Consider the following 72,089-nt stretch of genomic DNA (forward strand, 5'->3'; position numbering starts at 1 on the left):
TCAGAGGAAAGTGCAGAGACAGTGATTACACCCATATAATAATACAAATATGACATACAGTAAGTATAACATAGTGTACCACTTTACAGGCATACCTATCTACCTGTAGTCTACTGGACTACTGGTCTACTGTACCTTAGAAGAGCTGGAAACACATTTCCCCCTTTAATAGCTTGGTTGGTTGCCTGCAGCTGGTGGATTACGTCATTGGTTTGGCACAACCCTTCTGCTAACCTCTTCTGCAGAGCCCAAGTTCCCAAAATTGGGAGCACCTCACATGGAACCACTGGTATAGATGTGAGTCCAAGCCAAAGGAGGCACAGCAGGATCAAGAGTAACACAAGAGAAATATTACTTTTATCGCCGTAGTTATGGCTCTAGACAGAGCATAAAGAGATCCAAGTTCCAGTTCCATTCCTGCTACCAGCCTCCTGCTGTGAACAGGGCAAAGTCTCCATCTTCTCTACACCTGTAACCCTCCTTGACTGTATAGCAGGAATAATGATTAGTTCTTTACTTTCCTGTCTGATATTAGCAGCACCTCAGAGCAGAGACTAATTCTTAACATACACAGCTCCCAACACTAGGGCTTCCAAGCACTGGAGTTGCTTCATGTTGTTCTCATGCAGTATGAGGCCTACTGAAACAGCGAGGCTATCGTATTCAGAAAGAGTATCCCCTCCTCCTATCTTGCTTTGATCAGTCCCGGAACTACTCCTGACAGGTCTCCTTCCCTTTCCTACCCACATACCTTCCTCCTCCTCTCTTCATAGAATAATGCTGTGTCTTTTAAGAACTCAATTCCCACAGGAGCTCTCTGGAGTTGAGCATCTTTATTGCTCTGCAAGAAGATAAAAAGTAAAAAGCAAAGGAAAAAGGAGAAGGGGAAGGTACTTAGAAATCCTTACTGCAAGGTCAGAGACTAATACATTATGAAACTGTTAACAAAGAAACTTAAATTTAACATGTCCCCTGGGTGAGATCATGTACAGTCTCTGTCTCCTTTCCCCATCTGTCTCCTCTCATCTCTGCACTGACTCCTGATGGGACCAATTGAGGGAGATCTGGAGAAGCTTGAGCTACAGTTAGATCCCAGAGCAAAGGGTCACTCGGCTCCCAGGTAGTTATTGCTTATGCTGCACCCCATGCTTAACATTAAGCAAGAGCTGCTAGGCATGCTATGGGGCAATTTGGCAAGCCTCGCAACTACATCCCATTGATTCCCACCTCTTTCCTTCACGCTGTCTCAGTTTGGATTTGAATTCCACCTTTGCCCTATTTAATAGGGAATCTGCATTTCTTGTCTCTTTCTCCTGGCAGTTTCTTCATTAGTTCTAGGCATTTCTTTACTAGTATGTTTCCTCTGCGGGAAGGCCGAGGACCCCGCCACCTTACCACAGTGACACCACTTCCAGTTCTAGAGACTGCTTGGCTTGCAGCAAGCCCTGCTATCTTGGCACCAGAAATAGTTTACTTCACTGTCGATAGCTGTTAAGTCCCATTCTCTCTCAGCACAGCTTAGGGCCTTGCGTGGAATTTTTGAAGGTCTGCTGCACTACATCAGCTAGTTATAAACTTCTGCTCCCAAACATCACTTTATGGGGTGGTGGTTTGTTTCTCAATAGCTTCAGGTGAGTACACAACCTAAAAATCTCTTATTAACTTGAGCTCTTCTTCCTCTGCACTTTCACCCCTAAAAGGGCATGCAATTCACCCCCACCTACAAGCAACTGCCCCCAAACTAAGCTTTTTCAACCCAAAATTTTGCACTGCTTTTTTCTAGACTACGTAATACAACATGACACCACCTAGGTCCTCTACAGCACATCTGTTTTGCCTGAGCCACTGTAATCCTGTTTCCTACAATGCTGACAATTTAACATGACCACGCAAGCAACATTTCAAAGAATTTGGTGAGAGTAAGTACCTGCCTTGCACATAATAAAACATCTTAAGTGGGGAGCAGCTGGAGAAGAAGTTATAAGGGTGAAACATTGAATTTTCAGCATTTGAACTATCATAAAGAATACTGCCTCTAACCCAAAACACAAGTTAGTCAACACAAAGGACCCATGCCAACTTGCTGCCATCCCTTTGAGAGTATATAGGCTCCAAATAAAACCGATTAAACAAAGCCTTTAACAGTTCTTAAGCCTCTGCCAGTGGCCATTCCTCCAGTTAGTGATTTCAGATCCGCTAGTGTGTCAAAGTAGTATACAGGAACACAAAGGGACTGTGCACAGTAACTGGCCTCAGAGTTACCGATTCGACAGAAAACCCATCTCTTGGGCTTACTGCATTCATCTTGAGCAAAAAGGGATAATTTGCAGGTTCATCCTTAATTAAGACTGAATTAAATGAAACAGTACCCCACTACTCCAAAAGGAGAAAAAGCCTTTCACCCAGATTACAATTCAGATCCACTTCTCTCACCACTGGCAAGGTGTAAGTTGCAGAAGTAAACCTGTTGGGGAATGATTTATCCAAGTAGCTGATTACCAAAAGCAGCAGCGGTTCCTGCATCCTGAAGGAACAAGTGCTCTATTTTATCTCCTCCAGCACCCTTTCTTTTCAAGATGACAGCAATTAATACCATTGGCTATAGTGATGTTATTCAAAACATAGCACTTGGAAGAGAATCAGTTGCTTCCACATAACTTCTAGCTGCAAAGGCTATATATTATACTAAAAGGACTATAAAAATAAAGCACTTACAAAGCACAACAAAATGGACCAGGTTACATTACTCCTCAGGTGAAGGAGTCTCAAATACTACAGATCAAGCAGCTGTCTTCAAGAGGAGGAGACTCTTCACATGTTCCCTGTGCAGACAAACACCAGCTTTTCTACACCTGTATTTTCAGCTGTGGGCAATGCGAAAGCGCAAAGAGATGGCTGTTCTCAGCTCTGCCACTGCTGGATAGGCCCTTAGAGAAGTCCCTCCGCTTCCCCTTACATCCTTTTCCCCAGCCTCTACCCGCTTCCTCCATTCAGACTGCGTGCTCTCTGCCACAGCTTACCTTGCATCACATTTCTTCAACACCTCACACCAGGGGGCCAGAGCTCTGGCCTCACAAGCAATAATCACAGCACTACGCTCAGGGAGTGAAGAGACCAATTTTGTAAAGATTCCCATTTTGACCTAGAAGTTTGCAATAATCTTTTCAGGCACAGTATATACCAGTAGTGTGCTGCTATAGGAGGGAAACTCTTCAGTCTCCGAGCAGCAGCCTTATGGAACAAAGCCCTGTTCAACTCTAGCCATCATGTTTACTGAGACATCATTTATTGTAAGACTTCCCTGCTTTCTCTTCATTCTGCCTCAGGCCTAGATCAGGTCAAGTAAACCAACCCTAACCAGAAGCCAAAGCTCTCTAAAGCCTCTATTAGCCAAGTGCAGGCTTTAGTAAGACGAAAGCAAAGCTTCTCTAATGAGAACTTTCCTTCCAGCTCTTTGATTAACCACAGTGGCCAGAACAGCAAAAATGACAAAAACGTTCACCATGGGTCTTAAATGTAGCCTGTGTAGTCAGGCAAAACAACTGTGGCTGATCAAATATGTGAACGTGCTTTACATTACGTGAATAAGAGAAAAAACTCAGAAGAGGCAGGTGTAACACTGCCACAGTGTTGCTGATTTTTTTACAGCAGTTACCTCTGGAAAAGCTGTATGCACAGTCTACTGAGCATTGCGGCCAGAACTCCCAGCTTCAAGGTCTCTATGTCACAGATGGCTTATCTAAAGAAAAAATGATAATAGCAGAGAACTGCATGGGTTTCCACTGTTAACGGGAGCAAAGAAAGTAAGGGAAAGGATATACTGAGAGCAATGAAAACATCATTCTCTTTGTTATAATGAGAACTCCAAATAAAATGCTTAGTGAATTACCATGTAATGAAGTTTAAGGATTTTTAGGACCTAATATTAAAAGCTTTCGGGGGGGGGGGGGAAGGAGGAGGAGGAGAAAGAGGATTCACATTATGAGGTTTCTGCAGTCCAAAGACTGCAGGTTCCTTTATATGAAAAAAGATCACAGCAGCGCTCTTCTGGAAAGGTGAAGTTGTAGATGCCTGGCATTTTTAGGCTCCTGAAACTCCCTTTATACATCCTAGTGTCATGGCAGATGCAGCATTTTACATGGCTGTGAAGCAGACACTCAAGTGGCATAGGCTGGACATCTAGTTCTCTCATTCTAAAATAGCCACGATCTTACATTTTATATTCGTAGTAGTGGCATCTTAGGCATGCAAGACGAATAACCCATCCATTAGCATACCTGGAAATGAAGGCGTTACAGACATTCCTCTCCCTCCCACCAACACCACATACATTCTCACAAAATCATTAGAAAGCAAACTGTTTTCTCCATATTTCCTTTACCAAACTTGAAGTGTAAGAGGCATCAGCTTTCAGTAGTGTTAAGTTGCCCTAATGCAACTGAACATTTTGTAGCAGCGCATTGGTTAAACCCTTTCCAAAATTTTGATAGGTATTACACAGACTACTTCAGTAACAAATTGGCCAAGTAATGGCAACATGATTCATCAGACAAAATAGTATCTTAGGACATGGAAGGGCTCTGCTCTCAACTATGGTACAGGCTTGCACCTATCTGCTAAAATGCAGCCCAGTCATGTTTAGTTACCTTCATTTAGCACAACAGAATTCAGTCTGTGTCCATGCTCTGGTGGAAATGGTTCCTTCTCCAGACTGCACTGGGAAACACTGCAGACCACAACAGGGCAACTGCCATGTTGAAAGGTGCAATGTAAGGTGCCATTCTCCATGTAGGCCTATGACCCCTTCCTCGGATTATAGGGTCTGTGATTTGGGGGGACGGGGGGGGATGGGGAAAAGGGGACATATGCTTCCACATAAAGCACGTATGGTGCTTTAACCACAATCCAGTGCTGTGGGCAACACAATCCACTCAAAGAAACAGGAAAGCTTTGAGAGAGTTTTGGTTCATCCAGTTCCTTCCACCATTTACTGCTACTGACAGAGCTTCTTAGCCTCAACTGTATCCCCTATTTATTCGCAGTAAAGGCAGCTCAGGGCAACTATTCTCCCTCTTACAAAGACCAATGGTTGCAAGCTCACTGTTGTTATGAGCTTTGGGCCACAACTCTGACATTTGTGAAGCAGGTAACACTATGGGCTTACGAACTCGGTCATGCTCTTTGCATGCTAGTATAACTGAAATATTAAAAAAAAAAAAAAAAAAAGAGTAGGAGATGTTAACAACAACCTAAGTATTATGTGAACAACAAGGGAAATTTTTCTCTGGTTTACATCTGGACTGGACAACCACTGAGAGTGACCTGACAACGACCTAAATCAAAGTCAAGCAGTTGTGGGCATTGTATTCCATGAAGCACTTCTCAGTTGCTGAAAGTTGATTCTGAAGAGACTATTTAGACAGCCAAGGGAAAGCTAAAATAAGATCAGGACTGCGTCTGTTCTGGAAGGGGAAAAACACTTAAAAAAAAAGTCTGAACCATAAGACATTTGACTAAGATTTGGAAGCATTGTCTTTCTGTATAAACTTGGTCCACACCTGCACTTTCACATCCTCACATGACAGGCTTCTCCGTTTGTACCCTTCAGCCACTCCCCAAATTGGTAGGACTAGGATATCTCTAAAAGGTGCAGTGCTCAGGTATTTTGGAGCCAGAAGCAAGCATAGAAAAAAAAAAAGCTTTAAATCCCATTTCTCTCCCAATATCAAAGAATTCCCCCATTCTCGAGTATAGCAGATCCAGTAAGAATTACTACTTGGAGTATGTGCATCCTTCAGAACCAAAACTTGAATACCTCATCCAGTAAAAACAGCAAGAGTTTGCTTATTCAAGGAAAAACACGTTTAATAACTTTGTTCAGTAAAGTTCCTGGAAGTCAGAATCCATTGAAATTAATGTAAAGCACTGGAATAGCAATGCATTCATAATCCTCTGCAAGTATACATCACTACACTTCACTTTGGAAGTGGTGACTGCGTGTAAAAGCCAATCCTAGAATAAAAGCAGTTAAAAAAATCACTCCCTGAAAGTCTACCCCACACCCCCCTTTTCTTAAAGCCATCAACAGTCAGAGGGTTTAGATATATTCTTCACCTTTAAAAAACAGACTTAAATAAGAACTTGCTGCCTTTACGCTGTCAGCTTGGATAAATTTGAGTCACCCATTGCTGTATGCTATATATAATTGAAAAAATGATTTTGGATGGATATTACAATGCTCCAGTGACATTTCTTTCACTTGACCAGCAATATCTGTAACAGCATCCATCTCTCTAAAGATCTGGCACTGTAGATTTTCCCCTTCTCTCACCATTCAAATTCCCATAGGGGTAGTTTTTTCCCTTCTCTCACCACCCAGATTCCCACAGGGGTAGACAACTGAACTTTCATTTATTTTCTCCATCAAGCTTACCTCAGGGAAGTAAAATTTCTGTCTCTGCTAGGCTTTTAAGTCTTCCCTACAATTGCTATACGTACATAAAAGATACGTCAGCCATTTCTTCTTCTGAGAGAACAGCCACCTCATGTTTTCATGAAATTATCATACAGATTGCTTACAGAGTGACTAATACGATTTTCCTTATTTAGAAGTCAACAGATGTTTAATATTGCTTGTTCCGTTTAGCCCGATTTGTGTCATGCTTGAGGTGTTAAAGCTGAGAGAGTAGCCACAGAAACAGCTGATGCTGTTGAGTCTAACCCATGCCTGCTGTATTGGTATCACGGGACACTAAGTAGTCAGACAAGAGGAAATTATGATATTAACAATCAGGTGCATTTCTAAGTTTAAGCTTAAAAGTTATAGGAACTTTTGTGTGAGCCAAGGTAACAGCGCAGGGTTGAAATCTGGTATTTCACTCTTAAACTGCTGGCGAGCTTGGCTTTGAGAGAACCCAGGGAAGGTCAACAAACTGAAAAGCAACCAAATGAGAGAGAAAGCACATCTAAAAATAAACAAGAAACCACTGCAGTTCGTTCCAGCAGGTGGCTGGCAAAACCAGCTCGCACACTTCTTGCATTTCTAAACCAAGGCTGGATAACAGGCATCAGTCAAACATTTAGTCCCAGTACTCAGTGTGAGGCTGAACAGTTAAATTCAGTGACCTGTATTATTACATATGAAGTCAAACTTCATTTTCCTAGCCTAAAACTTTATGACTCTCTGAAGTTATGATATAAACAGTTATTTGCTATGTTCTACCAGTGGATTGAGAAGTAAAAGCATCCATCAGTTCTGAGCTAGAGACCCCTTCAGATACAACAAATTACTTGCTCTTCATCAGCAGTAGTATAATTGCCTTCATCATCATGTCTCAAGAAGTACAACACACCTTGCACAGCAAAGACTCAGTACCTTAAGCATATCTGGCAAAACACAACAGCTGGGGCTGAGTTTGTTTTAAGCTTCTGAAGACCTGCACAGAGCATACAGGAAACGGATTCCCCTTCAGTTCTCCTCTGCAACTCTACATCTATGGGGTCAAATTCTTCTGTCTACAAATTCTACACAAGCACCTTTTGATGAGCACTAACCCCGGTTTGCAATGAAGTGCAAATGATGCTTTGGATGAACACATACTCAACACAGAAAGGTCAACCAAAGTTTTTTAAACACAGTTAATTGTTACTAGGAGATGAGAGAATGTCCTAAAGAGGATGGCCTACCTGCTGTGATTGCATTCTGAACAACAACATAGACAAGGCACAGATATCAGCAGAGATGGCGTACATTTTAAGATTGCTCCCTGACCTAATTACTCCCTCTGCCTTTCTCAGCAGTACTCCTTGGGCCACAGTTCAACAAGCCCAGCTTCCAGTTAAGTTTCACCCCCAGAGGCTGGACTGGCACACACTGCCTGCAAGCAGCACGCCTAAATTACATACCACAGCTTGAGAAGTGTTGATATCTAGGAGCTTATACCGAGTCAAGCTAAGGGATGAGATAGCTCTGGGCAGCTCTGGCTGCTCCAAGGTATCTGAACGATACCAGAGATGGGTAATTCAAATCAAAGCCCTTGGGAGAAGGTTCCCTCATCTGTAGCTACCAGGCCAGACTGGAACAATGCAAAAATCTGTGGGTCAGTCTCGCCAAGAGCAGCCATCCAGAATGTGAAGGGAAGGGAAAAGAAAACGTTTTGTAGAAGTTGACTCACACAGCCTTTTCCAATGCAGTGACTGGATAACACACATTTTCCAAACATAAAAGCTCAGTTTTCATTGCCCCCCCTTTTTTTCATCCATCCCACTACAACTGCAGTATCTGAACAGAGATATGAGTTTAAAAAAAAGCCCATTTGTACCATCTTGCCCTCCACTCAGGAAAGCAGTTAACCACCTTCTCAAAATCAGGTTACCAGAAGCCTTTCTCTCATCAAGACTGTTTTCACATATCCTGTCAGGTCTTCCAGGACAGCTACTGAACATGATGAGTCACATATGAGAATGGGACCCACACGCACAACAACCTTGTGGATTGAATTCTTGGCATACACCGAGCTTTCCCAGTGTCATCTTAAAGGCTCCTCTGTCTTCCTATCTGTTAAAGCCTAATAAAAATTATTTACATTCTCTCTGGGCTATTTGGTTTAAGTCCCTCCAACTCAAGTATGACACTTTCTGGGACAGTATTAGGTTTCTTACAGCACTCTGACTAGCAATCACATCTGCACCTGACTGTCAGGGGACTCTCTTGGCTGAGCCGGCCACCTTGGTCTATTGCTGAGAGCTCTGAAATTTCTCAATTGAAACATTTGAAAGTTAATGAACCTTTCTAATACAAAGCTCCCACAGCTCAGGAGTTCTTTTATGAGCCCGACAAATGGTAGATGCAATAAAAAAAACCTCAGTTCAGACAGGCTTGTCTTTTCACAACGTTTCAAGGCAGTAGGCTAGATTCTCAGCGGCTGTAAACCCACACTGACATCAGGGGGCAAGTTTCACTTATACCTGAGGTTTCAGCCTGCTGTATTCTTCCCCATGGAAGAAATAAGACACTCGTAAGAATCTGCCCAGAACTATTTGCATTAAAACACTGCATCAGCTGTGGACATCACTCCTGTTTGAGAGAAAAACTAGCCTGGCCATTTCAACTTCTTCATCTGATTTTTGACTACTATCTCAAACAGATCAAATAGGAATTTTCTGTTTTGGGACACAGAAAACTGATATCAAATGGTTATTGATCAGCTACAAATCCAACAGAGAGAACAAAGCATTGGTATATTTGATACTGCACCTCTTCAACACCTGCAGATCCACCAAGCTGAGGGCTCAACAATATTGATCATATTCAAATAAACCAACAGCATCCCTTTCAAAGAGTTCATCACTTAAGACATGGCTCTATTGAGGATGTAAAACTCATGAAATTTGGCAAAGAGAGTGGTAGAGGTAAGGGTCCTGAATAAACCATGGAAACACACAGCAGAGGCAAAGATAGCAACTAAACAACTTCCTTTCAGCCTGTGCCTAACACAAGGAGTATATCGCCTTCTCCTGACCACATAACTAGCTCTCAGCTAGCTGGTATTTATAATACCAGCTTCAGCACACAACATAATATACAAGTGTCACCATCATCTTTGCATCCACTATTTTGCTGTGAAATAGGACTTCCTTTCAGTTGCCGTATATATACATCAGCTAAATGACCTGGAGGCAGAAAGCTCCTTATCTCACTTTCCAAGACCCAAGTAAGAAAACACAAAAAAAACCCCACACACCAACAAACGAAAAACCCCTCAAGAACAGAAACCGTAATTAGTGTTTGAAGAACAGAAATATTATTACAGATAGAGTTTGTTACATTCAGCACTTTATACCTATGGACGGATTTACATTTTCAAGCAGGGAAACAAAATGAGGACAGATATTCCATGGAAGATACAAAGCAAAACAATTACCAGAAGAAAAAGAACATTTGTACAAGGCTCCAACAAAAGGATGCACCTCATGATACTAGTTCTTCTAAAGAACTTGATAGAAACCCAAGGATAAACTGAACTCCTAAACCAGAACAGACATGCAGCTGCCGTTCCCGCTGCAGCCTCTTACTCCAAGTGGGAAAGAGGATATGAAACACAGGGTTTGCTACAGACTGCAGAAAATCTCATCAACAGACCATTTAAGAGCCCTGTAAGTTAATGCACTTTTAGGGACTACTTGAATTTAGGCCAAGAGTCATGTCTTCCCCTCCCACCCCAGAACTGGCACAGACTGTACAAATATACCTTGACTTCCTTCTCAGCTGCGGTATTAGAAGATGGTTGCAGATGAGGTAATCTATCTAGCACAAGAAACATTCCAGAGAAGTATAAAAGCCTGTCACTGTTCTTCAGTGAGTACTGCTCTGTGTTTTTCAGTCTTCTAAACAGGGGTAGTCAGCGGCTTTGTAATCTTTTCCCACACTCTGCAATTGAGAGCAGTCCACAAACAGCTAGAGTCACCCTGATAATGCTGCAGCCACTAGCAGTTGCCTAGAGTCACTGGCTGTGGGGAAAGAGCCCATAGTTCTAAGGTGGAAGCTGCTATTGTAATATATTTTAAAAGTCATTTCAAGTTTGCAAGTAGGTGGAGAAAAGAGCTGTCCTTAACTATTGATCTTCTCATTTGCTCACCTGAATAAGAATTTATACAGCCATCAGTAGAAATATAACCTAAATAAATAGCAGATGTGTGTGCTGGGATTAATAAATTATTTGAACAGAAAACGAGTGCCTGTGCGAGTTATAATGTGTCAGAACGGTGAATATATGGGAGAATTAATGGGTGATATACAGGATCTGATTAGTAGCAAAGCCAGAACACAAAAAACATAAGGGGAAAGAACTGGAGGAAGCAGACAAAGGTGCTTCATTTTAGATTTTGTGTGCTAAAAGAATAAAGCAGGAGTCTCCCAATAGCCTGGCATATATTTAAAAACAACAAAAGAAAACAGTCAAGGAGCTACAGCTATGGAGTCAGTGTTGCCATAAAAGTTAAAGATTTATGAAGCACATTGATTTATTTCACAGAACAGATGACTGAAAAAAGGGATAGCTCTAATTCCGATTCTCCTGTGACAATCCGCATCATCTCTGCACCATGACCTAAGACTTTTTTTTTTTATGACAACCTTTTAGATGCCAAGCAGGTCTGCTCTGGCAACCTGGAGGACACAGTCATCTTATATAGTAAACAGTATAGTAACTTATAGAGTCAACAAAAGCAGTGTATTAAGAGGTATCCCCAGCCACACACAACAGCTCTCTACAACAAGATGGCACAGGTGTATTTAACACACCTGTCTCTAGGGACAGTGGCCAAAGTTTGCAAGTCATCAGCAAGAGGCATTATCTGCCAAAGGCCTGGCCAGCTCTATCATATTACACCATACTCAAGACCACAACAAGCAGCTTTGATACACTATAACAAAGGTACTACATTAACCTAAGAGTTCATTAAATAAAATAACCTGGAAAACAGACTCCTTTCAGAAGGAGTATTACATGATTAGAAAACAGGTTAAGCTAAGCAGCTTTAAAAACACTTCTACATAGGCTCAAATTTACCAGATAAGAGTAACAGGACGGGGAGAGTGCATGTAAGCTCTTTCTCAGCCCCTGTACTGAAAACCCCCAATTGCCCCTGTATTGTTGTGTTTCCTGCACTCCTTACTGAGAGGAACGAAGTATTTTAAATAGGGCTGGCAATAAATCAGTGACAAAAACTCCGTGGCTGAAAAAACGTGTGCCACAAATTCTTAGCTTTCTGAAAAGAGTTAAAGACACAACCACTGTCCTAATACAAAACAAATCCAGTGAAGTACTCAGGAGTATACCACTAGAAAAAGACATTGCAGGGGGGAGGGAAGCAGCTTCTCAAAAACTAAGTTTATAAAAAAAAAAAATTATGTTTCAGAGGCATCTTTTGTTCCTGAGGAACTTTTAGCTTCAAGTATGGGGATACAGAAATAGAGCCAGGCTAGAGTATTCTCTCTGCCCTTCTACAACTTTGAGCAACTTTGTTTCCATGTCCATTTTGTAAACATTGTACACACTCATACTTCACAAGGATTCAGTTACAGAGAACAGATAGACATTTTGGTAGACATTCTGAAAGTTTTCCAGGAGAAAGTGAGAGTGGAAGGCAACAAAATGGAAATCCAAAACCGCCGTCTTAAATGGTGCAACCCACTTCTACATACTGCTCATTTCAATCAACTCTCCCTCTCTCCAGTACTGCACACCTTGCTTAAATGACACTGCTGGGCCCAAGGATAAAGCTGAACTAAATGAGAGAATTGTTAACATCATCAGTTTGGTGCTTCCTCCCTCCCTCCCTCCACACACAAAGCACAGGGCAGAGGTGGCTATCATTCCAGGAGAAGATGCTCTTTGTCTTTTGGTTTGAGGGTCATTGGATGGTGGGGTTTTTTTTTCCTCCCCTCCTCTTTTCAATTGCTAAGCCTGCAACTGGGGTTGAGAATGGGAAGAGGGGGGAGGGGAAGAGAATCTGGTGAACAGCTGGGGCCCATCACTTTTCATTGCAGGTCTTGGAGAGATGTGGTTGACAGAGTGATGCACAGAGGCTGTCCCAGTTAATGACTTCACCATTCTCCATCATTATCCCCATCATTAGGAAATTAGGAGGACAGAAGGTATTTACTGTAAACCTGCCACCTCCCAAGGAGAGATAAATAGAAACTGATAAATGGGATCTTCTGGTGCTGTTCGTCTATTAACCTTCTGCTTCCCAGTTTAGGCATATGCATGCTATCCTGCCATTAATATCCAGTAATTGGCATAGCAGTGGGCAAAACAATCATACCTTTAGCACACGAACATCTCCTGCGTTGCATGCAAGTGCGTAACCACATTTACATTGAAGCTCTGCTAAACCAGCCAGTGAAAAGATCCTGAGCAGTTACTTACACTTTAGCTCTGTTTTCAGAATCAGCAGTCAGCCCTGGTGAGGCTTAAGATGCTTCACCAATTTGGTCAGAGGAGGCTCAGGAACAGGAGAGGAGGGGAAAGAACTGACTTGTGTGACCTCCCCACCAAATAAGTAACAAAACAGCAAGTAGATGCACTTGCACCTAGAGTCGAGCTACTATTAGTTCTGCCAGCCTACCTCTGAATACGGCTCATGAACATCTTCAGACAAGAGAGTGCCCCACTTCACAGAAATCTGTGGACACCAAGGACACAAGGAATTTCCTCATCATCTTGAAACAACATGTTCCAAAACCTGCGTCAAGAAGTTTTAGAGGTCTCAAAATTTAAGAGCAGACTTTCCCCATCAAAAAGTAGCCAACACTTTAGCAGCTTCTGAGACTAATTCTTCTGTGGTGCTCCTTCACTGCATGTGAGGAGCTCTTTACATGAACTGACTTTCTTCAGCCTCACAGAACTTGACCTCTCAGATAGGAGGGAGTTCTCAGAGCAAATCATTGCCTCCTTCCTCAGTGATGAAATCTAGCAAGGCTGAAGTGAGTCCATATTGCACGAGATCAGTTTTACCTGAACCAGCTTACCCCCCACCCCCACCCCAAAGCAGACATTTGCTTTTTTCCTACAAGCCCACTTCCAAGTCTGAGAAGATTTCTCTTAATCCATTTGTCTTCCACCTGTAATGCCACTCCTCTGCTTAAGAGGACTTTATCCCACTGCTACTTTCCTTCATGTATTACTTCATATCATTAATTTCTTTTACCCTACATCTAGGCTTTTCTCATTTCAACAAGCATCATAGTTTTCTATTCAAATGACACGCAGGTAATCAGAACTGAAAGTTACGAAGAAGGAAGTTCACAGCTGCATTGCTGACAATGAAACAGTTAAAACCAAAAATTAACATCAGATCTTATATAAATCTCAGATAAGACTCCTACATTATCATGACACTTTTAGCAATGTCCAACCTTTCACAGAAATTCAGGAAGAATGCAGGGCCTGTTCTTGTATAAGCTGTTCTAGCAAGCAGGGCGTTTGCGTTATGTTGGATGGATGGCTCCAAGATCTTGGAATGCACGAATTGCTCTCTAAGCTCGGGTAACATCTGCAGCTGCACATTCACATCCATCTTAGAGTCAGGACGCTGTCTTAGCTGGAATATGAAAAACAATATTTGAAAATACTGAAGTCCTGAGGGTTTAAAAAAATTAAATAGCTTGCATCTTCAAGTAACTCAGAAATCACTAAGTAGGGACACAAGAGCTAAACCCCCCTCAAAAAAACAAACTAAAAATAACACCCCTGCCATGCACAGAAATCCCACAGTACTAGGCAATTAATGCAGATAGTATTATATTTAGCTCTCCTCATCAACCTGAAAAGTTTTCTAAGGCAGAAACTAAATCAGATGGTCTCCCAGATAAACTGCCATGGAACTGAAGGGGGTGCAGGCCTAACAGAACCGCAACTTTATGGCAACAAAAATTGCTCTCAGAATCAAAAACTTCAAAAAAACTAAGTAGTAAGATCACAATCCCAAGTCAAAGACTTGGCATATTTTCAGCTGTCTGCCTGCTACACACTATCATTAAAACAATTCCAAGGCTAAAGAAGTATATTCTTATTTGTCATATAACCTGAGCAAAAACTGACAGGTCTGTTCTCAATTCCTGTAAGCAGATAAAAAAAGAAATGTTTTTCACTTACAATTCATCTTAAATATTTCTTTCCCAAACTAAAAAAATAACAGAGACAACGCCGTTGTTGCTTCCTGACACAGGCTTTGGGACTCAAGGAAGCCTCTGTTGTTTTGGTTTCCTTTTTACACACACACACAGTTGCACATACTTCTATTTTGTGTGTGCGTGTATATATGTATATAAAATGTAAAAGTTTATAATAAATATATGCTGAAAGATATGTATATTTATATAGGCATGTGTGTGTGCTTCCCCCCCCCCCCCCAATTTTCCCCACCTACAGTAGCGGAGTAAGTCCAGAAAAAAGTAAGCCAATTGTATTTTTAGAAGGCTAAAGAAATACTTAACACACACATAACCCAAAATGTGAATTTAAGACAAGCCACAAGGAAAACACTTAGGCTCCAACTGCTATTGCCTGCAATACTGCAATAGAAACAACATGGATAAACAGCGTCTCTACATTTGCACTTCACAGAAATCTTCCTTCTCAGGTGTTGTCAGCTGTCACTTTCCCCAAGTAAGGTATTAAAGGTATTTTGAAGGGGAAACACAACATTTAATTTTACATCAGAGCAGGCAAGATTTGAAATGAAATACCAAATTACTAGAATTCCTCTAGCTCTATTGAAACAAGAGCAATCATTCTTTCTAAACAAAAAAAAAAAAAAAAAGAAAAAACATACACAACACACCAAACTTTCCACTTCTGCCATTTAGACTCCTGATAATCTGCAACAGTTGTACAAAATGCCCAAAACTAAGAGCAATTTGTCCTGCTACTATTACCATAACAAAGCACAGGCTGTAAAATATGGATTTTCAGTTTTTAGCTGTTATGTTCAGGACACAGTTAAACACACAACAATCAAAAGAGAAATAGCTACGGTTGCTATCGCCATTTTTAGCCCAGCTTTCCAAAGAGAGATGACCTACTCATTCAAACTATCTGTTGGTCTCTTTGTAAACCTCCCATCCCAGCACCTCAGCTCATTTTTGAATACAGTAGCCAATTTCCACCAGGCCTGACAAGTCAGCAGAGATCCTAAGTACCACCACATTTCTTAGCATTTTGCGGAAATAGAAGGCCAAGTAGAATACAGAGAACTTGTTTTCCCTTACTGAAAAAGGCTGTGCAGAAACACCTTGTCTAGTATTATACACAAAAGCCTGCCTCAAATGCTGCCCTTGCAGGGAAAGTTTCTTCAGTCAGAGTTAATACCTCCCAGCCCCAAGAAATAAAGGACTGTATTTTGTTAACTGTGGTGTCGGGAAGCATTTGTTTTCTTTCCTGTACACACGCCTTCAACGCAGACAGGCGTGACAACCCTGTTGTTCCATAGACTCCCCCTATTCTTGCAAGGCTAAGTGAAGTTCAGGCTTCTGCAGGAAAACCCATGCTATCTGCTACTTATTTTAAGACTTCACGCATCCATCAGATTAGAAACAAAACTACTAAGAAAGAAAAATAATGCCAGACTGAACCCACTCATGCAGTCAACCATTCCACATAGTCATCTTCTCCCCACATTCACATCTACTCTAAGGCAGTCTAAGGACCGGAATCAAGGACAACCCTTAAAAGTTGCCTGCACAGCCCCTGGGTGGCTCAGACCTTTGTGTTCACAGGAATGGGAGCTAAGGATTCTTTCTTAACTCAGGCTCACCATCGCATACAGTGGTGTACAGATGTACAGCCCTGCACAGATAGGCAGTGAGTCCAGTGCTGCCAACCTAGTCCACAGGTAGAAGTTTTATTTGCTCTTTCTATACACAGTCACATATACATATTAATTCAGTGCCAGAGACTAATAAAAACGTGATTGTGATAGCGAGTTCTAATAGTAACACAAGTATTAATTTCCATCTGTCTAAGCAACTGGCAGTGTCCATCAATTATGGTGATAGCCAACCAACAGTTGCAGCTGCAAAATAAAAAAAAGCAAAATTAACATTTCAAGTTACTGTCATCCACCTGAAATTTTTACAGTTGTAATTAGCTAGCTGCAGAAGCTGTCAACAATCAACATCAGCCAATCTGTCTACACCAGGAACTGGACTGTCTGCCAGAAATTGTCTTCGACAGGTTTTTTTTCCCCCCCTCCCCTTGTTTCCCCCCTCCCCCCCATTAAAGTTTTTACTTCAAACCTTCCTAACACTCTTGTCTTCTTTATCACTAGTCACTAGGATTTAACGTGTCAAAACAGAGAGAGACAGGATGACTGACATCTAAGTGATAGAGTCATAATTATTTCTTATCCTCAAACCTCAATATAAAATGTGCTGCTGTCTTCACTTTCCCCATGACTCAGTTTCTCTGTCAGCCTCTTCACAAAATCTGAACCTCATCTCACACTGAAGCATTTCTCACTTGGAGATATCAAGTCATAATATAAAAGACACAATGCTGGGGCCTGCTCTTTGATGAGTATGTGCAACTATTTTTCATTCTTTAGCTTAAGAGCTCTTATCATACTCCTCAAAACATGCACCTGTTCTGCTTAGTTTAGGCAGGACATCACCCAAGAAGTTTTTATCTCGAAGATGCCCAGTGCTTTTGTTTGTTTTTTCTGTTGCACCGCACCACAAACAGGGGACAAAAATAATAATAATAAAATATTTCCTCCTTTCAGTATTAGCCAGGAATCTATTTTTAAACATTTGAAGATAGGCAGACATTATTCTCTTTAGGAAAGAGACATCGTGGGACAACACAAACACACTTTATCAGCACTGCTCTGCTTACACCAAATTTTTTTTGGCTTCCTTTACACAAAGTCATGGCACAGACATGACACACTTCCCCATCAGTTAACAGCTTGTTACAACTCTTGCTTAGTTTGGTGTCTTCTACTACAAACGCCGTATGGGCAGCGGGATACGAATCGGGATAGCTTGCTCTCACACAAACATCACCTCATATAATTAACTATTAATTGAAATCATTTTACATGGATGAGCTCTCCTTACTTACTGAAGCCAAGCCGGGGTCATCTCAAACATTGTGACCAAAAAAGTCTCTGAACACAGCATAAAAATGGATAACAAGTTTAAAACAAAATACCACTTTGAAAGATAGCTACAACAATCCATTCCATACTATCTGACCTCTGCCTAACAGTCAAATTAAACTGCCAGCTGAGTAACCAGAATAAAGGGGCTCAGTCACAGCAGAAAAATAAGAACCAACACCCTCAACAGCTTTTATGTCCACCAACATAAAGAATCATAAACAAGTCCCAATTTCTCTTCTTAAGGAACCACTGTAGCCTCGATTTCACACACAGCTTTTTACACAGAGATTTATAAACCTGGTGGAGTTAATTTTGGATTTATGAATTATTATATGCCACACTGGAGTCGTAACACAAAACTGACATTGAAATAGAGTATAGGACAGCGCTGGAAACCTTTCCCTGGGGCCCTTATACACATATGACTTATAAACTGGAAAATAACAATGAAAAAAAATTCTAGTTATTGAAATGAAATATTTGAAGAGCAGATTTGTAGTGTAAAGTTCCTTAGCTCACATCTTCCTTACCTATCCCACAGCACAGCAGGTAAAAAGCAAAGAAGCTACCACAGGATAAAGAAAAGAGATTTAAGGCCTTTGAGCATAAGGAGAGCAACTGCACAACACCAGACAGAACTAGCCTGTCCTTTAAGCATTAGACACAAAACACACAATATACCTCTTCCTTATTAAGCATACTATAGGACACACAAATGCTTCTGGTCTTTTATAGTGGGACACAGACCAGTCCCACTAAAACTGCCTTTGTTTCCACACCTGCGTAGTGGGTCTAAATGAGGGCAGCGTTTAAACCCTTGCTCCCACAGGCGATAGAAAGGATACCGCACCTTGGGCTTTGTTCGGGAACACAGGTTGACAGCAGGCCCGAGTCCACCAGGGAGCCAACAGGCACCGGGTGGAACAGGACGCTGCACCCAGCCACACTGCATGCCCCTACCCGCCGAGCGGCGCTCACAACCCCAGCAGGAGCCGCTTTCTTCCCGAGCCGGTGCAGTCGGGCTCCTCAGGGAGCTGCCCGCCGCCCGGCGCGACGCCGCAGGGGCGCTTCCCTCTGGCCGCTTCCAGAACGTTCCGCGGCGCCTGAGGCGGGGAGCCCGCACCGCGCGGAGCCCCGGCGCTAGCAGAAGGACCCGACGCCAGAGCCCGCACAAAGCCGCCCCAAGCAGCACTCCGAGCTTGGCGCTGCAGCAAGGGCACTGCCCTGACCGTCCCCTAGCAGCGAGGCCGACCTCCGCCGCCGCACGGCGGGCATGGAGGCGGCGCGACCGCCCTGCCATCGCCATCACGAATAGCCTCGGCCCCGAGACGCACGACAGAGCCCCGTGGACTCCGAGGGAACCCTTGCTACTGAAAACAGGCATTTCCCGCAGCGCGGCGCTGGGCCCAGCTCCTCCTCGCTTGCGTTTCTTATGCCGCCTTCCCCCCCGCTGCTCGCGCGGCCGAGCGCCGCTCGCGACTGAATCTCCTCAGGCAGCGGCGCGAGCGGCCTCACCTGAGGGCAGTTAGCGCGGCGCGCGGCGCACCTGGCGCCCCAACGGGCGGCCGCCAACGGTCACCGTGATTTAAAGGGGCCGCTCCGCAGCGCGGCGAAAAGCCGGGCAAACTCTGCCCCACACGGCGCTCCGCACCGTCCGGCCGCTCCGTGAGCGGCTTTAAGTACAGATTTATGAGCTGCATTTATCGCTAACAACGTCCAAAAGAGGACAAGGAAGGAGAGGAAAGGAAGGGGGTGCAGGCTGGGGGTAACTCTCTGCTCTTGCTGCCTCTGCCACAAGAGTGGGTTTGCTCCTTCTATAAACAGCATTTTTAAATGCTACTGACAAAGCAGATAGCCTTTGAGGTAGCAATTAAAATCGCCATTTATAATGTCAGCGCAGTCGTTTGTTCAGGTTTGGAAACCAACGGTAACACAAGCACCTGCGTGCGAGGGCTGGGCAGAGGGAGAAAGGACAGACCCGCGCTGTGATACACGCACTATGCCTGTATCAGACACGTGCAATACTGAGCTGTACGTGCACGCGCTCACACACGCTTTCTCTGCGCTCCACATCACAGGATCCACAGGCATAAAAATCACGGGAGCCAGCAAAGATTTCTGTCTATAAGAAGACTGAAACAATATATGCACAACATGTTTCCCTATACTCTGAGAAATAATACTGTTTAAGAATGCCCCAGTTTTATAAGGCATTCACATTTAGCATCTGGCTAACACCCATTGACAGAGTCTATGGATGTGCTGGTTTTAGAACTGGTCTTAATGAGGAATCGTAAGCCAGAAAGGATTCAGACGGGAGGATAAAAAATTTAACATAAGGAAAATGCAGTACCCACTTCCAAAGCAAAGGTCACTTCAAAAAGGCTTGCAAGGATAATCAGTCTGACAGCAGCATGCACAGTTTTGGCAAATAAAGACATTTTTCAAAAGAGCAAAGGGGGACTGCAAGTGAGAGGGCCTTTTGGGGAACCTTACCGGGTGTCACAGGGTTAAAATGTTACTGCAGCGCAGTTTCCCCAGCTTTGAGTTCCTGGAGCTGTTCGGGGGCTCTGGTGCGCTGGAGCAGAATGCTATTAGGAGTTTGTGTGGATCCAAAACTTTTCAGAGGAGCAGATGAAGGAGGTCAAAATGTGACTCGGCTGGCCAGGCTCTCCCGTGCAAGCCAAGCTGTCTGATTGACTGCAGGGCTACTGAGCCATCTTGTCTTTCTGGCAGGCAGGAGGCATTTCCAGGTTTGATGGAAAATACAGAGACAGAAGTGCGTGTGTGTGTGTGTAGGAAGGGAGTAACAGAGGACTGATAAGAGGAATCAAGGGGAAGATGTCAATTTTACATGGGGCAATACTTAATTTGAAGAAAAAAATTTTTTCTGGAACATTACTGTTAAATAGATACTCAAAGTAGTTTTTCAAAATTCATTAAAACCTTTGAGTCTTGTGATTCTCTTGACTTAAACTGAATCATGTCAAGACTGCTCATAGGAGTAGGTGTTTGTAAAGCCAGGCACTTGTTTTATGTAGTTAAACAAATGATTCTTTACAGGAGAGATTTCAAAAGCAACCGTGGAATTTAGAAATATAACCCTGATAAAAACTGGTGAGATTTACTCTAAAAAGACTCTGAATTTTTGCAGACCTCTGAACATTTAACATGGGCAGCCTTTAAAAAAAAATTAAAAAATACCTTTGACAGATCCCAAAGATCTGTAAGCCTGTGGGCAACTCAGTGGCCTGTAGATCCCAGGTTGAAAACCACTACCTAAGGAGCTTTTGACTCTGCCCTACAGCAATACTGGGCTATGTTTAAATAGTCGCTTACAAGATGTACAGTTATATTAATATTAAAAGGCACGGAGGAGACAGCTCACTCTCTCTTTGCTAATTAACAGCCTAGCTAATATGCCTTATTTAAGTTTTTATTGAAGTAAACAGGCATTTACTTCAATAAAAATGGGAGTGGGGCGGATAAAGCCTAGAGTCCCGCTGAAGTAAGTAGGAAAACTGCTGTTGTCTTTGCCGAGACCAGTATTTGGTCCTAAGCATACACAAAAAGTGTTTTCATTGGCATGACACTCATTGGCTCTGTCCCGACTGAGAGGATTCTTAGCTGAGCTTTTTAAACAGCACCTGAAGAGAAATCCATGAGAGGGTTCAGCTACTATAATGCATGATGACTGATATAATGTAAGATGACCAAGTATCTGGTCCTACACATGCTAAGAGTAACAGGTGGGTAGCAAACACAGCTATTGCTTTCCCTGAAAACATTTCCCAGAACAGTTTTAAAAATTCTTAGATTTTTCCATCCCCAGGTGAAATATTAGATGTTTGTCTTTTTCTTCAGTGTAATTAAATTCTTGCCGGGCAAATAGGACACCAGAGCAATCTATAAAAGAACAATCCTTGGAAAGAGGAGCTGACTCACACTCACTCTCTCCTGCGTAGCAGCTGGGTTTTAATGGGTTTATTGGGAAGTGAGCGTATAAACGAGAGATCAGATTTCCGATCAAACACTCAAAATCACTGTAAATAAGACAATAATAAATAGTTCACATGAAAATAAACCAGTGCCAAAACATTTTAAGAAAAAAAACCTTATGGAAACTGAGCAAACAAGAAAATAGCGCTATATATCGCCCCTCTATCTCAAACTTGGTTCCAAGGGATATCACTCATTTTAGTTCCTGACCTTCTAACAGATGTGTTGCTGCTTGCTTTTACTGTTGAATATTATTTCTATTGGCAATGAGGGATGAGGAAATTCAAGTGATGGAAAAAATTATTTACGACCCATCAGGGTATTGCCGGAAAGTTTCCTGCCGAATAGGAGGTTTTTGTCTAACTTCTGCATCTGGGCTTTAGCAGATTGAGACCTATGCTTCTCACTAAGGGCCTCCCAGATGTCAAGACAGAAAATGCTTCTTGGACAGGACACAATTGGCCATCTAGTGGGAAAGAGGGAAAACTACTATACAGGTTGAGGCTGCTTTTTTTTCCTTTTTAAACTCTGAAGTCCAGTTAAGTGAAATGATGGACAAAATTGTCCAAAATCCACTTAATGAAAAATAATTGTTTTATTCTCTTCTAATCTGACCAACAGCTAAACACAGTCTATGGTGTTTAGGATACCCCAGAAACTACACAGTAATCACAATAAAATAAAAAACTTTATTTTAAACTATATTGTATTCAAAATTTTATTGTGACCCAGGAGAGGCTGAGTCTTGGAGAGGCTCATGTGTACTAAGCACAACAGGAAAATTCTAGATTCTTTCCTTCATAAAAAATTACTATCAAATTAGAGAGGACAGGTAATGATGGAGTGAGGGTAATTTGTCCAAGGTCATATTTTCTGTTCCTGACAAATTTCCAAGAGGAAAATAGGCAACTCCTATCCTCTCTTTCCATGCTTTCAGCCTGCTCTACAACCTACTGACCAAAAGTCAGAGGATATACCCCAAACTCAATAGCTCCCTCCTAATGTTATAAAGCAGATGCACTAGCTGAAAATCAACTTTCCACTGTTGTGACTTCTTTGACATCACAGGAAGAGCCAGAGGAAAGGCCTGAATTCAGCTGTCACCAAATCATCTTGCAACATTTTACAGTCCAAAGGGACTGGAAAGGAAAGCAAATGGGCGTTATTATTGCCAGTCATGTTTGTTGGTAGTAAGCCCCACCAGTGGACAAGGTCCATGTTTCATCAAGTTCATGGCTGTCCTAGAGAAATGACATTACTTGTGTGACAACATTTGTGAGGGCACCTCCAATCTAAAGTAATTTAAACACCTCTCACAAAAACATTAGAGAACAGAGTCATAAGAAACGAAGTTTCAAAAATCAACATTATCAGCAAACACTGTCTTGGAGCTTTGACTGTTTAGTACAAAGTCTTACCAATATTTTTGTGTTTCCCCTGCAGTAACTGCAGCGCTCAACTGCGTACGGATGCCAACAACTGGCTACAACAGACTGCGATACGAGGTTCACCTCCGTTCATTTCCATTGTTTCTGCAGCTGCCAGGCCAAGGAGATGCAGATAGTAAGTAGATGGCCAATTTACGGAGTAGAGACTATTCCAGGGAAGTGCCTATGTTGACAGACTAGGGACCTGACATCCTAAGTGCCAATATTTACAACACTTTACCTCAAACTGACAGCCAGGTACACTATTTTGGTATATCAGTGCTCACAGAATGGCACTGTAAGGCCTAGACATGCTTTTCGCCTTGTTTGACAGGGGAAGTGAGGCAACATGCATTCAGTAGCAGTAAAAGGAGTTGCTAGGTTGTAGTGGAGGCCGTAGCCTGAAAAGGGGAGGCTAGGCACAGCATGCTGTCTGTCCTACCTGCCGTTGCAGCAATCACCTTCACGGCGAGGGGAATCCAGTCACTTCTCCATCTGAGCTTTGGTATTTGCTGTTGAAGTTTCCAGTAAACGTTCCAAAGATGACAGTAGTTTTGGTCAGATCACAGCAGTCACTAAAGAACTATAATTTTCTTCAACTTCATTTTCTAGTTCCACCACTTACTGAGACTGGGGGGAAAGAAAAAGACAAAAAGAAAAACAAACTCAAAAAATCCTATCACCTTCAAGACCCAGGTCAAAGATCCACAACATGAGTACACAGTACATACTTTTGAGATTCACTGCTTATGGCCTGATTCATATTACGGTGTTCTCTAAACACCCTCCTTATCTCTTGCAATGACTAAAGAGATGTGTCAAGGGCCGCGGTCCAGACCAGTGTAGTGAAAGGGTCACCAGGTTATTAGTTTCATTTACAATCACCTATTTTCTGTTTTCATTACAGACATTCCACTCCTCTCTTTTCTGCTCATTCAGCACACTTGCCTTCCCAGAAATTTCCAGTCCCATTTTTTCTCAATCAATCAATTCTTTGGGTAGCCAACTCAGCACTTCTTATTTGACATTCGCCACTCAAAAGCCAGATTCACCGCTTTGTGGAGCAATAGCCTGAGACTCTCTTTTCATCAGATCTGATAGCCCACCCGTAATCAGCACATTGCTATTCTTCAGCCTTGGGGAGAAGAGAAGCCAAATTCCTGAAACTCCTTCAATATCTGTCCTCTTTGCCAAGACTGTTCACATAGGGGACGATCAGTGCAGAGGGCAGAACCTGAAAAGGAAGACAGAAACAACTGGAGGGTTTTGATGTTTTTTCTTATCATCAGTTGTGTTTCCAAGGCAAAACTGACAACCCTGTTCCAGACTGTGTGTCCTTTACTCATACCTCCAAGCCAATATCTAGCCTCACAGTGCTGTCATCATCAACAGCACAATTCAGATGCCCTTTCATTGCGAGACGGGAAGGGGCTCTTGCACTACGTGGGGAGGCTATCACATACCCTTCTCCCTGCCTGTCCAAGCAGGGCTGCATCCTTCCCAGGTACTATATGACAGGGTTGTAGCTGTTTCCAACTTAGGCCGCAATTATAATCAAAACCTGATGAGGCACACTGCTAGCCTAGTCCAATAAAGGAAGTGTAGCAAAGTCAGCACACAGATTCTTTGGAGAAAGTTGTCAAAGCATCAAAACTATTCAAAGAAATGTACAAAGGAATGCACACCTTGCCTTATACCATCAAGAGTCCAAAGATCTTTGCATTTTCATTTACCATTTGAATCACTTGTAACTCTAGCAGAAGAAAGTATTTTAGACAGTATTTATCTCAGAACAACTCCCTAAAAAGTTTTTGCCTGTTTGAATACACTTATCAGGATCCGCGTAGAACAGCGGATCTCTCCAGGCTTGAGAAAACCATATTATTTCTTTTCAGCAAGATAGTCATGTTTTCCCCAAAATGTAAATTAATTCTTGCAGGGAAGAAGAGATACTGGCCTGGCAAAAGAGCGATATTTGGAGTGATTAGCTTTCCTTGCTGTCTCACATTTGTTTTCTGCAAAAAAATCTGATGTGGCAGCTTGTTTAAAACTTGTTTATTGGGAAGAGGTCATAAGCTGAACAGTGTTCAGAATAGGTCAGGCATCTGATTAAAGGCTGAATAAACTGAAATGTTTCACATGAATCTCTGAGACAGAAGCTCGATGAGGAGACAGAGCTTGTCTTAGGAACATGTTGCCAGCTTCTTAACATCGCAGGCAGCCAGCAGACTGCAGTACTGGTTATGGGAGCAGAACGATAGAAGAATTCTGATCGTAGGTATTAGCAAATATTCAGTATCATTATTCTGTACTGCAGAATGGGCTCTTGCTGGAAGAAAGCCCCTCTGTACAAGGAACATAATAAGAAATCATGCCAGCCCTGAAGAACCGATAGTCAAAACAGAAGGGAGAAAAAAGAACATCTTTAAAGGATCTGAGAAACAAAGGAAGAAAAAAAAAGAATCAGCTTCTTATCCCAAGTCATGTACCACCCTTGTGGGAAAGGAGAGAGCTGAATTTGTATCTGCCCAGACCCGGTGCAGTGACTTTTTCCACAAAGGCCTTCCTTCCATGGTTTCACCTTTTAGCAGTGCAGTGAAAAAACACGAAATTTCTTCCTTTATTTATTCCCTTGTAGTCACAAGTGAAAGAGAAATAGATGTACTCTAAGACTTAAGTCTCTAAAAATGAGACTTAGAAAATAAATCATTCCTTTTGCATGTAAAGTATCACTGCTGTTGCTGTTACGCATTCCTGTCAGATCTGGTGTGATACTTTGAGCTGTGTTTTCCAAACCTTTAGAGAGTGCAGTCCAAAGTATGATGAAGTCAGTAGGTTGATTTCATTATTGTTGAATTGGGTCTGTAATTCACTCCAAAGGTACAAAACAGGTAGCAATATGCTTCCTTTCCTCCTCCTCCTCCTCCTCCTCTCACTTCTCTCCTCCGTTTTCACCCAGCACCATCAGGAAACTATTATGAAGGGCAGCCTGAAAACACGACATGTATGCTTTCTGTAGTACAAGTGTCATTCAAGTTTCCTCTTGCCTTTCCCATGAAATCTTCTGGTCAAGAGCTGTAGAGCCACACCAGTTAGAGTCACACAGTTATTTGCATCTGGGAGGAAACAACCAAAATCCATTTACAGCCCCACTATAAACTCAAGTCTCTGCTAGATGGAAAAAAAACCAAAACACCTCCAGATTTTAGCAGAGTACAAAAATGCTTAGGAAATAGACTGGGGAGAGAAAATAAAACCTAAGAATTTAAAGTTTTCTGGTGGGCAGGGAAATCCATTAAAAAAGGAAAATTGAACTGATTTTTCTGAAAATGATTTTCTAAACAATAGCTGTCTAGAGAAGGAATGGCCAGTTTTATCCAGGAGATCAGTTGGGTCCTTGCTACATCTAAAACCCTGGAGCTCTGCTTTACCACATGAAGCCTTCAGTTCTTGGGCATGCTGGGCCTCCTCGGGAAGGTTTTTTCCTTCAGAACAGCTGACCACAGCACTGCATACCGCACCGTAACGCTGAAATAACTATTGACTCAACAAAGATCTTATGGGAGCTTTGACCCCTAATTTGTCAAGCTTCTCTTGTTCATTAGAGCATTAAGTCAAAAAAAAAAAAAAAAAAAAAAAAAAACTTAACTGTGCCGTAATGCAAATGCTATTCTGGTTAGAGTCCAGAACTGAGAATAGGGACTTCTAAAGTTATTCTCCTACCTGCAGGGATAACCAAATAAACCACCAGAATTGTTGGGCTCTGGTTTATCTATTTATAAAGCAGGAGCTGGGTAGGCACCATTTATGCTAGTTAAATTACGACTATTGTGGGGGTTACTGCATCAGGCTTCCAGTGTGCAAAGCACTGGGAAGTACAGTGAATTTTTGAAAGATAATTTAAATGCCTCAGGTGAGGCATTTATTGCTAAAAAGTCAGAAAGTCATTATAAGCCTAAGTAAAGCCATAAGGATGCTTCCGATACATGATGTATGTTTTGCCCAAGGCCTTCAGTACAGTGGTTCTGAAAAAAACTGTACCAACACACTAGACAGCTCATCATCTCTTAGGATGCTAAACATTGTCTTGTTTTCCTTGAGGAGAACACAAGTCTGGCATGATATGCACCCTAATCCAATCCATTTCAGAAGCACTCCAGCCTGAGCAGTTTATTTGCAGAACAACAGAACAGACGGTCCTGGCTGCTAAAATCTGAAAGGTCCCAAAACATAATCACCTTAAAAAACAAAAAAAAGTTGCACCGTAACACAGAAAGAGTGCAGAGGACTTGAAAAATGAGAAGTATGCAAAAGCATTATCTTTCCCCACCCCTTTTCCCTTCTGTACTTAAGATATACTTGTTAGATTTTCTTTTCTTTTTTTTTCCCTGGCTAGGGCATTTCTCTCTCATACACTCTCTTCTGCCTCTTAACTGTAGTCTGGCAAAATGTCAGAGGAAGGGAAAAGTGACAAGCTTACAAGAAAATGAATATCTCATTCTGTTTGAATATTACATTAACCCCCAAGCTCCGCTGCTTCATTTGTCAGCTTTTTCAGAGCTCTCCATCTCTCCAGCACCCCTGACCTGGTTGGTCTGATTAGGAATGATCAATGTGCACATTTGCAGTGGAACTCTTTGCACACTACTAGACCCTCGGCCTTCAGTCACTCATGCAGATAATAACAGCAGTTCGAGTCACTTGCCCATAACTCCAAGCTTCATTAAACAGGGGGGATGTCACCAAAAGTCCCTTTAACTGTCTTTTCGCTTCTCCACAAGGGAAAAAAAAATTGACAGTGCTGAGAAATGGGATTTCAGATATAAATAAAGTAATGATTTGGATATCTCTCTGAATGCCTGCAGTCGGCCTGTGCCTATATGCCAAAGTCTCCTCATTCAGTAAGGGTGGGAAGAGAGGCAGGCTGGGCTGAGCATCAAATGATGGGGAGTTTGCTCAGGAACACGCCTGAGGTCAGCAACAGCTTCAAAAGGAACCATTTCCCTGCAATGGAGCAGGCGTTAAACAGGGACCCGTGTCAATCACTGCCTTTGCTGCTGCTTGTCAAACTTCTGTACCAGAGGTCTGTTTCCTGGGTATATTATTGCCGTCTGCGAGCCATGCTGTGCATTACGCAGCACAGCCATCTCTGCTCGGAAGTAATCCCTGCTCAGGAGGATGTGGGGCTTTTCAGAGACTTTATCCGCTGCTTTTACAGGCAGAAATCGTCACTTGTTAGAACTGGCAATCCAGGTGGTGGCTGAACAGAAGCTTCCAGGACAACCAACAGGGAGGCGAAAGCACAGGAGCAGACTGAGCCATGTGCTCCAGCCGGCTACAGCTGAGAGCGCACACATACTTAGGATTGTTTTGATTATAGATGTTCACCCTGCGGGCCATTCCCTGCCCTCCATCTGCATGTGCCATCCTTTAACATGGCTTCAGGCCCTTCAGTCAACTCCCCAGCACCACAAGTAGGAAACACAGAGGCCCTGGTTTGCGGAGCTTCTCCGGACTGGCAAGTGCCCCTGCAGGTAAATCTCCTGATTAGGATTCAGTTCCAGCTCCGTGTCACAACAAAGCATCAACATGAGCTCTGAGAAGAATCAGAAAGATGATGAAGCACCTAGAGGGTTTGGAGTGAGGCACTATTTTAAAAGAGGAGGAGGAGTCTGGACAGATACACAGGACTGCAGTCCTGGCTACGGAGCAAAAACCATTTATTTTTTCTCTCCATTATGCTATCCAAAGTCCAAAGAAGGAATCACAGAAAGGCTAAGTGACCCAGTGGAAGTCACAGGGACAGAAATAAAACTCAAGCCTCCTAGATCTCAGTCCAGTGCTTTCCCCACAGGACTAGCACAACCACAACTGATCCACAGATGAAGAAGAACATTTTAACATATTGCAAGTGTCTCTAGGGGGTCAACCCCACCAGGAAGAGGAACTATTTAACATAGAGAAGGAGAAGTGCTCTGAAATACATGGATAGAACATTGCACAGCTAAAGGGTCATCATGGGGCATCCAAGCCTTTCATGGGCTAGCATAGTCCTCCTTCTAGCCCCAACTTCATGATTTATAGAGGAATGGAAGTTTTTCCCTCTTCCATTTCTGATACAGGTAAAGGCAATGAACCCCCAATCTGCAATATAGATATTTTTCCCTGACCTGGGCAAGGTGGACATGAAGCTCCCTTTTAAAAATCTAATAAGAAACTCCCTGACTGAGCCCAAGAATAACCAGGTATTTAATATGAAAACCTGAGATAACAGACAGTCTTGCACTGTTCCAATGTTGGCCAGGGGGTCCTTGGATAAAGAACAGGTTTCATAAGCATCTGTTGGAAAGAGGTAAGATGCAGTCAATCTTGCTTTAGCACAGCCAGCAGACCAAGCACTCCTTTCCATCTATTTTGTGCAATTCTCTGAACTGACCAAGCTCACCCTCAAGAACACTGCGTTGTCAAGACTGCAACAACACTGGGCTGAGCTGTGGACTCAGTTCTTATTACTGCAAGCCGAGAAAGTTGGCAGTTCCCTTCTGTTTAAGATCCAGAGAAAGGAGCTGACACTGCTGTCTGATGATGCTTCAAGCTGTCTGCGCACACTGAGAGGGTGGTTGACTTGGCCATGCAAAGGACTAGCGCCTAACCGCTGAACTAGAGCAAAGAGTACTGCAAATACCTGGGGAGACTTCACTCCCACCACAGATGCCATGCTGAAGTTTCTGCCAGCTATCCGTAACCCAAAGAGAAGTGTGAGGTATCAGGGTAAGGCAGTCAGGTCTTCCCCTAGTCTGAGGAAGTCTTCACTCTTTACGTTATGAAACATTCTAATAACCACAGTCCCTGCCTCCACTTTGCTCTGGTCTGGCAAAGGCCATCGCATCCCTGGTTAGAGACATCCTGCAGTTACCATCCCCGGTATCTGTGGTGTAAAGGGGTTGCAAACTTGCTCTGTGAGGTGGAAATGAATCTTCACGTCTTCCCACAGGAAAAAAAATACTTGTTTCATTTTGCAATATGTGGTACTCAGACTGCTCCCTAGAAGCAGCTTGAGACAGGGCTTACAGGAACTATCCAACCAGTTAAAATGGTGACCACCGCAAGCCATGAACTTTCAATCTCATTTTTAAAAGTGGTCAAGGTCCAAAGAAGCTCAAGGTTCAATGAAATCTGTCCTTACAGTAGGCCCAAGTCCCAGGCAGTTGTTCTGGGAACTTGCTGTGAGAACCTAACACCTAAACTAAGTAAAGAAAAGGTTATTACCCAAAAGAGACATCAACAGAAGTGTGCAAGACTAGATGATAAGAATTGGATTCTGTGCTCCTAAGATCCAGTCCAGGTTTGCTCTTAGCTCTTCACACTCTCTAGGGTTAGATTGCGACCAGTCCAGATCTTCAGGCTCCTTTGAATGTAAGGTTTCACTTAAACCCCGTCTTGAGTTTAAAGGAAAGACTCACAGTGCACTAGAATAAGCAACATAGTCTTCACACAGAAAAAAGGTCCAGACACCAGCCAAGATTTGGGTCTGTATCTTTTCAAAAAAAGGCATTTGGAATGAAGAACAGCAAGGAACTACACTTTTTTAAAAAGCAGAACAAAAAAATCAAAGAAGGTCTTTAGAAGCAAAACGGGTAGCTCATTGTACAATAGTAAAGGTAGTTTCCCTTTAAGAATCTTGCCATTCCAAAAAATAAGCCAAATAAAAAAAGAAAAAGAATTGGGCTCAGATAGAAATTGCCCTGAGACTAGAGAATCTTCATACAGTTTGAAAGGTCTGATGACACATTACAGATCTAGGCTTCAAGGATAACACAGAAATGAGAGATCTGAGATGGACAAAGGAGTGGGCTGCCAGCGTTGCCTTCTGGGTAGTGTACGGGAGGCCTTTGTAGCACAGGGAATACAGGTGGAAATCCGAGAGTCACTTTTCAGCAGTGCATTAGTTCAAGAGCGTGTCATTTGGAGGAAGAGGGGCTTCTAACGCTTTTTTCTTTTTCATTGGAGTTGAACCTTCTATAGGAAATGCACTGTTTCTGCAGAGGAACAGCCCATAACATTTCCTATCTTCTCCAAAAATGAAATAAAAATCTGATGACGTTTCAAGGGAAAAAACAAGCTTTTCATTGGATATTTTCCCACAAGAACAAACCCCAAATCCACCACCAACCCCCCCCAACACACACACATGAATCCTTTGCATTTCCTAGCCCTGCCACACATTTCCCTGACAACTCATTCACAGAGGTCTGAACCCTTGTGCTCACTTATAAGTTTTTCTTATACAATCCACAAGAAGCACACTTCCTACAGAGCACTGCCCAACTCGACCCACTGCTCATTCAGCAAGTCAGAGTTGAGCGATTCTTTCCAACAGAGTCTTAGGACAAGTCCTGCATCCATTTTCTCCCTTGCAAAATTCCAAGTAGATCCTTGTCCGTGCTTAAGCCAAGTGCTGCGCTTGTCCTGTTAAGGCCTGCTCCAAGTGCATAGACAGGCTCCCACTGATTGCAGTGGACTTTGGAGCAGGCTCATGGAGTGTCACCTCTGCTAAGAAGAGTTACATATTCAGTACAAACAGAAGCTGCATCCTTTGGGAAGCTCCTGACCCCAGACAGGATTTCCCTTGCCTCCATACCACGGCCTGCAGGATGAGCCACTGTCTTTTTAAAACTAATGGTGTCATGTCGTGCTTCTCATTAGCCCCTAACCTTTGTCCCCTTATTCATGGGAAGGGGTACCTTAGTCATCAAGAAGTCATTTTAGTGGTGCCTCCCAGAATAATGCTTTATTTTACACGTGCAGTGCCTGCCTGGCCTGTGGCCTGATGTGGCCAGAACTCTGGAAAACTGGAACAGGAATTCTAGCTGAAAAAAAGACACTAAGAGCATCAGGATCAGGCCACAATGACTTAAATAACAGCAACAAGCACATAATACAGCCATATGACAAGTAACTGATCATTACAAAAGACTTGCTACAATCAGAGAGAGATGTATTACAACAGTTTTCATCATGGTTCTCCCCGCTCTATCGAAATCCAGTCATCTCTCAAGTTCAGATGCTTTCTGCCTTTTGCTGTCACTTCCTCCCTCTCTGCAATACTGACCACAGGACAAGGGGCAGGGTGACAAGGAGTCTGGTCCCGGCACCCAACCACCTCAGTGTAATACTTTCACGCCAAACCTGCCTCTCCTCTGGTTGGTTTGAAGTCACTGAAGATTGCAGATATGCATTGACGTTGGCAGTCTCAAATAGCATCGGAACAGCTCAAAGAGCAAAAACACATCAGATCCCTTGGTCAGACTGACCTGTTTCATCACCTTTCTTTTAAGAACAATCACATTTGCAGCTGGGAACCACAGCAGCATACAGCAGCTGAGAGCCTAACCTACCGCATATAATCATACCCCAGACAAATGCTCACTTGTGTACACACACACATTCAGGCCATACATATAATTTTAACAGATAGGGAGGCTCAGGATGGCTACTCAGCTCCTGAAATGTCACTGCTTTGCTGAAGGTGGAAGAGTCATGCTGAGCTACACCACCTGACAGTCTGGCTGCCCCCAGAGGAGTAATGGAGGTAATGCAGACCAGGAAAGAACCGCATTCTAGCACCTTTACCACTGAGGTAAGGGAGAAGAAATCCGCTTCCATCAAGTAAGGTCAATTCTGAGAGGACAGTGATATTTACGCCGATGTGGTCAGATGTTTTATGCAGGCTCGGCATTGTTTAACTCACCCTGAGCCAAAACCCAGCCCCGCTGACCAACAAGTCCTGGTTCTCGCTCTGTAACCAATCAGGCTGTGCCCCAGGAGAATTTTAAAAAGGAACAGATTACAGTTCGGCAATGTGAATCCAGCCATGTGATTTATGAAAAGAGAGTATTGTCCGAGTTGCCCCCAAGGCCACTGAACTTTTACAGACAGGAGGGGCGAGAGGGAGGGAAAGGAAAAATGTGGGGGAATGCTAGAGCAAAAAAAAAAAAAAAAAAAAAGGCAATAAATAGGACGTGTTTGTGCTGTTTAAGGGAAGGCAGCCTGAACATGCAGCGGAAGTGCAGCCTGAACCCCAACACCTGCTGGACGTAATGGACTCTGAAGTGTTGTTTCAGAATTAATCAAGTCATTTAAAATCATAGCTGTAGTCTCCATTCACTACTCCTGTGCATAAACGCGCTGATCCCGATACTAATCCATGTCGGGTGACTTGAGCAATATATCACCATAATTGCCGTTTTAGGGCTGCAAATTGGAGCTAAAATAACCAGATGCAAAAGAGATGGCCATATCATACTCTCAAGATGGATCTTCAAAGTTCAAGGAGAGTTCAAGCATGGAAGAGGCAATAGAGAGGGGTCAAGTGTAAGGAGATTGTTCATGTTCAAGAGGAATTAACTTTACAAATATATTGTTTCTGAGGTGGTAATTGTACCATCTTACAGCTATTCATACCTCATTTAATCTTTGCATTCTTCTCAGCCATTAGAGTGATTGTCCCTCATTGAAATAAATTTGATTTTGACAAAATATTCTGTTTTAAAACTGCAGCTAATTTCCCCAAGATTTTTTGCTTTAAAATAATTTGCTTTGAAACCACACAGCCCAGAACCAGCTAAGACAACTACAAACCATGGGCTGATATTCCAAACACAAGGCAAAACCACTAAGACTGTGGAGGTTTTTTTGTTGTTGTTGTTGTTTTTTTTAATCAGCAAAATAGGAAGTCAGACTGGCTTAAGACAAATAACAAACACAAAACTTGAGATCTCATTAAAAAGAGCACTACTAATGCCATTTTCTCTCAAAATAATGATGTATATCCATGGGCCTGGTCTAGAGCCTTAGAATTATTCAGCCACTTTCACTGGCACGGGTTTTAAGGTTACTAACACCAAAATGCTTTTTAGAAGTCAAGGCCAATTTTTTCCTAAGTAACTTGACAAACAAAAGTTCATATAACCAGAAAAGTCAATTCTTCCCTAAATGGAGCAAGGGAAGTATTTTGAATTACCAGGAACAGAAGAGGATTAAAGAGTTGGACTGTAACAACAGCAACAAACTATCACTTTGTTTTGTTGAGACTTAGGCTGGCATCTTCCCTAGTAAAGGAAACATGCCTGCTATCAAAAACTGGCATTTATAACACAACTCTGTAGACTTGTAAAATGAAAACAAAAGGCATTTTATTAAGCTCTATGACAAATGCAGGAGAAAGATTTTAGCTGCTCATCAGCACTAGTTCAGGTAATTTCCTTATCTGATGGACTTCTCTTTTTAAGAAGTCAGATGAGCCCATTAATTATGCGTTCCTCTTCCCTGCTTCAAATTGCACCATTAAAATACGATTTCAGCTTACTGTTGAAGTACCACCGGACCTAAGCGTTACCGTTGGCATCTAATAAGTCGTGCACAGCCGAGAGAGAAGACACACACACCATTGTTTCTATAGGGCTGAGCGGTAGGAGTCTCTACTGCAAAGCTGTGATTTAAACTTGCTGCTGCTACAACTCCAACAGACAAAGAGCCAGCTTTTCAGGCAGTGTAAATCAGCATAGCACCATTGTACTTGGGAGAGCTATGCTAATCTATCCTGGTGAGGATCTGGTGACCTGAGCAGAGCCAAACAATGGCGTTACAGAGAGCTAATGTGCTATGGGTTACTTGATAATTTCTGCAGCATAATTGGCCGACGTGCAAACGTTAGAAATGACTGAAGTTTATCACTAATTGCAGCCATTACCAAGACAGCATTATTTATGATTAACTGCATGTAGTAGACCTGATTCTGATTTCACTTAAAAGTCATTTCTGTCAGGTTTTTGCCAGGTAGCTGGTGGTGTTTCCCGTGTTCCCGGCTTCTGGCTTACAGAAGAGGTGAGCTCTCCACAGCTACAGCTGTGCCTTCCAGTTTCAAGTGTTACGTCATGCTGAATACACCAAGAAAGTCAGGTCTTCAGTGCTGGAACCCTAGAATGAGCGGCAAAAGTCTTAACTTCAACTTGTTCTTTCATTTCCCTTTTGGCAGAACTCTACTAGCCTGCCCTCCACCTCCTTGCACCTCCCTGGAGCCTCAGGCAGCCTGGTGAATTGTTTGTGCCCCGACTCCCATATTTACATGCCTGTTAGGCAGGGTGGGATTATTGACAGTAAGTACTCGAGGGTGCCAGATACCGAACACCAAAGTAAAACAAGGAAGAAGTAGAGCCTCGTTTGCCAAATGCAGCACTGAGTGGAATTAAGTTTGCACAGGCAACCTAAATCCTGGCATTACCTAATTTTAAAATACTACTGTGCTGCTTTGTATGAGACTGGAACAGAGGGGCCAGATTTCCTCAGTGAGCTTATGTGACATTTACAGTCCAAAATAAAAGGCTTGAATTTCCAATTTGCTTCCTTAGGGTTGGCCATTATGAGTCTTAATGGAGCTTTTAGGAGCTGACTTTTCTTGGAAATCTAGTTTCAGCTGTGGGTGCTGAGCTTACAAATCTGGCTGGCAGGAAGATGACTCACAGTGGCATTACTTGGATAACTTGGGAACTTCCTACACAGAGAGAAAATCAGTGTGAATTCAACCATTACTCCCACAAACACACACACATGTAAATGTATATATACCTTTGTATAAAAATCAAGTCTACTGAAAAGTACCCCACTTGGACATTATCATTACGTTTGACACAGCCAAGTCAGAGTCTGGAATCTCTTGCAGAGAATGAATTGCTCCATATCTTTATTTTCCTGAGAGCCCTTGTCTAAAAGCAATCATCTGCAAATTATAATTTTTCTCCACCTTTCATAAATATCAGCAATAGTGCAGCCCTCTCTCCCCCTCTCTTTTTCTTACTCAGGATATCAGGCAGATAAGAGTTATCAGTAAAGGTCATCCTCAATTTCTGTACAGAAATGATCTGTCTCCGGTATGTAATAAACATTTATCCATGCCTTTATTAGCTATATTGGATCTGACAGTTCTGTTAAACCATTTTCTTTCATTTTGCTAGGTCATGACGGTTAATGCTGCTAAAAAATCTCATCACTGCTTTTGATCACTGTATTGTCTTCTCTGTATTATCAGGATTTTGTAAAGGTAAGCACTGGCTGGAATGACCTATTAAAGTTACAGCCCGTTGAGTTCCTGGCTTTTTTCTCACCACAATAAAAAAGCGAAGGAGTGAAAAGCATAAATTCTACTTTCGGGGTTATATTTAGTTGTGCAGTTGACATTTAGTAGAGCAGTCACTTCAAGCCCACTTTGCATTGGTTTCGCTCCATCTTTTTCACATCCTTGAGTTTCTGAAATGGTGCTACAAGCCACACCATGGCAAATGAGCCCCATTAGTGGGACCAGGAGGTGATGTCCCAGTTAACCCCTGGCATGCCAGCGGTGCATTAGGCATCTGCTCAGGATTTTAAACAATTCCCGTGATTTACGGAGCAGACTCCATCTGCAGATTGAGAGGCATTTACATTTACATTCACTCTCACATGCTCATGGCAGAGTGGCATGTATTCCAAACCCCAGCGATACTCAGCAAAGCACTAAAAGATAGTCATCAAGTTAGTCACCTACTTAAGATTTTGTGGCAACTCTCATCTCCCTCCTTCCAGATCTGTGTTTCAACCAGACAGACTTTCTTTCAGCTTAATGTCATCCAGCTGCATCTAAGGCCAGCGTGCCTTTCTTAATCTTCTGTCCATTGTTCTGCCTTGGTGCTTACACCAAATTGATCACTGTGGTACATGAAATATTTTTCAGACTTGCTGTTGTCCAGCAGTACTTGGGAGAAATCAAACAAAAAGCCCTTCATATGCCCAGTAGCTTCCCTTGCCATTCACCGTAGGGACTCAACTCTGCAGTGAGTTCAAACATCATCATTTCCACTGTAATGGGATCAAACCATTGGTGTCCCTGATCTGCATCCCACCACTGGTGTGAAGTAAGATTCAATGTGGGCTTGTGCCCTATATCAGTATGCACTCATTGTAGCTCAGAAGTCCTGTGGGTAATGCACCATCATGCCATGGCATGGCCCTGTTCATTCAAAGTGGCCCCATGCTTTCCATGCTGCAGAGCAATACATACGTATCACCTGGGCCTGGCAGCTCGATGAACCATGGGGCCATTACCCCTAGGGCCAGCCAAGTGTCAAATCCAGCCTGTGAGATACCTCTGTCCATCCGGCAACTTTTCCCCTCAGAAGTCAGCAATGGCTGCTCACGCAGCAAGTGCAAGGGCACTTTCTCCAACCGGTTCTCAGTCGAGCTCTGTGGGAGTGAGCAGAGACAGTGTCCTCTTTCTTTCACCCTTCAGGAGCAAACAAGCTCTCTGTGGTGGATCTGGTGGACATGCTGCAGAGCAAGCAATTAAGCTATTTCCTCTAGCAGAGGGGAGGCTGGTAGCATGTTGCTGTTAGGGGAGAAAGGAACAATGGCCCTCTCAGTCTCCACTGCTCAGACTGCTTCCCTGTGAGTTGGAAAATGACATTTTTGTAACAAACAAAAATGCACTGATGTTCCTGTGGAGGGGCTGCCATGCGAGTGCCTCCCACTGACTCCTGGACTCCTGAAGAGTCTTGTCTTAAACAAAAGGCCTTCCTCTGTCTCAAGGAAAAAGTATAATTTCTCCATTCTTTGGTTCTTCCTAGCCCACTTTGTTACTGGAAACACACACTGAATTAAGGAGAGAACTTGAGCCCAGCGTGATCCTTCCAAGAGATCCACGGATCTTGGGCCATGTGTCCACAGACAAGTGATGAAAACGAGCCAAAAAATCAGTCCAAACTGGAGTGAGGAGCCAGGATAATTCCCTTGGGAGTGGAGAAACACATGAATGATGTCAACTTTAATTAAGACATGACAGCAGCCATTTGCAGAAGTTGGCCTCAAAGTTTTCCTCAGATACAGATGCTCTTGGAGATGCCTGCATCCCTGGGGTTAAAAAGAGAAAGGCACCAGCAACTCCATGTGAGAACAAAGATAACAGATCCTATTAGGACCACACCACTTTTAAAGAGACCTCTGCCACTGATAGCTTTGGTGCCTCTTATAAGGGGACTTCACTGAAAGTAAGGTCCTCCTGTTCTCATGCGTGATTTCCAGCACTGCCCCAGAAACAGCACTGGCTAAGCATAAAGCCACAAAGAATATCAAAGGACATGCCCTCCTCACAACTTGGTGAATATATACAGAACTAGGATCTGCAAATTCTGTAAATGCCACTAACCACCAAGTTATCTGGGCAAGTCTCATTCTCAGTGCCATTCCAACAGTCTCCACAGGAAATTTCACGTAAGTTTAACCTGCAGTTCCATGCTGTAAGAAGTTGGGAATTGGCAAGCTGGTGCTGAGCAGGGGTCCCTTCAGCCCAAAATCAACAGGTTAGCCAGAATCAGCAGGTTAAGAAGGTGCTGGTGTCCCTTGTGCTGGGTTGCAATGGAAAGCTATCCCCAGAAGGAAAGACTTCTTAGTCCGCAGTGATTTGTGAACAGCTTACACCCAGATGAAAACACTTACATTGACTGCAGAACACAGCAATACGGGGATCTTCCAGACTTCTTGTTACACTAGGATACAGTGATGTCACTGAAACTATATTAAATATCCACAGCTGAGAACCCGTTTTCTGTCTGAAGCCCCGTTTTCAGTTACAGACTGTAACAAGGGGCCTGATGGCAGTGGTATAAAAAGGCATGATGTCTCTTCCTGTAAGCAGTCTGTTGTCTTTACATTTCCACCAGTGTCCCCTTTTTTGACAGTAACAAGCCATGCTTATCTCCCCAGTTTTACCCAACTGTAGCTTCACTGGCTTCCAAAGCAAAATGGGGAGAGAGAAATGCAGCAACTCACAAGAACAAGAAAAATGTTTTCCTGGTCTCCACGACAACAGGCATATCAAAAAGACAAATCTCTCTGAGTGCTTCTCCACATGCTCTCCATCCCCCTGGGTCCTGCAAGTCTGTGTTCACCGTGCTCTGTGTGATATATACCTGCAGCATGAGAAGAAGTCCCAATTTCTTGATAAAAGTGGATGGTAACCTTGTACATACATACGCTTGCGTCTCTGCTGCCAGGGCTCTGCTAAGCTCCAGTGAAATGCAGAAATTGTCTACCCTCGCTTTGTGCGTGCTGAAAATCCCACAACTTTCAACAAAGGAAGATCAAGGGTGTTAACCCCGATGCCCTAGCTAACTTAACCCAAACCTTGTTCCCGGTACCCACGTTTGGAGAAAGAGGCCTCTTCCTTGTCTCCAAATGGCCACCCAGCATAAGTATCTCCCCATAATAATTCACAAACAGGCTTCAAATGGTGTGGGCTTGGAAGTGGAGGTTGGCTCAGACACGATTATCCCTTTCACCAGCCTAAGTTAGAAGTGCAGACAATAGACACACAGACCAATAGATGCACTCTGACCTTGATGTTTCAGACCACCAGGCTGTTAAACAAGAGGCAGGACCCCTGTGGTCATGGGAATCTCCAGCATGCGTTTAAAACTGTAACACTATATTTATTGGTGAACTTTGCCTAAGCAATCTTTAACATTTTTCAGGTGCATGAGATCTACTTGCAGGATTTTATGCACTCTGTATAGGCGCATACATACATACAAGCATAAGAGAGGAAGAGAAAGGGGTAACTCCTCATAGCAGCTTTTAAACGACCAGTTATCAGCAGCTACCTCCTACAATTTTTCACACCTTATCCCCACACCTTTCATTCAGTTGATGAATAAAAATGTGCTATTGAGCCTTCTCACACTATACAGACAACAGTTTTGGCCCAGAGCACTGTTTCCTAGATATTCCACTTAAAAACAGCAAAGCGCTTTCTGAGGGCTGGGTGCGACTGAATCATTGATTCCTCTGCTAAGTAGAATTGTCCTAAGTAACTAGCTTTGCCAGGTTTAGCCCACTGTATAGTTTTCCTTCTACACATCAAAACAGGACTCAGAGCAGGTATGGTACATATTAGATTTAAAGGGCCAGTCTTCCGGGAAGGCTTGGGACACCTTGTGTCTGACTTCTATATGAGCTAGGAGATCTGTGCAAAAGGGTGAGAACACCCATTAAAATCACATAATTGACCAATTTGCCAAGTTATTTGTCTTTAAAATGAGACATTTAACATGTCCTGCTATATACTGATGAATTTTAGGAGCTGAGAATAAAATCCACATCCAGATAATGCAGCTGGTAGCTAATGATTACAATATGTGACACTTCAAATATACCAAGTCAATGACATTTAGTTGATTTGTCTTTCCTATTTTTGCTAAACAGGTCAGCAAAAGAAGAAAAGCGATTCATCTACTAACAAGTTTAATGCAACCTTGAAATAAATTACATTCAAAAGCTAGAAGCCTGACTCAGTTTAATAGTTAAATCATTTACTCCTAGGCAAAAAAAAAAAAAAAAAAAATCCTGCCCTGAAGTCATTATCAGCATGATCCTCTATTTGAAGTCTTGCAAAATGTTCAAGGAACAGCCCTTGTCATTTGGCCAAAAGGAAACAACGCACTCAGCAGCTCTATACAGGCCAAAGAAAATGGAGGCTCCCAGTATGAGAATATTAAATTATTATGACTTTTGCAACAGGGGGCACAATTGTTAGTGGCCCCCTTCCTCTGATGGCCAAGCTACGTTCTTCCCTGCCGTGAGCATTCATTGTCATACCTAATATTTGCATGCTTTGATAATAATAAGATTGTCAAGATAATAGCAGGGAAGTTTCAGTAGAAACTCAATTTTCAAAAGCCAGCTGTGCACAGCCGCAGTCGCTTTTTCTAAGAAGATGTCTTCAAAAAGCAAAATTAAGCCTTGCTCATGAGAAAAAATAAATTATTCCTCTCCCCAAAAGAAGAGGAGAAAAGGAAAGAAAGGTTATTGGACAAGAGAAGGATGAAAACCATTTCCTGGAGAAGGTATTTTTACATGAGTTTAAACTTCTTTTTGTCCCTAAAGCATTTTGGTTATTGCAAGCAAATACTACTGCAAAGAGAAGAACAGGTCTTAAATCAGAGAATAATCACCTTTGTGAGCTTTATTGATTGCACTGATCTAGCTGAAAGAGTTTGGGGACTTTCTCTCTCATCCACCTTTTTGCATGACATAACCATTCAACAGCTCAAATGAGGTGGGACATAATGTGATTTTTGGAAAGAATGGTAGTATTGTTAAAGTCCACAAAATCTGTATTTCTTAGGGTTTTGGCAAACTTGCTCCTTTGTCCATGCAAAATAATGGCTTAAAAAAAAAAAAGAAAGAAAGAAAAAAGCCCACTCCCTCTCCCCTTTTGCCCTTTATCCTCATTTAAGACTATGTCATCCTGAGTTATCAAGGCTGAAAGACATTTGAACGTTCCTAAAAAAGCCCTGCAAAGGCAGACATCATGGGCCAAGCCCTCGGTGGACAATAAGCCATATCTCTCCCCTGTACATTGGGAGGGCTACGCAGCACCTACAGCAGCTGAAGAACTGTGCTGTGGCTAGCATTAGATAGTCTTCCATAGGTACCTTCAATGTTTCTTGCTCACTTTGCCCTTGTTTTATACTTTAAGCAGTTTTCTTTTTAAAGTCATCAGAAAGAAAGCACTTTCCCAATGCCATACACTCCGTTTAGAGTCAGTTGAGACACAGATGTTAGAAATTTGCTTCTGGGACTGGTAACTAGCCTTCTGTGAATGAATTACACTGAGATGCACTGGTACGTAATAACTTTAGCCCTGAAGTTATTTTGGTTTTACCTGTGAGAGAGGGGGAGAATCAGAAAACAGCCTTCCGCTAGGACACTGAGCAATCAAAATATCCAAGCCAAGCCCTCTGTTGTTGACTGATTGTGCCACCATTTCTGCAGATCAAACAGCTCTGTATAGTTCTTTAGTATAATTTTTCATAGAGCGCACAGTCCACCACGCAGGTGAATAAATCCCACTACATTTTAGGCACTCAAATAAAGACGGAGTGTTCAGTAGAAGATCTGTACTCTGACCCTTTGCAGGAAAAAGACCAAATTCAACTCTCGGGCATGCCAGTAGAGATCCATCTACTGAGCCCCTTTGGATTTTTGACCGTTTAACAGAAAGCGGACTTTACACCACAAATGTCCATAGTCTGTCCCATTCTTTGCACATGTGCTTCAGCCGTCAAGCTGTTGATGGGGTGACTTATCAGGCAGGCTTTGGACATGTTTCCGGCCTTTGTAGGCTGCCAGATAGTCAGAAGCAGCTCAAATACGTGCACATAAACCTAGCTATTTTTCACATGACAACAAGGATGTGTCTTTTCACTGGTTTGCACTCTGTAGAGTTATTTATAGAGCAAGAGTGAAATGAGCATAAATTACCAACAGGTCAGATGCCTTTCCTGACTCACACTTGCAATGCATTGCTGTCTGGGCAGGAATAATCACAGAAGATGCAGCACAGAACGAGAACAGAAGTGTACAGGGCTGCCTACGCAGAGCTGGAGCCTCAGGCAAGTCCCACTGAAAAGACATTTCTTTGAAGGTAACAGTTTCCCACAGTGGCCAGCCAGTTGATGAGGGAGTGGATCACTGTCTCTGTGAAAGCAACCAACGACAATGAGCAGAGACATTAGCTAACTTGATACTCATAAGATAAATGAATACCGAAATAAGAATAGAAAAGGCAAGTCGCACCTTCACTTCTGCCAGTATTGCCTTCTTCAGAGAGGTCTGAAGAGCAGATGACAGCACTAATTATTCATCATTTCCTCCCACTGCCTGATGTGGACATAATGGCACCCTAGCATCATCTCCCCTGCTAAAAAAACAATGGAATGACAAAGAAAACGTTTTTCAAATGCTTTCAGATAAACCCCATAATTCTACAAGGGTATAGTCAGACATATCTTCATGCAAACCTTTGCTCTACAATGCAGTGTCACTATTCCAGAAAGCACTAATCCCAGGCAATTGGTTAGCTGAACACTTACCTGACTGCCTTTGTCACTTCTGTGCCTCTACCAGCACAAGAATTTTGGTGTGCAATATGTATGGTTGTTTCTTTGTTTCATCTTGTGCTAGATTACCCATTTGCAGTAAAAGAATTCAGAAGCACATCCAAAGAATACGTATTTGCAGTAGCAACCACCCCACTGCAGCAATACCATCTTTCACTAAAGCAAGTTGAGATGCCGTTCCAAAGTGTTTGAATTATGGAGGTTCCAGAAAGGGTATGTACTGCATATGTTTGTAAATCCCCCCCCCCCAAACACGTATACATGCTGTGAAAGAAAATAAATGCTCCAAATAAATGCTCTGGAGTAGTAAGAGGTACTTGAAATGGACAATTAAGATTCCAGTGGAGCACACAGATTAAATGAAGATCTTTGTGGCCTGAAACTATTGCTGTTTCTGTTTTATACCTTCTCCAGTTGTCTGGTTACAATGGAGTCCCATCAGTGTAAAAGACAGTAGAAAAGCAGGTCCCTTTAATTCACCACATTTAAGTCCATATTTTAAAACAATGAATCTCTTCAAAATTGGATTTATATATTACATAAACAAGGCTCATAGACTTGCTGTTTTCTGTGCAGGTTAGAAAGCACTCAACACATCCATGGTATCAGCTCTTGAAAGAAAGAATTGGAAGCATCTTCAATGGCAGCTAGGATCCCTGGCTTCCCTTAAGAGGCAAAGACAAAAGCTGCATAAACAACCAGTATTGGAGGCTGGATTCTCAGCTGTAGTCAAGAGAGTAAAAACAGCTTGAACTCCCTGACAAATTTATTTCTCTCCCTCTCTTGCTGGGCCTGGGCTCCCATACTTTAGCTTTGGATTCCTGATGTGTCACTCATTTGTCCTTTAGGAGCTAAAAAGTCGACATCATCATGCCTTTCAGAAGGAAATTTGTTAGTAGAGCATGAAGAAGAAATCAAAGGAGTATAAAGCAAGGAACAAAATCCAATTTGTAGTAAAAAATATGAGGAGTCCTTTTTATTATTTTTATATACATATATAAATATATAAAAATATGTATTTGTATATATCATATACAAAATGAGAGTTTTGCTGTGACTCTGTCCTCTTGGACGAGCAAGAGAGCATGCGTTTTGCTGGGAGCTGCTCAGTCTGAAAGGCCTATGCCACAACTCTTTCTCTCGACACAAGTTTATCCTAAAGCTAGCTGATCTGTTCCTCTGAGAGGGGCAGTATGGGACAGAGAAGGAGAAGGGGGGGGGAAGCTTTTCTTTACACTTGTGCTGTTCTGAATGTGGACCATCTGTGCCCCCAGCTGGAGTGCTGGAGATGGTCTGGCACTTGAACCACACCATATTTACAGATCTAAACACAAATGGCTACTGCCTGATTGTTTCATGATTCATTAGTCAGACAAGCTCTTCTCTCCCGCCAGCACAGCTGTTACAGAGTAAACCTTTGTCACTTAATAGGCCTGATTATTACTTTCCATCAAAGGTATTGATCTGTGTCATCTCTACTTAAGGGAAAAGGGGAGAAGCGAAAAGGGGACCAAAATGTGTCAGGAAAACAAGAAAGGGGGGAAAAAAAATTTAAAAAACAATGACATTTGTATGGTGACTAGAGGCACTGGTCAATACGTTTAATCTCTCCTAGATGTACTGTATTCATGTATTCATTTACCACAGCGACTAGGTTACTCATGGAGATGAAACGTCTCACATGATGTGGCATTCCTTGCACTGCACCAGACTGCTGCAGTCACACAATATGGCCATGCATATAATTGGTCGGCAAAATACACAATGTGAATTAACAAATAGTATTTAAAAAAAATAGAAATCAATTAAGTCACTTAGGCAGCAGAAGGTAAAAATACAGGTTCATCTCTGAATGGCATAAGATTAGATAAAGAGATCGATAGTGAGATTTTAGAGAATCATCCCAGGGTTATATTCTTGTCCACTGAAGTCACTGGTGCTACCCCAGTTTACACCAGCTGAGAGACTGGCCCTTTTTGTTTAGCAAATGAGCTCCGGATAGGATGCGGTCTGTTACATAATTGCGATTCAGAGTATATTTACCACAGCTTGAGAGCTTCTAGTTGCTCCAGTAGCCGCCTGACAAGCTGCCATGGAAGCAATTGCAGCGTTATTGCAAACTCGCTGACTCCATTCACAGGACAAGATTTGCAATGTCCAGATTGAGACTTTCATTGCCTCTCTGACTCCCACACTGTTATTAGCACTATTATTCCCCCCACCCATTAGGCTTTACTTGAGGCAGGAGCTGGTACACACCGTTCTGGTGATGAGGTATTCCGTTTAGAGCCATGGATGCGGCTCTGGTGGCAGTAGGGAGTGAGCTTTCGAGGAAAGATGGTTTCACTCTTTCTATTATTCTCACATTTAAGGCATCATCTCTTCAAGTCCTGGAGGCAAATGCCAAAGCCCTTGTCCAGTCCCCTCTCAGACTAAACAGCAGCTAAAGTGAGCGAGAGTTGCGGGAGAGAAAGGTGGTCACAGCAGAGACTGCCTGGCTTGGGTGCATAGCAGCACAACGGTGTCACTACTCAGACTGTTGGAATCACAGACGAATAAAAGCCCTAAATGTGCGTTCAGAAGCTGAACGAGAGCAATACAACTAGTGTGCAGTTTGTTACTGTTGTGTTCAGTTCTCTGCTCTGATTTGGAAACAGTTCCAGAAGCAAGCCAAATTAGTGCTAATCCCTTATCCCAGAGCATGTTCTTTCTGGGGGAAATCACTCCCCGTGTTCAGAGTCTCAATACCTTCATGACAAGGCAAGAAATCACCTTTTTAGCCCTTTCTGCAACAGAAAAGCCCAGAATCCCAACTCATGCCCACACGTGGTGGCATGCCCCCATTTACATCTGTATGCCGATCTGTAATGTACCTCTTTGATTCCAAGTAGAGAGGAAGGTCTAACACCAAGGAAGCGACTGTAGGATGGGACGTATTTTCCATATAAGGACAGAACAGATAAGAAATGCATAGGCCGCTGGTCCATAAAGGGGACTCCCCTATCTTTTGGTTTTCCTCATGCAGCCTGTTTGTCATCAAGTCTTGCAAGGACCACCTCCTTAGTCCTGCCTTCTAGCAAAACCTTTCTGCCCCCCACCAACGCCTCTCAGAGCAATCTATAAATACAAGGAGCTTTTCCTCAAACCAGGATTTGCATTTTCAAAGCAAAGAGGTCAATAAAATATTGCACAGGGCATATCTTCATTTAAGGCAAAGCACTGCTGAAAGAAAGAACGTGAAAGAACTGGAACCTAAATCAGGGGGGGCAAGACCTCTTCTAAGTACCGCATCTTCACCTGAGGTAAGCCTGCCTCCAGGGCCATACCTGCCATGTCCAGCTGAGGTTCGTAGAGCGCAATGACAGATACTGTTTGAGTGTCTTAGTGGAATAGGAAGCAATCAATGCTGTCATGAGACGCATACAGGCACGTTAGCAGCTATGACATGGAATATTCTATTGCAATCCAGCTTCCATTCAAAGCTCCTAAACAGAGTAAAATATATATGCTTTTCTGACTGTCCCTGAGGAAACTTGGCCCCTCTGCCATAGTATTTTCCCTCAGCCCACAAAGATCTCATTGCTGCCCATTCCCTCCCACATCCCGATACGTATGCACTTTTACTGGATGGAAAATAAAATAAAAACACTGCAGCACATGACACCCAAGCAAGAGTTGTGGCACGCACAATCCATGGGAAAGTGTTGCTTGGCAATATTGTGTGTGCTCAGCTTCCCGCCAAGGGACCGGACTTGTCTCCGTGCCAGCAAATCAGCCATTCAGCTAACAGGCAAAGCAGCAGAAGCAGCGGCCACAGAAGACGGAGAAGCAGAAGGGAGCCGTCAAACCCAAGAGACATGCTTGCTCTCTTCTCCTTGTGCGCTACAACAAATAGCGAGGGGGGGTGTGAGGAACTGGAAAGATGCTGAAAATTTTAGTTTAACCCATTTGTCTTTGTAAGGCATCAAAGAAAAAACTGCTTAGTCAGGGGTACCAGAGGGACAAAAATGACATACTGGGATGATATCTTCAAGCTTAGGTTATAAGCAAAAACCTTCCCATTTGTGAGTTGGCTCAAAAGGGAAAAGGGTGACATTTTATCACTGAAGCATTTAGAAGTAGACTGAAGAAAACAGGAACAGACTGTTAGGAACAAGCCACGACAGCAGATCCTTGCCATTGTCAATGCCTAATCTTCTTCCCTAGGAGATGATGTTTGATTCTGGTAGCTGGTAACAGGACTACAGCAAGAACCCAGCAAGCAGGAGGCAAGACTAACAAAAGAAGAAAAAACTCCAGTAGCTACAAATGAAACCTTAGCTTTCCAAAACTGTCCTTTCCGCGTACTTGCTGAGAGTAAGGTCTTATTATTGATTAACAGAAACAGGTTATTCTTTGATAATTACTGGAAATGCTGCTAATCAGCTTCTTTATTCATTTGAAGAAGGTGCTGCTGAGATACACCAGACATTATTATTGTTATTCTGACTGGTGCAGATCAGGAGTAATCGCACATAAGCCCAGCATCACACCTGCTATAAGTTTAGCCCACTAAGACACTTGACAGATATCATTAATGGTTGCAGTAGTAGCAATTCTTCAGCTTCACAGCAGAATTTAGATAGACAACTTTTTCCTGTAGTATGTAACAGAACATGCCACAATACCTAAAGTTTTATATCTTCCTTCTTGAGACAACTGACATTAGTGGTCCAGGAAGATTTTCCACTTATTTCCAACACGCAACTCCTCTCCTCCCCTCTTCTGTTGTTTAAAATAAACCCCTCTGCCAGTCTTGACAGGCACACTAGGCCTAATGCACCAATGACTAGAACTACCTACACGGAGAAAGTGTGGCTCTGAATTTTCTGAGAGAAAAATGCTCAAGTGCATTAATTTTATCTCACTCATGCCTCCATTGCTTTGCTCAGAACAAAGCTGAATTAATTCACACTATATAAAACAGAGGTTTAACAGGTCAGATCCAACAGTGTCAACTGACAGAGCCCCACTGAATCCAAAGGATCTAGTTTGCCCAAGTATTTCCTAGTTTCCTTTCTTGAAACAGTACAGCACTTGCAGTATCGCTGAACTTGGAATTTTCCAGTTGTGACACAGAAGTACTCTGTCACCTTGACTTTCTTTAGTCTCACTTAGTGCCTCAGTTGCTGTAAATCACAGCAATACAACCAGGGTTAGCAGGGTTCTCCTGCCCATTACTTCAGAATGTGTCTGCATCCACCCTACACGTGTCACTATGGTGATAACTTCTACCCTCCCATCTTCTCACAGTTAGGGATGATATTTCTCTAGGGGCTCTGGACAGCAAAACCCAGAATCCACACGATGCTTTGCCCAATTTAATTTGGGAGGGGGAAGGAGGGAAGGCATGTAAAAAAACTCAACAGGTTAATGGGAAAGAAGAGTAGGCCTCACCTTATCTGACCCGCTCAGCAGTCTAAGCATCAGTGTAACACCTACGAGCCATCGTCTGCAGCTCTGAAGTGACTTAGGACACATCCCAGCAGAGTTCTCTGGAGCGCTGCTCTAATAACTAGAAGGTGGTGGTAATAGGCAGGGGCAGAGCCAGGCTGTCTTTCATACAGGCAGGAAAGGCGGTTGCCTGGGCAGCAAAAATATTTCATGACTCTGGGCTGCACAAGTGGCCGCAGCCTGAAGAAAGGGGGCAACCACTCTGAACTTGCGTCAGGCCCCAAACACCCTCAAGGCAGATCTGAAGGGACTGGCTGCAGCAAAACTCCTCACAGCGAGAGATACAAGGGGAAAGCAGAAACAGAGTTCTCATTTCACCTTTGCATGTTGGCTGAAACAAAAGGAGGGCAAGGCTGCAGCAACATACACCATAGTTCTTCCCCAGGTCTTCCATATATATATAGCAGCTGGTATAAATTGCAGCAGACCTGCGTCAGGTTCCTTCTGTGAGACTCGTCCAGCACTGCACTTTGCAACTGAACTGTGTCGTCAGCCTAAGACATCTTCCCTAGGAGAGGAGGGGGAAAAGGAAAAAAGAAAAAAAGGGAAAGCTTCAGGTCAAACGATTGATTACAGTTTTGAATTACAGGGGGCTATTGATTTTTCATTAAACACCATGTACTGCTGTAAAGTGGAAAAAAAGTAATTCATTGATCAGAGCTGTGGGCCATGTTCACTTATTGGCTTCCTGCCACATCCCATTATTCCCAGTTCTAAATGTATATTGAAGTCAGTTCATTCTAATCATTGCCTCCTGTCACCAGAAATGTCTCTCAGTAACTATTAGTTTAATCACCCCTTTCTTACAATGGTAATGAGTGATAATATCCAGCATTATGGCAGATTCATGAATATTATTCATTGTATTACAGCATTGCATTTCACAATGCTACAGTTAAGGGTCTGTCAGCATTTCCATTACAAAGCCCCCAGGCCCGGGACTTTATAAATCACTCCTAAAAATTTGCTGCTGGCAGAAATAAAGAACGGAGAGTGTCTCAGTTCTGGAGAGAATATTGCTGGAACCGCTCTGTGCAAAATCTTTCTGGCCACAGCTTAGCTGCATTAAATGAGTGCTGGAAATGGGAGAAAAAAGGGGGAGAAAGAGGAGGAATTTTGCCAGCTCAAGCTGCTTTTTCCAATTGATTAAAATGCCATCATTTCGAAAACAGGATGATCTTGCTGTTGCGTTGGACTGTGATTCAGGAGATACGCATTTTCGTCCTAGATCTGACACATGCAGATAGCATTACCATACTATCTTGCTGACAGCAACACTTTAAGAATGTCTTATTTGAAACCTTTTGACTTCTGCAGTATGCTCTTCTGTATACTGGCTGTTGAGTTCTATGTTTGATAACCCACGTTTCAAGAAAGTTGCTTTCTGTAGGGCCAAATGATGAAGCCCTCAGATTTTAAGTAGCACCTGCTTAGGCAAAGACTTATCCTGGGGTCCACGGCAGGTACAGTTTTAGTAGAAAGTTTGTATTGAACCCAGAATCCAGCCTGGAGGTTTAGAGGGAAACCGGACAACTTTGGGGCTCACATGTACAATGAAACCTTTCAGACTCCAGTGATCACAAGTCATAACGATGTCGCTGCAACTATATGCTCTAAAACTGAAAGTAGACTCTGACCTATCATTTTCAAAACGATGAGCTGATTAAGATTTGCCAGTGTGAACAGCTGCTCTTACAGTATCCTCAAGCAAATGAAGGGAATGCAGATAATGTAGGATCCAAAACTGTGCCATGAGGGTACCAGATAGAAAAGAAACAAACAGAAATCCATTCCCAGCTGCTTACATCAGCAAGCACATTTTGTAGTTTATCATTTTATAAAGCCTGAGCTGAAATATATAATGGTGAACATGAAGACTACTTTTATAAGAATGCCTAGGAGATGATCTTTCTTAAGTGTCACCTCCTGCACTAATACATTTTGCGACTTGAAAGGAGTCAAACAAAGAGAAAAAGAAGAGTAACATCAAATGGCCACGCAATCTTATGCTACTTGAGGTCATTTCACAATTGTTGACTTTATCCTGGTTTTCCGGATGTCAGAAGTATCACGAAGTCACAATCTCTCTGACACTCAAGAGCATCTCAGCACCCATTTTCACGGGTTGTGTGTGTCTTTCCCTGATTCTTTTGTTCCTACAACTCTGATTCTTTGATTCTATGGCGTAGTTTAACTTGGTATTGGCTTTTTGAAATGACTTCTCAGGAAAGCAAGAGTAAATGTATTCTGTAGGGAGACCAAAACAGGTACAGAACAAATAACACATACATATGCACGTGCACAGGGTAATAAATATAAGACAGATTTATTTACTCCTATATGAAAGCATTTAGTAAAAAACAGACCCATTATAGGAGAAAACGTGGAAACAAAACAGATGAGTACTAAACTTAAAACTTGACCCTCATATTAATTAGTTAGAATTACCATGAGTTAGACACTCTTCTAGCATTCACTCACTGATGGCTTTGTCTATAACGGCTTATCTGCCACAGTGGGGGCAGGCTCCAAGCCAGCGAGTCCAGGCTAATGCACATACAGCACTGCAAGAACATACACACAACTTATCTCAACTCCCTGCACAGGGGTCTGCTGTAACATGTAGGCCAGGTTTTGCCTCAACTGCTAAAACTTTTATCTCTAGCAGTTTGCGTCCATCATTTAGTCCAACAGAGGTGCAAGCGTTACCCTTTCCATCACCATTTGCCTAGGAAGAACGAAACAGTCATGCCAAGTGGCATTCACCGTCACGTTGGCCCAAGAGGGGGCTCTCAAGGACAGACTCAAAAGAGGCAGTGAGGTCAGAGTGAGAAGGAGCAGGGACTCCCACCGCACACACTCCAGGAGGATGAACATTTCACACTCCATGAATGAATAAGTTTGCACAAAACACCTGAGGGAGTTCTTCTCTTTTTCAACAGGGGTTTTTGGGCCCTCCGACCCTGCTGGAAAGCAAGTTTCAGCTACGGGCAGAAAAACAGAGCACTTCATTTACTTACCAACATTTTCTTGCATGAAGTGTTTTTTGCAATGTGTTCCAATACATTGCCTCTCCCTGAAGCCAAGCCCTCCTGCTGAAGCTCTTCACAGTTTGTTGCGAAGGAGAAGATGCAGCCTGCTATTTCCTGCTTTCGAGTCTAGAGCCTGTACTTGAGAGGTCAGGTGCGGCTCAGAGTGACCATCTGCACTGAAAAGAAACAGCAAATTCCAGCCACAAACTGGCTTTTGTACCCTGGTGCCTTGTGGCTGCAAAGATATAAAGAAGGCTCCTACGCCCAATGCAGTAGAGGAGATGGTGGATTCAGGCCACAGTAAATAAATTCTGGTGAGGAAATGGGCTAGTGGGTGGTTTAGAGTGGAGATAAGTTAGCTGAAGGCTTCAGGGCTGGCAGTAATCAGGCTAAGGGCACCAAGTGAAGCCCAGACAGAGCTTTCCATGCTTAGAGGATGCTGCCAGGATAAATAATGTTTTTCCATACCAGACACATGCACAGAAAAGCAGTTTATCCGTGTCAGGTAGTTATATGACCTCTATTACCAAGTGAGCGCTTTCCAATCTTTGCTATGTTTATCCTCACAAAACCCCAGTGAGAGAGGAAAACACAGTTCTCACAGATAGGAAATCCACTGGAGGACTGGGAGCAGGTTTGCCTGGGTACATTTGGAGTACGGCGGGGAAAACTGTGGCAGTGAAGCCAAAGAGAATAACAACTAGGTTGTCAAAGATACTTCAGCCTCTGTATTCCACAGAAAATCACTTGGAAGTTAAAGCGTACATACTTCTGAGGATTTTGACCTAAGTGACTAATGCAAGTTCACACAAGAAGTCTGCAGCAGAGCAAGAGACTTACTTCCTGTGTCCTCAGGGAAACTTTTCTTTCATTCCTGTTAGAGAAGTACACTCCAGTATAGACAGAAGTGCCTCCTTGCTTGGGCAGAGTTTTCTCCTTTATCCTTCAGGAGCAGAGCTCTTCTCCTGGCATCTTTCATTTGCCTGGCATTCACTTAACCTTACAAAAAGTTAAAGAGAGATCAAAGCTGTTATTTTGGCTGCCTGTGCATTCCTTGTCTCCCAGAAAACGCCATGCCTACATCAGTCAGGTCATTTAAAATGGATTGGTTGATGCTATTAAATCTACACCCTAGGAATGAAGCCTTACTGGCAAGACATTTTTTTTTTCTCTGATGTCTGTGTCTTGTGCCAAATAAACAGTGCTGGTTTCACATCATTTGCAAAGGACAGAAATCCTCTGCAGAGTTGCAACAAACGATCCTTCTCCCATGCCAATATGTAGCGCACACATCTTGGGGTAATAAAGCCTTCATTTCATGCTTCAGCACACCTGGTATAAGGCTCAGATTCAGCAACGCATTTTAGCTTACACCCAACTTCATTACAAATGCCCCTATGCTTTTGCTCACATTTTTAACTTTTATCCTATTTTCCCATAGGAAAAAGAAATCAAAAAACATTCAGACTTTGCACCTTCCACTTCTCCTTTAACTTTTGGGCACACTAGTCCACTGTAACCAAGTCTGACTGAAGTTCTTTAAGACAGTTATGCTCCTGCAAGTGTTGAAAATAGGTGGTGGGCTTCAGAGGAAAAATACTGGGAACACTTCAAATAAGAGAAAAGGTTGCAGAGCGGGCACACTCGCTTGTTAAACATGAGAGAATACACTCAGGAAGGCTGTCTTTCAAATGCCCCAGGATGGGAAAAAAAGCCATCAGAAACTGTACTTTCTTAGACACCCACACCATGTAACCACTAGACACAAATCCATGGGAAGCCAAAGACTATTTCTTTGCACTTAAACAAACAAACAGTCCAAAGCCTATTCCTTGTTTTTAAAGAAAATCTCCCCATACAAAGGCTATTGTTATTGGGCCACTTTCCAGCACTACAATTTCTCAGGCCACATTCTGCAGGCATGTTTGACTTTGTACCTTTTACTTCAGCAGCGATTTATGCCAAATCTTCAGAGCTGACCCCTTCTCTCACTCTCTCATCCTAGCTATTTTTTGCAGCATGTCTTGTGACCAATCCATGCGATTGCTCTATCAAGCGACGTCCAAGAGGACGCAGAGCGCCGTGAAATATGTGTGTGCTTGTTAAAAGCATAGCTTAAATAGTTACAGCGCCATAAATATAAAATCAACAGCTGCTGTACCTTACAGTTCAAGGTAAGAAAGAATAGCTGATGTAAATTGTACCGGTGTGCTATCAACATAAAACAACAGGGCACGATATATTACTGCAAGCCCCAAGCACTTCACATCTGTCTTGACACCATCGTAAGTTTGACACCCATCAGTTCAAAAGATAAAATACAGTTTGCAAGGGGAATTGTTTTGGCCCTGCATCAAAGAGCTCATATCTACAACGGGGCAGGAAAACGGTACTCTCCGTTCAGGCAGCGTTAAGGAATTCCGGCAATGAAGCGCAAAGCAAATATGCTGATCTATTCTACAGGAAAATACCTGTCAAGATAAGTCTCAGTCCAGCAGGGTGTTTATGGCAGCATATAACCTCAAGCACCCATTTGAAGAGGGCTGCTTGCAATCTTAAAAGTTATGCACATACTTATGCTGTTTCCATTATACCAGGGCATGCTAAAACAGGATCCACCAGACGCTACCTCACCACAGCATTTCCAACAGATTAAATGATATTCCTTGCCTGAGCTAACTTAGGAACCATTCTTCATTTCACCATATTTCACCATACCTATTACCTCCTCCACTGAATTAAAAACATCACCTCCCCACTCACTAATCAGAACGTGCCCCACAGTTTTGTTAATTACCAGTCTGTTTTCCCAACACCAGTAATAGGATAACGAAGCGTTTCTGAAATGTCACGTCCTCTCCTTGACACCCTGATGGGAAAGCTGCTTGCTCTGAATAAGAGAAGGCTTGATTAGATTATACATCATTTTAAAGCCGACAAATATCCGCACCCATCAGAGAGGGTGCAGTAGTGGAGGCCCACGTAAAAACCTGACACTGAAAATGAGTAACATATGCCATAGTCAATACCTGTCCTACTAGCTACTCCTTCTATATGTCCTGATTTTGTTACAGGGCATTGGCTTGAGACAAACACTGGGTTTTCAGCTATTTCTCATTTTTAACCCCCCAAGCTTTCCACTGTCCTGCTGTGACAAAATCTTTCTGCTCATGTTTCATTCACAGTCCCAGTGTGATTCTGTTGAAGTCATTGTCGGTGTTTGGGTTGTTCCTGGAAAATCAGGGCAGAAGATGGCTGCACACTCAGCTCCCCTTCCAACATATATCTGGACAGGGCACAAGCCTGTGTCTGGGAGCTGGGAAAGACTCTGGGTCCCTGGGTTTGGACGAACCCATCAAGACAGCATGCCTTCTTCAAGAAATTGCTTCACAACTTCGCTGGATGTGAAACTAAATTGATGCAAATGATTGAGGCTACATGTTAGCAGGGCACATGATTACAGGCCCAACTTCCAGCGTTCAAGCCATCACACTAAACCCTGGCACACATCAAAGCAGCTGGCTGAATCAGGACCTGAGCTCAAGAGAGCTGGAGAACAAGTTGCAATTATGGTCTTGACCATATTCATTCTGCAATGTTACCATCCATTCTGGACACCACTGGGGGATTTTTGGTTTTCATGGATAGTTCCAGTTGTCGTACTCAAACTGAAACCTTCAGACACAGACTTAGCCCTAAGGAATGAACAGAGCAGAAGCAGAGCGTGGCCAGGCACAGCAAGCATTTGTGGCTGTTAGTGAACACTGAATACTGCCAACCGTTACAAAACACTGTAAAATCACAAGCAAGGGTTTAGCCAGTTTAGGAAATCCTGCAGGGAATACTACCCATAGAAACTAATACATATTCAAGCAACAGCAAGCTGCCTGGGAAGCTGTGCATTTTGCCTTTGACGTTACATAAAATGTAACACTTAAATTGCCTTTGGTCCAGCATAAGCGTATTATTTAACATATATATACACCCCCTTAGCAGTATTCCGAGCATCTCCATTTAACCTTCCTGCGCAGTACTTGCATTGTCCTAGATCTCCTGACTCATTCACTCTTGGCTCTTGGTGTAGACTTGGTTTGTCCCTCTTTTCACACTCCTTTTCTCCTCTCGTAAGAGGACTGTATTTCTCTCCGTTGTGTGATCTTGCTGCATATGTTTTGTAAAATACTGATTCCCAGAAAGGGGGAGAGGGTGAGGGCCACACGTGACATATTAGCATTACTATGCCAAGAACAAAACATCCTCAAATGAGGGTGGTCGACAGTACAAGTGGTTGTCAGAACCAGTGCAAAACTCAAGAGGCTGAGCACTTTCAATTACAATTCAAATCTGCCATTTAGTTCATCATGTTTATCTAGGCATTAAAAGCAATTTTCCAAGCACATGTCTGTCACATTTAGACACAATGGGCTAGCCTCTAATTAGGAAGTATATGACCTCACGGGCTTTAATTGGGAGAAGCCTGCATCCAATCCGTTTACCAGATGATAGAAGGCAACTGGCATTAGAAGGGAAGTTTGGTGTCAGCTGGTAGAACGCACACAATACCTGCCGTAATGGTCACCGATTCATCATCGCCCACTCCAGCATCAGGACTTTGTCAATGGTTTGTTCATCAATTTGCTTGTGTACCAACACAAGCAGGATCAGGAGACAGATACTGCATCATTGCAAATGACATTTATCACAGACCGAGAAAAAAAAAACAAAACACACAAAACCTGCAAATTCTGCTTTGGCAAGGGAGCAGAGCAGGCACAGGTCCAAAGTCAGGGTTAGCCTAAGTGGCTATAACTCTGCTAACTTTTACACCTGCTTATGTTAGGTCAGAATTTAGCCCATACTACCCACCAGGGCACACTGCATGTAACACACAAGAAAAAAAATACTTTCGACTGAAATAGCCCAGCAGAAGGCAATTACAAAGAAAATTCCATTGTTGTATGAAAACACAGCAAAGAACTCAAAATTCAGCTATATGAATCCTGTTGCATAGGAAGGACAATTTTGGCCCAGTTAAGAGCCAACAGACTCATCTCTCTACCTCCACTGCATCTCCATTGATTTCCACAATGTTGTACACATGCTCCTGACTGCTGGATTTGCCACATAACTATGAACCATCCCGGACACCAACACTCAGACAAATACAGTTGTTGCCAATATTTAAAAATACATCCTCCTCCTCCAAAGGGATCTATGCTCAGGCCCAAGGAGTCCTGCTAACTGATTTTTTCAAAGCCAGGAGGAGAGAGGGGAAAAGCTACTGCGTATAAAGCCCTTCCACCACTTGGAGATGTTTGCCTGTTAAATGCCATGGCAGATGGGACTGTGTCTCCAGTGTGTCCTAAGTGAGATACACAAACAGTCCTGCAGTAGACAGGCATGTTACTTGCAAAGTTCCCTCTGCTAGCAAGGAGGGCTGACCATTTGAAAGCTTGAAAGAAAAACGTATACTAGAACAAAAGCTACATCCTGAAGGTAATCCTCTCCTATCCTACTGTTCCCTTTGATTTTTTTTTATTATTATTCCTGCTTTTCTAACTGTGGTAGCAGCAGGACCTGCAGCCCTGCTACATAAAGACCAGGACAAGTTCAAGACACATGACCAAAGAACATAGAACACGAGTATTAGACAGAACAGAGGCTCACATTCACTGCATTAACAACGATCTCAGCAGGCTAAAGTCACACCCTCTACAAAATATATTCTGGGGCTGGCTTGTCACCTCCATTTATTGATGGGAGGATACAAGGATTTCCCCACTTCTAAGAACAGGTACCAGGTCAGTCAACTTACCTATGTCCTTTGGCTATACTGCTTCACCTGGAGGAAGCAATCAGGTCCACTCCCTCCGTTGTGAGCAGCCCCCCTCTTCAGCCCACAATATTGCACTATTAGGAAAGAAGCAGAAAAGGTGAAAATTCAGAATGTTTATCCTTTGGGAATTTCCAATATTTAAACATATATAGAGATAGATTTTACCTTGGTTTGGGATAAAAAGCTAAGATCTCAGAACTTCTTGTGGAAAGAAATACTATGAACGCATTGATTCCAATTTTACCAAAATACAGTATGTTATAATCCATGGAATAAACTAAGAAACCAAACACACTCCAGTCATTCTCCACAGAAGTTTCCATGAGCCTGATAGAGACCTGAGAAACACTTCAGTTTAGTTAAACTGGCATTTCATTTTAGCCATGTGCCCACATCTGAACCAGCTTCACTGAAACGATTCCAGGACTTGCATATGCTTGTGAAATGAGCACACTCCTTCAATTGTTAAGACTGTAATTTTACACCAGCACTATCGAGACTGTGCATATATGTAAACATCCTTAAAAACCCACTGCGCGTATGCTGGTACATGCGAGCTGGAACATTGCACCTCTGAGTGATCCAGGAGAAACAAAAGAAGAAAGAATAGGACATGGAGCCAGGTAAGACAAAACTCACTTCTACACTCCTCTGCGTGAAATGTGTTACATGAATATCTGACATTCATACATTGGGTTTTTCAGCTTCAAATGATGAACATTTAAACTCATGACAAACCGTGAGATATAAACAACACGATAAAAATGCAGAAGTGTTCTCAGTCAAGCTGGTGAGCATCCTCCAAGGGGCTGGGACATATATAAGCTGTACACTCGCCCAAACGTTTTCCTTGTAAAACCAGCCAAAGGTCAAATATGTCCTCTTTCCTTTTACACAGCTTTCCAGTATGCCTCACTGATTCCAACTCTAAATCAGAGAGCAGAAAGAGAATGTGAGCCCCGTCCCATGGGCTGTGCTGCCACCTCCACCGTCACCCTGCAGGTGGGGAACCAGTCTGTCACCCTCTGCAAAACACAAGGAAATCTTCATCTTTGGGTGCCAAGAGAAGCCCAACATGCAACTCTGAGAGCCGAGGAGAGAGGGGAACTTGGGGAGGGGTACGTGCAAAAGCAGAAGACTATATCGGCTCCTGCTGAACACCAGCGTTACCCAGGACTGCTGAATATGCAGCTGGTCCCAGGGGGACTCCACAGCCCCACAAATTGGCCAACCTTGCTGTAGCTTCTGGGAGCTGAAGACGTAATCCAACAGCCATTCAAAACCAGGATGGTTGGAAACAGGAGATGTATCTGTGCAAAAGCTTTTCCTTTCATGTCTGTTTTCTTTGGCCTCAGACACTCTATCTCGGCCAGAACTTCTTTTTGAGTAAATTGGCATAGCTCCACTGACCATACCTGCACAGTGTTTAATTCAGAGGAACACTTCTGAGATGCTGGTCAGACATGATTAGGCCGGGTGAAATATTAAATGCCTAATAAAATTATTCTGGAACGTCAGTCTCTTGTTCGTCACACTTTGGATAACCCTTCAGCCAACAGCAAGACCCAGCATTTAACAGTGATTCTGTAGGTCAAAACCTTTACAAAGGTAATTGTTCTTCTGCTCAATTCTGCATAAAAAATGCCAACATGTATATGAACACGTATATGAAGCACTGCTTCTTAAAAAATAACCCCCATAACTGATATGCACCTGCTGCTGATTACTCAGTGACCCGCTAGAACCTGCTTGTGGTGAACTCAAACACAAGGATGGAGCAGGTTCACAAGATTAACGTGCTTTGTCATTACATGAAATACAATGTGCAAACTGGTGAGTTGACAGAAAGGAATGTGTCTTTAACTGAGTCATTCTGTAAAAGAAACAACTGCATCCCCAGCAGACTTCCACCCTTTTCGTCTCTGTCAAACCCGCTAACTGCTTGGTCTTCTGTGGCTGACATATTTTACAGGGGGCAACAGAGAACATGAGCAAAACAAGACAAATATTCAGGCACAAGGAAATGCACCAACAAGGCAGAAATGAAGGACAAAACAACCTGGCTTTGGACCAGAACTTTCTGGCTGATTTCTGTTCTGTTCCAGTTCTTACCCTGAGAAATTGGCCTCCCAAGAACCAGCCAAAGCATGCACTGGTTGTAGCAAAAACCCCTTGCTTCCCTCCCTTGGCAGTTCCCTCCTTCATGTCTGTCTTGCAATTATCTGCTTCTCCTCACAGTTTCAATTGATTTTCATCTGCTCTTGGCCTGCTTTGGTTCTCTTTTGGCGTCCCAGCTCACTGTGCTCATCCCACCCTCCTGTCCCAGCCCTCCATGGGATCCTTCCCAAAAACCATACCAAGAGGCGGCAAGCTGGCTGCTACAGTGTGCCTGATTTGTATTCAGAGCACACCTGGGGAACAGGCTCCAGCCTCCAGCCACAGCTTTAGGGATGTATTGCTGGGCCAGTGAAGGAGACAAGCTTCCTGCTCACCATTTCCAGGAAACATAAAATATGATTCCCAACGTGTGCTCCCAATGAAAAGGAGCTTGGGGGGTGGGGGAGGGAATTAATGGCCAGCTAGCATATTATGGATTAGACTGATGGGATAAATAAGTAACTAAGAGAAAGCATGCAGAGCAAAGGTACAGCAGGGGGCTTATTACGTTATTTGTGTAAGAGAAGGGGAGTGGGCAATGGGCCTTGAGGGCCTCCACAACAATTAAGCCCCTCTTACTGTTTTTGGACAGGCAGGTCCGGCCACGGCTGTGACTTGTGTGGAAGCCTGCGGACACGGCAACCTCCCCTCTGGAAGCTGCTTGCTGCTGCTGCTGCTCTGATTCCAAGGCATTACATGTGAAAGCTGTCAGCACGAGAGCCAGTTATTTGAAAGCAAAGGGTGATGCTGGTAGAGGGGGGTGGGGATGACGGCGGATGGGCTGTGCAGTGCGCAAATGTGTGCCCGCAGGCTGGGGGGGGCCCAGAGCGTAGGGAGGGGGGCATGAGTTGCAGGAGACACACTGCCTGGCATTGCACATGGCTAAAGAGTGGAAGAGTACATCATTTCTTTAAACTCATCTTGCATTCAGCCAGCTGCATATAAATTTCCCTCTATCTCATCAAGCTCTCACTGTTTGGCCTCCTCTGACTGATATTGGCTCATCATACTTAATCTAGGGTGAAATTTCCTCGTCTGAGCTAAATTACTCGCAGCCATCAAGGGAAACGATATTTATTTTTCGTGGGGCTAATGACCTGTCCCCCGGACCCACCCACTGATGGTTATTTACTAGGGCCCAGATGCTTGGGCTCAAAATGAGTGCTAATGTCAGCGGGGGCCATTTCTCATTCAGGTCTCTGATTGAATTGGAGCGATCCCATTGACATTGACTCTGTGACTTTTAAGGCCATTACCCTCAGCAAGAGATGAACCTCTCATCATTGCTCCAACACTGACAGCTGATTAGCGACAAATTACAAGCAGGAAGAACCTAAGACTTTGTTTGGGCGGGGGGGGGGGGGGGAGGAGGAGGGATTAGGAGGAGGTAAGGGGAAAGCGCAGAGTCAGGGAAGGTGGAGGGGGTAGCAAAGGAGAAGGAAAGAGTGGGAGGGGAGAGCAACACTGAGAAACTGATGCAGCCTGTTGGCTTTGGTACTGCTCTACAGGCTTTCACTGAACGCAGAAAAAGGTCCAGAGCCAAAGACTGGAGGGAGCCAGTAAAGATGCTTAATGGCTTCAGGGGGTTTGAATCAGAGATTTGGGAGGAAGAACCTCCACTTTGAGTCAGCAATTGAGGAAGGGACAGAAGGGCTACACTGCAGCTGGGCTAGGGTGCCGTCCAAGGGGGTCTCAGGCAGCTCTGTGGCTGTGCGATGACTCTCTCGGGTCTCTGTGTGGGTTCCACAAAGAGAGCAAAATCTCCATGAAAGCAAAAAGTTGCCACAATGGATTGAGAGCTCCAGGGGTCAAGTACTGCTTTGCCACCAACTCTCCCTGCATGCCCTTCATCAGTCCCCTCACCCCTCTGCCACCATCTCCCTACTGGACCAGGCGATCAGGAGTGATGCACCGATCCAAGCAGCATGACCCTACTGCTATCAGCCCCTGATGTCTCACACACAAAATACTTCCTAAACTGAGAAGAAAGTCGCCTGACAACCCTGCTACATGTTTCAGTGGTGGCCCTTGCATTTTCAGTGTTCTTAGTTAACGGGCAACAAACTACACAGGAATGTAACCAAACATATTGTCAACATGACACACTTGACCAAGCACATTAGAAGCCCAGGCTCTCCTTTTACCACTAGCACCACTAGTATCCTTAGTTACCTAAGGATAAAGTTTTGAAAGACTCTGGGCTGCACTCACAGTTCCGTTTCTAACCAGAGAAATGCAGCCACCTCTGCAGTGAAACACCAGAGCCAACCAGTAACATGCACCAGATTTGCGTATCACCTCCTGCAAGAGAATGAAGAGTGGACATGATTTTAAAACTGCCAACTGCCAGAGAAAATTCCATACATTAAAAATGCTACCCGCTGTGGATACGGTTCTTCTTACCGGGATGATTTGTGAGCAGGACTATGCTCTCCCAAGCAGAAGGGAGTATTTTTAGTGACACAATTATTACAAGTGGAGCCATCCTGAAAGGCATTACAAGGAGGCTTGTTGCTCTGTAGTCCTGCAGAAGCAGGCTTGGAGACTCTTTACAGCTCACAAAGCACCAGGCTCATTTAAAAGAAAAAGTGGCATGAAATACAAATGGGGAAATTGCTTGCAAGGCTGAACTGTGCAGAGTGCCATGGTCACAACTGCCCTCTCTGAATTAAGAACTGGCTTTGGACACTTGGGCAAACAAATGCAGTATGCCAAAGTACAGTCACAGCATGTCATGTAAAGAGCTGCTCTGTGATGTCTGTTGCTCTAGAGCCGAAAATCCCAGTGGTGTTTCAACAGCAGTAATGCATATCTGAATCTGGACCCCAGTCTGAAAAAAAGTAGCTCAGAAGGAACCTGAGCCTGTGGGCAAAGCTCCCCTTGATGCTCCTTCACAGCTGCACTTGGCAAATTTCAGCCTATCATTTTGAGGAAAAACAGCAAAATCAATTCTATTCCTCTGCCCGCTCCAGTCCTTCCACCCTCATTTCCACACTTTTTTTTTTTTTTTTTTTTGAACTGAGCTCAGGAGTTCACTAGGAAAGATGCATACTCAGACACCCTAAACACCTCTCAGGGACTTGGCAACAAATAATGTACTGGACAAGCTGTACAATTCACTGTGCTTTAGGACACGCTTAGAAAAACTGCAGTCTCATTTATGCTGATGTAAGTCAGTTAATCCACTGAAGTAGATTTAGCTGCCCGACTGTAGAGCCGACGGGGCTGCGATCAGATTTGGCTCTTGTCGACAAACTGATACATACGTGGACACGGCAACTGACTAACAACCTCAGACAGTGCTCTCTACATGCTAACGTCCTGGCCCACCTTCCGTCTTGTCAGAGACACTCAATGACTTCCACAGAAGTGAATACAGATTGTCTTTTTTACACAAGCACAAGCCATTATAAGCATATCAGCACGAAAGCTGTATTAAACTATGAACGCCCATCCTCTTGCCAGCACGGGTCTGATCCTTACAGGAAGTTTCCTGGAGTATTGTCCAGGTTTTAGAAGGTCCAGGAGCAACACCTCTTCCTAACGACTGACGCGACTCCATGGCCTCATTGTTCTCAGTGAGATTCTCCTCGTATTGGGAAATCATATTCCAAGGGGTAAATCCCCTTCTCCTATTCAATCTCTCTCTTCCCCTTCTGATTTTCATGCCATTGCTACTAGCTACACCCACAAGCATGCAGGGAACTGTCATGCTCCTTCAGCCTTCGTCAAAACTGTTTTGAGAGAAAGCATTGCCAAAACCACCATTTCTCAGCACTGCAGAGCCACGGAAGGCTCTTCCCCTTCCCTGAGGCAGGGCCACACGTACCTGGAACAATCCTGATAGAAATCAAAACCTTCTGTGGAAAACAGACTGGGCTTGATGAGCTTTTTTTAAAGCGAGGTCAAACAAGGTTAACTGACATCTAATAAGGTCAGAACGTTCAGACATTTTGGTGTAGACGAACACTTATATCTTCCAATTCAAATCAATCTTTTCTCAAGAACAGAACAGAAATAGACTATCTTTCCCCTAAGTATTGAACTCCCGTTAAATGCAGGGTTGTGGGGGTTTTGTTCTCTTTTAGAATGGAAAAGAAATCTAAGTAATTGATACAGATCTAGTTGTCACTTGGCCAAACACAACACAATCCATCCAATTACTGTAGCATCACCACAACACTTGGTACTCAAACTATGCTTCAGAGCATACAAATATGTCAAAAGATCTTGCAGGACCCCTTAAAAGAAGAAAGAAAAAAAAAAAGGAAAAGAAACGATTTCTTGTAACATGGTCTGCAAAAACAAAACGAAGCTTGCTAGCTTTAGGAGATTTCAGCTAAGTTGACAGGTAAAACTGGCTCTGATTTCCGGCTGCTGAGCAGCAGCAGGAAAGAAGACTCGATCGAGCGTCTGACTGCCTGCACAAGCTGCACAGTCGCTGGGGTGGGCTTGTACGACTCTGCATCCAAACAGACTAATGTTCCCCTTACCCGCCTGATTGGTCAATTTGGATGACATATTTTGGGCATCTCTGCTTACTCAGTGACTGCAACTTGTACACCGTCCACAAATCCCCATCTGCATCTACAGATGGTCCACTTTTTTTTTCCCTTCCTTTCTTCATTGTGTGTAACAGCTCTTTGGGGTTACAGAGAAGAGAGAGAGAGACGTAGTTTTACTGTATCCTGCTACAGAAGCCAGGTGGACATTAAATTCAATTGAAGGGAAACCCAAATTCTGAATTTGCGATACTGTTTATTCTATGCTGGCAAAAAAGTATTTCTCCAGTTCAGGCTCCCACATGAAGCATAACATAAAAGCATCATTTAAACACTGACGTATGTTTATTGTGGGACAACGGGGGGAAAAAATCCTATTGAGTTTTTAACCACACGACCTTCATTTTTACTTCAGTGTTTAATATACTTGCTACCACACTTTGTAAACCGTTCTCATTTTCTCTGCATTGTGAGGACCGATAAGGTTTAGCCAAATCTGAGTACACCTCCCAAGGCCTGAATAATCTGGTGGAACAGGACGGGGAAACCAAGTTCCAGTTTTACCTGTGCTGCAAAATACCTACCTGTCTTTTCACATTCCCCCATGCCTAATTCTCTATTTTCTTACTCTAGGATGCCTACACATAGTGAGACACATACAATGCAAAAGGCCTGCTTCACCACTAATGTGGTTTTATTTTGCTCCAGCTCGACTGAAACTGAACCCAAACTGGGGGAAACAGGCTAAACAGAAAAGTTTAAAGAAAATTCTTTCTGTATACACACATTTACCCATATACACACTTCCAAACTCCTCCTCCTGAAACAATGATTTAAATTATCTCTGTTAATATTTTATGCTGGATAGTTACAGTTGTCAAACAAACTATTCTCAAGATTCAGGGCTTCTACCTAGGCATTTATTTATTATTTTTCATCATTATTATTATTATTATTATTAATTTTAAATAAAACAAATAAGGATTCAGAGCCTATCCATGGCTCCAATTCTGCAAAGAAATAGACATGCATTTACATGGAAACAGAGAGAAAGCAAAGCAAAGCCTTGCAAGCCCTGAACTTGGAGAAAAGCTCCTATATGAGCCTAAAATGCTTTGCCTTTGTCGTCATGCATGTGAACACAGATTCAGCAGATTAGGGCCTCTCAAATTATTAAGATTCTTCTGCAATGCTGGGACTGAAGTACCCAAATGCTTCAGTGCCAGGGAAGGAGCACTAGGATGTCATTAGGTGACTCTTTTCTTGACAAACTAATTCTACTCCCTGTGTTTCAGCTAAGAACAAGCCTGGTGGGGAGTTTCATTTCGGGAGAAAAAAACAACACTGCGGTCTTGACCCATCTAGCCACAGGGGTCTACAACAGCTTTCATAAAACCTGTTGAGTTAGGCAGACTACCCAATCACTTTCCAGTTTAGTAGGTAAGGCTATGCCACATATTTTGTTCCCCCTGGCAGTTCCCTTTAGACAAAGTATTTTCTAGCACCAGCCGTGCCTTGCCACACGCTTGTTCCTCTTTCACTCTGGAGGAGGCTGAACTTGCAGTGATCTCATGGCAGGTTGCCACTTCTCTACTGCACTATGAGTTTCAAGTGGCTATCACAGATTACATTCCTTTAAACTAAATGTATTTCTTTTCCTTCGCCAATTCTTAGTCCACACTCAGAAGAGTTCCGTGCTTGTAGAGGCCCATCTTGAGTATCCTTAGTGAGATTTAATTTACAGTGATCCAACTCAGAAAAGACATCTCCCATACCTTTTCAGCTAGATCCAAAACTATTATTCCATAATAAAAATGCAGACCATTTTGTTTTTAATCATACACTTCTATTTTGAGTTGAGCGCACTTTAATCCATGGAGTTTTGTAATCTTCCACTTGATTTATTTCAGACTTAATGAGCTGGTAATAATTTATATTTCCAGCAGACTGCCTGAAACATGAAGCAGAAACTCACACACGTAAAGAACTTGAGGAGGGAACCTTCCTTCCCCGAAGCTCTGCGGGCATAAAATAAACCAACACTAAGACATGAAAGATTCAAATGAGATCTACCAGATACCACAGAGTGAAAGCCATGGATAAATGTTGATTTGACTCTAAGTTTTAATTGCTGTGCTAAACCGGACTGTTGAAAAAGTCATGTCGCACCTCAATACAGCATCAATCACAGCCAAGGTTTTTAAAGGCAGAGGGGAAATCCCCCCTTCGTGAAAGTCACTGGCCAAACTCCCATTGAAATCAACCAGGGAAGAGTTGCATGGCGAGTGTCTGAAGTTAGGCTCCTACCTTTTATGGAGGTATCCAGGCAAGCGGTTTGATTTTCAAAGGTTCCGAGTTACCAGCAGCTCTCAACGACATTTGAAAATTAAGCCACTTAATTAGATTTGGATATATGGGGCACTATTCTATGGCTTCAAGTGCACATTGAAGTACATGCCAACTCTTTCATGGCTCCAAAGATAGAAACTGCTTTTTTCTCCACTCCAGAAAAGCAGCAAGATTTGACTGCAAGCGATAGCAACAAGAGTTTCACATGTTAATTGTGTGTTTATGTCTAGTATGTGCTTTCCTACTCCCTCTGGGCATGTACAATTGACAGTATCATGTCATTATACTACTGAACTCTCATTTGGTTTGCCAAAGATGGCAAGGATAAAGTAGCTTTTTACCTATAAAGTAGCTTTGCTTTAATGGGAAAATACATGGGGTTTTAATCTTGTTTAATTTTAAAATCAGATCAAAAAACTTGCATCTTCTTGCATAGCTTCTTTTTAATTCAACAACAGGTTAAAAGTCAGCTCATCTCTGTATTTTGTCAGTCCCACCAAGCCCCAGAAAAGCGGGTGTATTTACAGCAGCTGTGTTAGGCAACCACATTCACTGCCAGTGTACACAAACTAAATTTTGTGCTTCGGTATGGCTACTGCAGTGAGGATCTGGCCTGCTCTGCTCTGTGTCATCTCCGTCTCAAGAGGAAATTCAGCAAATAAATCTAGTCTGTCTTTTTAACAGTGAAACTGATTTTAAGGATGATGCTTAAAATATTACTTTAAATGCTACATTCACAGTCCTGCTCTGCACTCTGTAAACAAAAGCTGATTAGCCAAAGACATTTTTCCCTGTAATTAGATTCACTCCTTGGTTTAAAAAAAGCCCTCTTAAGGGGTAGGAAAAAAAAAAGGGAATGTGGTATATTTTCTACGCTCTACACGAAGCTCTATGAATAATGTGGTTGTGCTAATCGGTACCCATTAGGACACTGAATCAGAATCCCACTGCCCCAAACAGGCTGCCTTTTCCTGATAATTACAATGCTACGAAGCAACCCCCCAACAATTTCGGGGCTAATCACAGAGAATCCTGTATACAGTGTAACATTGCATTATTCAAAAAGGTAATGAAATTCCAGGAAACATCAGATGCTGCAGGTACATGAAGATAATTTTGTTTTTATAACCAATTTCAGGCAGATAAATACTAGAATCCTTTCCAATTTTCCCCCCATGAAACTAAAGTGTCACTGAGATTTACAGCCCCCTCAAGTTCTCTTTTCAGAGGAACATTCATTTACATAAACAGATAATCCCAGATAAAAATTTCCATTAGACAAAGGTGAAATGGATCAATTTTCTCTGCCAAGACAAATCTTAAATCTTGAACAGATAGGGTCATTATTACACCAGGCCCATTTCAGAAATAATGTATTAAAAAAAAATCAGCCGATAGCAGCCATTTCCAGCTTTCCAATTATCTTTAAGAAAAGCTTATTCTGTGGACAATAAAGCACATTACTGCACAATATGATACAGTCCATAAAGATCACAATGTTTTATGAAAGGTTAAAGAAAGCTCAGCACATTTAGGGGAATGTCATAACCCACAAAGTCTTTCAAGACTTAACTGAATCCATGCGCAGGCTGTGCAAATATTGTGCTACGGCTTGCAGTGCTCCCTTCTTGGTATCAAAACAGCACACGAGGAAGCATATGCCACCCTGGTTCCACCTTGAATTCAGGTACTCGTGTGTCGTAAAACAGAAGATAAGGGGGGCACTTGTACAGATCTTCTTCCTCCAGGGAAGGAGTTAATTCACCCATCCCTACTTTATGTGCTGAGGAGGAAAAGATGGTCTCTCATGAATACTTACCAAACCATGAGGTCCCTTTGCCCTTGTCTTCAAGATCAAAGGACTTTCCTCAACTCATGAGGACATTTGACCACACAGAGAGACCCGGGAGGAGATCACTGTCTGTCTCACCTGGTGCGGTGCCCCATCCCTCTCCACCTCCACTCCCGAGCGGGCTTCGGCGATAACGTAGCAGAAGTGAAAGCACAGCCTTTCCTCCAGACCGTGCCCGCTCACTGCCCGGCCGTGGGTTCCTTCGCTTTCATGCCAACCGCAATAGCCCTCGATGTGATGCCAGATTAAAGTGGCCAGCTGTCCAGGCCCAAGCTCTGGGGGAACCGAGCATGGCAAGGCGGCAGAGGCAGGAATACCCTCCTGCCGCAGAGAGGCCGTGTTGCTCTGAAGTGCTACACAACTTCGTCAGGCCCCTGGGAATGGAGTTTATGATGGGTGACAGCAGCCAGAGTTATGTGCTAGAAATCACTAACAGACACAGCCATCAAAGCAAAAACAAGTAGCAACACACCTGACTCATGTTTTCATCTAAAAGGAATCAGACTTATTTGCCAGGTAGCTAGCTGCTACTTACAGACATCACATGAAGAATGAGGAGAGCAGTGATATGGGGCTGAGTGAAAGAAATAGGGATCATAAGAGAGAAGCTGCAGGAAGGCTTTATACCAGTCAGCACCAAATGCAGTCCTATAAAGTGCTAAGCACTCTCATGAATTAATGTGATGAGGCTGCACAGCCTTGGTGAGAGGCTTTGCAGGCCCTGAGAGAGCTTTAGAGAACATGATGTGTTACATCTGTAGATGTGCAGACCCTAGCTCTGAAACACAGGAAACTGAAATTACCTGTAAAGAACTGGAAAACAACAGGCAAGTCTGGACACACTGCTGCAAACAATATTCCACTGTACCACAGCGTAAGGCAAAGTCACTTTCATTTCTTTGCAAAGGGCAGCACAGGACCTCTGGCAGAACTAAAGCCTACACAGTCCTTTCCTGAGCAGGGAGCTCATTCAGTTACTTTGTCACTCGTACCTTCCACCCTGTCTGTTCTTGTTGAGGTTGGTCTTTTAGACTCAAAGCTCTGTGGAACAGAAACAACACGTTGTTTGCCATTTGCCTTTATAGCAACTAGCACTCAGGATCCCCAATGTCTTCGACCTCTGGTCATCACTGCAATAGAAAATGCCAAATCTATGAAGCAAACATATTAATCTTGGAAAGGAAGTCCAGCATCCACCTAAATGCAAGAAAGATGAGGAATGGTGGACCCGAACAAGAAATTTTCAAACTTCTGTTCAAGGCTCTTTGGGTTTTGTTTCTTTTAGGATTTTTTTCTTTGAGACACTGACCTAGGGGTCAGTTTCTTCACATTAGCCTGATCATATTGAGCAACTGCTATTTACCTAATAATAGAGACTGGCAACTGTGCTCCCTCTGGGGCCTCATCCCCCAAAGCCGCTATACAGCGGCTGTGTATTTGAATCCCTCAGAGAGAATTTAATGCTTCGTGAGAAGTTCCCCCATTCATAAAAGGGAAGATGGAGTACTATGGGTCTTCATGATAGCTAACTTGCTGTTCTGTAAGTACACTGATACTAACAGAGCAAACACTTGCACTTCTGAAAATAAGAACTCTTTTTCCAGTCTCCAGCTAGTCGACAAAAACTGAGACATATCCAATCTCAAAAGAAAATCTATCTGGAATACCTAATTGCTGGTTGAAAAAAAACAAAACAAAACACCACAGGACCAGTAATGAAAGGTTTCTTCCTGGAAACCCTTTCCTGCTGGAAATGCAACTACCTTTTACCAACATTAAAATAAAAACCTGACATTATGCAACTATACAATCATCTTATTAACTTATAACTATACATGCAGTTGATTAGTTAGTTGACAGCACTGATGTCGAATGAAATTATACACCCTGTAAAAGATTAACGCTCCTCCAAAATTGTATCTGGTCAGATTCTTCAAGCCAAGTTTGTGTCTCTCTTTCTGTTCTGTACAAAAAGGATAGAAAGCCTGTAGCCTTGTTTCAGAACTTTAAGAAAATTATAAGCTATTGAAAGAATCACTTCTTGTACAATTTTTGAATGAGTATTGAAATGGTAACTGAATGCCTTTTGTTTGAAAAAAAGGTCTTTTAGTAAGTTAAATAAATCGCCTAGTTGTGAATTTAAATAATTATTTTTCTTGGGGGAGGGGGGGAATAATTATTATTTTTCTTGGGGGGGAAAAAAATAAATAAAAAACCAAAGTACCTTTGCTTTGTTCCCCCCAACAAATAGCAAAAAGAGGAGGGTAGAGAAGGGACTTGGGTTGCCCAAAGAAGGGCCACTAGATGATCTTTCTCCTCTAGGTCTGGTCCCACATGCCTGTGCATAAAACAAGTTAACTGTTGTAACCCAGAAAAAATCCTAAGCTTTTCCTTTGAACCAATACAGCTACAGAGATCAAGCTGGTGTCTGCTCTGCCTTGTCACACAGCATTTCAGCTGAATTTGGATTGGCTGACGATGCAAGAGTCACATGGGTACAAAAATAATTTTGCTTTTTAAAATTGCCAGGCTACATGATTAAAGCGGCCAGGCACAAAAATCAGTATGTGATGAATAAACAGAAACTCGTGGTTCACGAGAAGACAATAAATGCCTGTCCTCATAATTTTATAAAATTGTTTTAATTTTGTGCTGAGAAAACCTTCGAAGTAGAGCCATACTTTCTTTCACTGTTATTTGAAACTTTTTTAATGTGTGAAAATAGTTACTATTGCAGTAGCTGGAGTATCAGTCATAACATCTAATGATGTGGAGATTGTTGCCTTATAAAAGTCACAGCTGGGTAGCTACATGGCTCAAGGCTAAAACCTACTTTAAAATCCAGTGTTTTAGGAGGCAGAATGTTTATTAAAACATTTTGCCCATTAAAAATATATGACACATCATTGGTCATTCCATGTGATGCAGTGCCAGCCCTTTTTTAGGCAGTCCACTTGGGATGACTGCCGAAAACCTGGCAGGCCTGCTTGACAAGTCCACATCCTAATAATTTACTAGTCCACCAAAAAGAAAGAAAAAAAAAGCAGCATTCCAACAGCCTAAAAGAAACTCAGCAGTGCCCTTGCATAGCATGCCCAGAAATTTGCGCTCACATATAGCCACAGTTGGTCTCTTTCCACTGCCAGTCAGAGACTGACATTCAAAAAGGTGATAATTGCTTGATCTCCTCATGTCAGAAGTTATCGTGAAATAATAATGAGGCTGTGGCTCTTTTTTTTTGTTTGTTTTGTTTTTAGAAATGTGATGGAGACAGAAACACAGATACTCTTTCATTGATTCCACAGGTATTTGGCATCCCCTTCTGAGAGCTGATGCGTGTCTCAACTTGGAGAGCACAAAGAAGAATACTATAAGACTAAAAAAACCCAAATCGCCCATCACCATTGTTTAAGGACAGACTTAAGTACTCCATAGCAAGGATCCCAGTCTGCATGGGAGAACTTTCTCTCTTAAACACATACGCACAATGAAGTCCGTGGGATTACCAGGGGGAATGGCTGCTCACTAATGCCAGTCCACCATCCGGTGCCATCTTAGAAAGAGCAGCAGCGTCTGCAACCATTAGTTCAGGAAATTATCTGAAAATCACTCACAGAAAGTTAAGACGACTTGGATACAGAGAAAGGGATGTTCAGGAGAAGTCACTTGTTCTCCCAGGTCTTAACATAACTAGGAATTCTCTCATCCCAATTAAAGATACGGCTGCTTTGACCACTCAGCATCTTCCTGATGAAAGCAGCAGTAAATTGTCACTGAGGAGAGCACA

The 72,089-nt window shown here is 42.9% G+C and overlaps 1 long non-coding RNA gene across 1 annotated transcript; it reads right to left on the reverse strand.

Moving 5' to 3' along the window:
- Window positions 1-42,492: 42,492 nt before the first annotated feature.
- On the reverse strand, window positions 42,493-57,482 carry LOC106484907 (uncharacterized). Its single transcript, XR_001292633.1, has 3 exons — window positions 57,422-57,482; window positions 42,759-42,882; window positions 42,493-42,659 (listed from the first exon to the last, which is right to left on the reverse strand). It is a non-coding gene; the product is annotated as an uncharacterized lncRNA (long non-coding RNA).
- Between the last annotated feature and the right edge of the window lie 14,607 nt (window positions 57,483-72,089).

The sequence above is a fragment of the Apteryx mantelli genome, chromosome 5 (genome assembly GCF_036417845.1).
Source record: "Apteryx mantelli isolate bAptMan1 chromosome 5, bAptMan1.hap1, whole genome shotgun sequence".
Classification (NCBI taxonomy): domain Eukaryota; kingdom Metazoa; phylum Chordata; class Aves; order Apterygiformes; family Apterygidae; genus Apteryx; species Apteryx mantelli.